Raw genomic sequence first — 56,846 nt, 5'->3', positions numbered from 1 at the left:
AAAACAGAATATAAAGATATCAACGGAGCACCTAAAGAGACTAATTTGATTTTTTCTGTACTTCTAAACACTCTAAATATACAACAAAATGCATTTAAGGGCTAAAAAAGTGGATTTAGCATATGTCCCCTTTAAACAGTATGTATGAATTTATGTCATCTGTTAATGTTGTGTGTTGTCCAGGTGTGTGTCTGTGTGTGTGTTCAGTGACAGCTTTCCCACCCAATCATGGATGCACCCTGGCTGAGCTGGAAATTGTAAGGAGACGGGCCCTTTGGAATTGGTCGAGCCTCTGTGTGGTGAATTGTAAAAAGGAGGAGAGATGATGTCGCGACGTGTCGCTTAGATTATTGTAACTCTCTGTACTGTGGGCTCGATCAAACTTCCATCCGGCGTCTGCAGTTGGTTCAAAACGCAGCGGCGCGTTTGCTCACGGGAACGAGGAAACGTGAGCACATACTGTAACTCCTGTGTTGGCCTCTCTGCACTGGCTTCCAGTCAGTTTTAGGATTCAGTTCGAGATACTGTTGATGGTTTTTAAATGTCTGAATGGGTTGGCTCCATCCTAACTTTCGGAGCTTTTGTTGATCCGTGATCCAGGTCGAACACTGAGATCCTCCAATCAAATGACTCTGGTGGTGCCAATAGCTAAGCGCAAAACCAGAGGAGACCGGGCTTTTGCCGTAGCGGCTCCGAGTCTCTGGAACAGCCTTCTGCTGAATGTCAAAATGGCCCAGTCCATTCATGTTTTTAAGTCATTGTTGAAAACCCATCTTTTTGCTTTGGCTTTCAACACAAGTTGAGCAGATCCCATGTATTTTATTATTATTGTTTTATGTTGTATATTTTGTGACTGTTTTTACATTGTATTTTATAATGTTTGCTGTACAGCACTTTGGGTAAATAAACCTGACATTGATCCTTATTCTGACATGTGTAATTGTAAATAAATAATTGCTATTGTAGGTTTGTGTCCGTGTGTCTGCGTGAGACCAGGGATCTCAGTTCCACACTCTAATAGGTTGGGTCGTAATACATGGTATCGTTAAGAAACTCGTGTAGTTCATAACTCATTTGCTCCACTTCCATGTTGGCCTCATAGTAAGCTTCCTTTAAAACATGGATGTACTCATCTCTACTCTCTAGCTCAGTGGTTATTTGCTCCCAATCTAATTCCATCTGAGCCTTTAATGACTGGATAACCTCATCTTTTTCTTTCAGCTCATTATTCTTCTGTTCTTGTAAGTCTTTGTTTTTCTTCTTCAGCCTCCTCATCTCCTCCTCCAGGTTCCTGTTCTCCATCTCCAGGTTCCTGTTCTCCATCTCCAGGTTCTTCATGTCCTTGGTCAATATAGCCTTTGGGTCATCCTCCTCAGCCTTATACATAGTATCTCTGTTTGCAGAGAGGTAATCAAATACGGACCGTATCCTCTCCTCATCACTGCGGTACCTTCTCACATTAGCCTCCAGCTTCCTCTTTGGATCTTCACCTACCTTAACAACAATCATTCCACGTGGTGGTCTTCTCCATGCCATCCTGTTAGGCAACATTGAACAGTTTAACTTGTAATCGCTCTGTCTCTGAAAACACTTCTGTCCTTGATGAATGTCACAGGTCAGACTGAAAATGAAAGACATGAAAGTCACAGATAAGTGGAAATGGCTTTGATCTTTTGGAACACGTACAATACTGCATCTTTAAAAAATGGAACATCATGTGGAACACTTATGCACTGCCAAAGGGGTGCACGTGTTCCACAAAAGTTTGCCCCCCCTCCAACCTAAACCATACAAATGAGTGAAAACTGCCCATAAACCTCAAATAAGAAGAAGAAGAAGAAGAAGAAGAAGAAGAAGAAGAAGAAGAACTGGGTTATACTGATTTTAAAAAATAAAGTTCCATTAGGTTCACTGTTTTTTTTAAAACAATGTATATGGTAATCCAGTTTTTTTGGAAAATAAATTATTTATTGTCATATGGAGTTTTATCATAATCATGTTTTTTTCCAACATGTGCTTTATTTTTATCCAAACAGAATATGTGTAAAAATAAAAACTGCATTGAATAAATTACAAGACACATTTCAGCAGTTGTAGATTTTTTTTACAAGAAAAGGAGCCATTCAGCACTCGTCAAATAACATTATTTGAAATATTTTTTTTTTATCTCAGCACGGCGGAAGTAGAAAAAAGCTACGCGGAAGTAGCATAAATTAATTTTCCGGTAGTGCGCATGCTCATAACCGATCTCAGACCGATGTGAACTCAAACCGTGACACCTGTTCACACTTATTACCAGTAGATGGCGATTATGCACCAACACGTGACTGCAAACTGCCAATGAACTTTACAAGAAGAAGAAGAAGAAGCAGAAAGTACGAAAAAAGTTGATTACAACTCAGTTTATTTGTCTAACTTTCTGCTGTTGACGGGCTTTTTACGGGCAGGGAATCATCGGGTGTGTGTGACAGAGCTGTGTAGTGTTGGATGTTATTCAAGCAACGAATGAAAAGTGCCTCAAATCAGGATTTTAACAAGGTATGTGAAGCTTGTTTGTCTAAACCGAGCTACAATCAGTCATACTTGAATGTGTAATAATGCAGTGTCATGTCAGAACGTTGGTAAATGTGTTGCTACCAGAAGTCGGAATACTGAGTATCAAACAGTAACAAATATCAATGTCAAAAAAACCTTTGTTAGGAACATGAAAACTGATTTCGTCTTTCTTGTCAATACTGCTCCAACTCCGCCTCCTGTGTTAAAAACATCCAGTCATAATAACTGACACGAAATTTTCAAAATAAAATTCTGGAGCAGTTCATGTTTTACACAACACAGATTATCTGTTTGGATTTTGACCCCTTTTGATTTTTTGATACTTTGAAGGAAAATGTTCAAGATTAGATTAAAACCCATTAATAATGAAAACTCATTGGGATATCAAAATCCAAATGTTTATCAAAGCTATACAATATACAAAGGTACAAAATGGATGGATAAGAAATCATTGTTTAGTGCTGCATTATATGATAAAGTTAAAACACTTCTTTCTTAAGATCCTTGTACATATTGTGCATTTATTTATTTTTTTACAATCCCTTGTCTATTTTACTTAAGGGACTAGAAACGTCTTAGCAGACGGATGTGCTAAAAGTGTAAAGTGTACTCTTTATTTTGAAATAATTCCTAATAATTTAAGCATAATCACATTATACGATCAACCCGTTAATTGACTAAATGAATAGTTTTTGCTTACTAAAGGAATCATTTAAAATAGTTCTACAGCAGTAGTGGCACTATACAGTTTTGTTTACATAGAATTGGGGTTGCACGATTATGGCCAAAATGATAATCACGATTATTTTGATCCATATTATAATCATGATTGTTATAATCACAATTATTTATCGTGTGAGGAAAAAATCTCTATTTCTTTTGCACTACTTTTTTAAAAAAAACAATCGGCGAACAGTTTGCAGTGAAAAATGAAGCTTTAAATAAAAATTATACCAAAAAAATAAATTAGCCCAATAATTAAAAATGTACCAAGGGTTAACTGAATAAATACACTATTACAGAGTGCTTTCACGAAATACAACTCATTGGAAACAATTGCAGCTCACAGTTCTCATCAATTCACCAAATGACTCAAACCTGCCGCTGACTAATGGTTATTAAAGTGCCTGATTAGATATTAAGCAGAGCCCACATTTTAAATATAAATAATGCCGATGATCAGGTTAATTTAATCATGGCAGCCTAAATTGTGATCACGATTAAAATTTGAATTATTGTGCAGGCCTACATATAATTTTGTTAAAATACATTTTTATAGTGTTTTAACTAAAAAATACTTTCTTTTTTCTGTTGCAGTATACAGCGTGTTGGTGTTGCGATGGACCAGACTGGTGTTGGAAATGAGCGCTGCTGTGGAGGTTGATGAAACCAGTCAAAATGCAAAAAAGCTCTGTCAGTGCCAACAAATTTTGTTTCCTTCTCATCCTTACGTTCTGTGGCCTGCTCCTGCTTTTTCCAATCCTTAAGCCCCAAACGCAGCAGGAAAACATGCCCAAGCCACGACCACACATCAAACCTTTCAGAACTACTTTAGCATCCATTACCAGAAATTCCTCTCATCCTGGGGGTGCAGATATGAGCATGCGGCTTCAACCGAGCTCATCAGACAAAGAGAACGACATGAGAAGCAGACTTAGGAATGACAACTATAGCTCCACATTAGAAAGTATGAGTAGAAGAGGATCTGGAAGCAGTGCAAAGGAGAAAGAAGTGGGTGGACATTTAGTGCATGGATCTAGTGATCAACTTGATTTAAAAGATGTATTTATAGCAGTGAAGACTACAAAAAAATACCACAAGTCCAGATTGGAGTTACTCACGAAAACCTGGGTGTCCCGAGCTAAAGAACAGGTAAGAAAAGATCTATTGTTTTCAACTATGGTTTAGTGCTGTGTAATGATGATCTTAGATGGTGAAGGATTAGAATGTGAGGACAGTCAGCTATTCTATTATTCTATTCTATTCTCAAGTATACTTGAAATCAGGTTATTTAAGTCAAGATGATGCTACAATATATTTTCTCAACTATCTTTAATATCCCTCTTAAGTGCCAACCTTCAATTTTATATTTATTCCTGTTAATTCCCACAAATGTATGGTATTTCCTAGTTTCCTATCCTACCCTACACATGTACCCGCTAGGGCTGGGCAATATGGACCAAAACTCAAATCTCAACACTTTTTCTCAAAATAGTGATATACGATATAACTCTCGATATTTTTAACTCAGTAAAGTTTTCCAGAAAGACAATTCTGGGTTAAATTCACTGATGAAAAATGCCTCACGGACACATTTATTGAGGCTTTAGGCTTTTTCTCCTCTAAGGGACAGCATGTGTGAGTGAGTTCTGTAGTGTGGCTAGTTTAGGGGAAGGTCTGGGTTAGGACTCAGTAATCCATCTAACTGTGCTTTTCATTCTGTTCTGAGAAGAAGTGAAATCAACGACACCAAAAACGAGTTTTTTAATACAAAATACAGTATCATATAAAATACATCCAATATAATGGAAAAAAATGCCAAGAACACTATTTGACTGTACTTTATGAATAATATTAAATACTGATGTGATTTGCGATATTGTCATTTTCTATATCACCAAAATAGAAAACTCGCTGTATCTTGAATCAGCATATATTGCCCAGCCCTAGTCAATTATAGTTGTAATTGCGTAATTGATAATTAATTAAGATGATGGCGTAATTATAAATGTATTTGTAATTTTAAAATCTGTTGCTGTTGTAATCATACTTAAATTGTAATTGAGTTTAGATAATTGACTTAATAATTGTAATTGCCATGAAAATTCTATAAAAATTGTCAATTATAATTTAATGCAACACTGGAGAACCATGTTACAGTTCTATGTATAATTTTACAAATATGTAGTTAACAATTATTAAAATATGTTTCATATCAAGCTTTCTCACATTTTACCATTTAAAAAAAAAAAAGAAAATTAATTTAGGAGTATACTGACACGAAAAAGGCTCAGATGCCCACACCATTAATATTAGAACCTATATTTTGATTGATTAGGAAGCCTAACAAGGTAACCAATAGATAGGAAAGAAATTAGATGATAGATATTTGTTTTTAGTGTATTTTACAGCTGATTTAAGACCTGTTACCATTGGAGATGCTAACAGAAAGCTAACACAAGAGGAAGGTTAACTTCCTCTTGTGAACCCTACGTTTCTCCCAGTGGTTGACTCGTTGCAGCATTGTTGGCTTTTATTACAGCACTCAGTCTTTTTGGGTAAGAGTCTATCAGTGTGGCACATCTTGATGAGGCAAAATTTGCCTACTCTTCTTTACAAAACCGCTCCAAATCTGACTGAATGCGATGGCATTTCCTGTGCACAGCCCTCTTCAGATCACCTTACAGATATTTAATCGGATTCAGGTCTGGACTCTGGCTGGGCCATTCCAAAACCTCAATCTTATTCTGGTGAAGCCATTCTTTTGTTGATTTGGCTGTGTGCTTAGGGTCATTGTCATGTTGAAAGATAAAGTTCCTTTTCATCTTCAGCTTTCTAACAGAAGTCCGAAGGTTTTGGGTCAACACTGCCTGGTATTTGGAACTGTTCATAATTCCCTCCACCCTGACTAAAGACACAGTTCCAGCTGAAGAAAAACAGCCCTCAAAGCATGATGCTGCCACCACCATGCTTCACTGTTGGTATGGTGTTCTTTTGGTGATGAGCAGTGTTGTTTTTGCACCAAATATACCTTTTGGAATTACGGCTAAAAAGTTCAACCTTGGTTTCATTGGACCATAACACGGACCCACATGCGTTTGGGAGATTTCAAATGTGTTTTTGCAAAAAGCCGGGCTTGGATGTTTTTTTTGTAAGATAAGGTTTCCTTCTTGCCACCCTACCACATAGCCCAGACATATGAAGAAGACGGGAGAATGTCACATGTACTACACAGCCAGTACTTGCCAGAAATTCCTGCAGCTCCTTCAATGTTGCTGTCGGCCTCTTGGCAGCCTCCCTGACCAATATTCTTCTCGTCTTGTCATCAATTTTGAATGGACGTCCTGTTCTTGGTAAAGTCACTGTTGTGTTCTATGTTATATTTTATTCCTTGGAAATTCTTTTGTACCCTTCACTTGACTGATCTCTTTGAACAATGAGATCCCTCTGATGCTTTTGAAGCTCTGTGTGGATCATGGCTTGTGCTGGAAGATGTGGCTGCAAAAATGTCAGGAAAAGCTTCTAGAACATCTGAACTTTATCTGGGGTTAATCAGAGGCACCTTAAATGGTGTGTGCCCCGTCCCCAGTTATAAGAGGGTGTCCACACTTTTGCAACCTCATTCTCTCAGTTTTATATTTTTACTTCACCTCCCTGAAAGGTTTCAGTTTATTTTTCAATTGCATTCTACAGGTTATAGGTCACATTAAAAGTGGAAAAAGTTCTGAAATAATTTATCTTGGTGTCATTTTTTTACATCACAAAAACCTGACATTTGAACAGGGGTGTGTAGACTTTTTATATGCACTGTATGATGTAGATACATTATATCAAGTGGCATAATTTAAATAACATTGGTCTACATTGTTTGTTTAATAGGACATAGGTGGAGGCATGTCCTGATCAATAGGATATGTAACACGAAATGTCTTGCTAATTTATTCTTAATAAATTGTCTTTCTTTTAGACTTTTATATTTACTGATGGTGAAGATCAAGAGTTTCAGCAAAAAACAGGTAAGTAGGTTTATGTTTCCTCAAAATGATGAATAACTATATTTTATATAGCTTTATTCTATATTTTAGGAATCTGTTGTAGAGATACTGTAGATATCATTTGAAGCAGACTTTCCTAAACTGCAGTACACGAGCTTCAGGTTGGGACTCCACCACAGATTTAATAAAAATATTAAAGTTGTAGAGTATTGCTCAACAAGGCACAAATAAGCACACAGCACAGGTGATTTTTTGTTTTTGTTTTGTGTCTGTAGGCTTTTGTTGAGCGTGTCACATCCTAAACACTGTTAAAATGCCTACCATATTTTTGTTTTGGATTGTATATATACATATTTTTTAGTGAGATTGAGAATCTCTTTTTTCAAGAGAGTCCTGGAAGCACTTGGGTTTAAGGCAGGGGTGTCAAACTCATTTTAGTTCAGGGGCCAAATACGGACCAGGTTGATCTCCAGTGGGCCTCAAAAAGAACATAGTTTTCAATTTCAGTTCAACTCATTTAAAAATATATAGATTTATTTGTGTAATTTTGTGGAATTGTTTGGAGAAATTACAAGATTTGTGGAAAAATTAGGACTGGGCAATTTTGCCTAAAAAAAATCTCAGATTTTTTAGAGAAAAATTTGAGTATCGATTCGATTTTTTTTTATTTTCAATGCACTTAAAAATGACTGCAAACATTGGATATATTGTCAAAAGTGTAACTTTATTGTTGTGATTGTCCTCAATAGTTAAAATGCATAGAATAATCCCAAAATAAAACGTAAACGAGGCTGTCATTCAACATATTCAAGCTTTAACCCAGGTTTAAGCAAAAGAGCAACAGCAATTTCACAGTAGCTTAAATTTTCTGATTAAGAAATCAGATAACTACATATTTTATAACATATAACATTACAATTAAAAAAAATAATAAACTCTTCCCTTAGCATCTCAGCATAGTGAGAATAAAACATGAAACATATCACATTTAGCCTACTCAAAGGGTAAACAAATGTAAACAAAGAGGGGGCTGTCTCATATCGCGCTATGATAACCCACAAGAACGGAATGAGAAAAAGTTAAAAAAAATTGTAGTGGAAAAAAAAAAAAAAAATTTTAAACTCAAATTTGCAAAACAAAAATAGTTTTTATCTACAAATTTGAATAATCAATTTTTTGCCCAGCCCTAGGAAAAATTGACAATTCTTTCCACAATTTGCAATTAAAAATGACTGCATTCATGTGATATAAACAAAGGAAAATTAATTCTCTGTCATTTTTACTGTCTTCTGCGGGCCGAATTAGATGCTCTAAAGGGCCAGATTTGAGTTTGACACGTGTGGTTTAAGGCATATGTCCAAAGTCCCACATTGGCTTTGAACCTGCAACCCTCCTGTTAAAAGCCTGCCTCCATAACCACTGGCCACCACTGCCCCCATTGCTATATTTAGTTTATATTAAAGATGCATGATAATGTTGCACAATATCAACATGTTGGGCCACTTTTTGCTTTTTATTTTGTAAGGGACAGCATGTGTGAGTGAGTTTTGTAGTGTGGCATGCTTCATGGCAGTACCCTGGACAAGTGTAACAACCTCAATTTAAATGTAACATCAATGTAAAATCTCAATTTTAAAAGAAGGAACATTTATTGAAATTAACAAAGGTGAGGTAGAACGACGAGTAAGAATATTTAACAAACAGGTGATGAAGAACAAGTAAAAAAAAATTATGCCCTCTGTAAATAATGCAGATCGACAAACGCAGCAGCCCGCATCGGCCGATTCCGATACACGTAAAAAACGCAAAGATCGGCCGATAATGTCGGTATATAACTAGTCCTGATGCTCTGTTACACTTTTCAGGGGTAATTCTTTGCGATAGAACAATATATATCGTAGTGTGATATAAAAACATGTACCGTACGATATAACCCTCTATCGTTTATATTGCTAATTTAATGTGTGTGGTCTTGGTCCCACTCTATTGGTAAAATATAATGAAGCAGGCTAATCTACTCACAGCAACGCTGCTACTTTGCAGTAGCATGTTCACTTCCCCAGAGATACTAGTTTACGGCACCGCTATGCTAAATTCACACCGGGAGCAGCTGGTCCAGGTCAGCGTGACTGAAGTAGGTCCTCCTGGTGTAAGCCACCATCAGCTACTGAAGCCGGCGAACACTGTCAACCACCGGGCGGGACCGCGCTCGGACATTAGCGTTAAATGTTTAGTTTTGCACGACAAAGATGCAGAAAATGAATACTGTGGTATGCGTGGATGAAACGCTGCTTTTACAGTCAGATGGGGTCCCCTGGAGTGACTGAATCATCAATTAGTCTGCTTACTAACTGTCACTTCAGCCAATATGACTGTTCCAAGCAAAACAGCTGCAAACATGTCTCACAAATGGAAGTGTTAATTTGTCTCCTGCTGCTCTAGAAGGACTTTAAAACGATATAACCTGAGAAAGCCTCTATTATCATATGTTATCTTACAAGTAAGTAGCTTGCAAGTAAAATCCACTATACAGGTACGGTTTAAAACGATAGCAGTGGCCATTATTGTTGGTTTTTGCACCCTCTGGTGGTGTTTCCAGACAAATTTATATATGTATATATTTTTGGTTTATTTTTATATAATGAATAGTAATTGTCCATTCATTTCATGAACTTTAAAGGAAGAAATACTATATTGAGCCTTCAGGCTCTACAGTGGGTATGGAAAGTATTCAGACCCCTTTAAATTTTTCACTCTTTTTTTCATTGCAGCCATTTGCTAAAATAAAAAAAGTTAATTTTATTTCTCATTAATGTACACTCAGCACCCCATCTTTACAGAAAAATTTAGAAATTTTTGCAAATTTATTAATAAAGAAAAACAGAAATATCACATGGTCATAAGTATTCAGACCCTTTGCTGTGACACTCATATTTAACTCACATGCTGTCCATTTCTTCTGATCCTCCTTGAGATGGTTCTGCTCCTTCAATGGAGTCCAGCTGTGTTTAATTAAACTGAATGGACTTGATTAGGAAAGACTCACACCTGTCTATATAAGACCTTACAGCTCACAGTGCATGTCAGAGCAAATGAGAATCATGATGTTGAAGGAACTGCCCAAGGAGCTCAGAGACAGAATTGTGGCAAGGCACAGATCTGGCCATGGTTACAAAATAATTTCTGCAGCACTCAAGGTTCCTAAGATCACAGTGACCTCCATAATCCTTAAATAGAAGATGTTTGGGACGACCACAACTCTTCCTAGACCTGGCCGTTCAGCCAAACGGAGCAATCGTGGGAAAAGAGCCTTGGTTAGAGAGGTAAAGAAGAACCCAAAGATCACTGTGGCTGAGCTCCAGAGATGCAGTAGGGAGATGGGAGAAAGTTCCACAAAGTCAACTATCACTGCAGCCCTCCACCAGCCTCTCTTCAGTGCAAGACATATGAAAGCCCGCATAGAGTTTGCCAAAAAACACGTGAAGGACTCCCAGACTATGAGAAATAAGATTTTCTGGTCTGATGAGACCAATATTGAACTTTTTGGCATTAATTCTAAGCGGTATGTGTGGAGAAAACCAGGCATTGCTCATCACCTGCCCAATACAATCCCAACAGTGAAACATGTTGGTGGCAGCATCATGCTATGGGGGTGTTTTTCAACTGCAGGGACAGGACGACTGGTTGCAATTGAAGGAAAGATGAATGCGGCCAAGTATAGATACGTATATCCTGGAAGAAAACCTCTTCCAGAGTGCTCAGGACCTCAGACTGGGCCGAAGGTTCACCTTCCAATAAGACAATGACCTTAAGCACACGGCTAAAATAACAAAGGAGTGGCTTCGGAACAGCTCTGTGACCATTGTTGACTGGCCCAGCCAGAGCCCTTGACCTAAACCCAATTGAGCATCTCTGGAGAGACCTGAATATGGCTGTCCACCAACATTCACCATCCAACCTGACAGAACTGGAGAGGATCTGCAAGGAATGGCAGAGGATCCCCAAATCCAGGTGTGAAAAGCTTGTTGCATCATTCCCAAGAAGGCTCATGGCTGTACTAGCTCAAAAGGTGCTTCTACTCAATACTGAGCAAAGGGTCTGAATACTTATGACCATGTGATATTACAGTTTTTCTTTTTTAATACATTTGCAAAAATGTCTACATTTCTGTTTTTTTCTGTCAAGATGGGGTGCTGAGTGTACATTAATAAGAAATAAAATGAACTTTTTTGATTTTAGCAAATGGCTGCAATGAAACAAAGAGTGAACAATTTAAAGGGGTCTGAATACTTTCTGTACCCACTGTATATCACAGGGGTCTGCAACCTGCGGCTCTGGAGCCTCATGTGGCTCTTTGACTCCTTTGCAATGGCTCCCTGTAGCTTTAAAAAGTAAATAAATAATTTTTACAGAGGGTATTGATTGATGAGTAAAAATAACTACAAATAAAAGTATGATAAATTACTTAATCTAAAAATAAATCACATTGTGCAATAACTCAGCCACCTTCTCACCTCCTACAACATCTACAAACCATCAACATTCCTTGCAGCTGTGGTGAACCTTAAGTTTTAAATCCCTGGTAAGATAACTAAACAAACAGACTATTCTGGAAGAAAATAAAGATTTTATTTGTGTGGCGAAAGATTTATTTAATTGCCAACATTAATAAACATTGATATGTTGCAAGATATTAGCATGTCACATATGATCATGTTATCAAATTCAAGTTATTCCCTTCAAATCATTAACTCATAAAATTATTCGATACTATTTTAACTGTATTGAATTTTATACACTGTATTATCTTCATTGAGCAGATCATTTTTCGGCTCCGGAAGGATTTTAATCCAGGCGAGATGAGGCAAAATGGCTCCTTTGAGAGTAAAGGTTGCAGACCCCTGGTATATCATTATCAGGATATAGATCTACCAATGCCATGATGTAAAATTTTCTCCATGTCGCTCAGCACTACTTTGGAATTGGCCCTGGATTTTTAAGTTCCTTTTTTGTGTCACATTCACTCCTCCCTTGTTGTCCTTGTCTCTTTTTGCTGCTCTCAGTGCCAGTTCATTCATGCATTCTAGACATATGGTAATGTTCTTTGGGATATTGACTTCAGTGATGCACTTCTGTAGGAAGCTGAAGTCTACTCCTCTAGATCTACACGTCCTCTGGCCGTAGAAACTTCTCTCCACTCCATCTGCTCAGAGCAATCCTGCAGTACTGGGAATGCTGTGCTGAGCCAGACAGTTACTGTAGCTGGTTAAAATATATAAACAAGGTTAACAATATTGCCTTTTGCTCACTCCTGAGTATGAAAAACTTTCTCTTTCATACCAATATAGCCCCCCCTCCCTACTTCAAAGTGTAATTGTTTTACCTTCTCTATTAAAAGCAACTATTTACAATATGGAATTAACATATAATATTAGACTAAGACCTCGTATATTGCAGCTGTCAATGTAATTGAGCTTTTTCTTTTTTTTGCTTTTTGCTTCCTAGAATGTAACATCATCAACACTAACTGTTCAGCAGCTCACACGCGACAGGCCCTGTGCTGCAAGATGTCGGTGGAGTACGATAAATTTATTGATTCTCAAAAAAAGTGAGTGAACAGTGTTTTCTTACTAACTCTCAACATCAAAGATGGTTATCTACCATAATTTTTTTGTTTGTTTTGTAGGTGGTTTTGTCATGTGGATGATGATAATTATGTGATCCTGCCCAGACTTCTACAGCTGCTTTCCTCATACCACCACAGTCAGGATGTCTACCTGGGCCGGCCCAGTCTAGATCACCCTGTGGAGGCCACAGAGACAGAAGGACCAGTAGGTCAACTTACATCTTTATAAATGTTTGTGATCTCTCTTACTCAAAGGTGTAACAGCAAGCTATAATATGATTCTTTCACAATCTAAAGTTTAAATACAGAATAATGTTCTGGACTTAGGAATAATAAATGGTTTTAGGCTATTCTGTATTAACTTAATTAAATTGTGTATTCGCTCAACTCTGGTAGTGGAAATACATATTGTACCATATTTTCTGAGCTATAGAATGCACGGCTGTATTACGCAACAGTTCAAAATTTACCAAAGTCTTATGCTGTGTTCACACCGGACACAGTGCAAAATGTTTGCGTGGCTAGATTACATATAAAGTAAATGGAATAGACACGTTAGAGGCAAATTCTTTTGGCTCAATTTGATCCGCACGGCTAGAGCGTTTGTCTTGGCATCCATGCTCCCATTTTTTCTGTGACATTCATCATTTGCTTGAGTTGAAAATACTGAACTCCAGCTAATGTTTGGTGACGCGCAGGTGCGATAGCCAATCAGAATCCTTGTTGTCAATGACGTCAGGCTGTTAACACGGACACCGGTCATTTTACCCATTTTAGCATGGAGGAGAAAATTTTTGTGGCGGTGTGTGACCACCCAGAGCTCTACGACAAAGCCAGTTTTTCTTACTGGGACCAGAACTGAAAGGATTTGGTGCAGCTCCTGAAGAAAACAGTGAAATTCACAGAGTTGGATGCATCACTGGTTAACCCGGTGAATCCAGGAATGCTGGAGTCGAGTGTTTTGATGGCTCTTCAGCTTCCATAGAAGGTAAAGAGCATCGATTTTACTGGGGTCCTCCATAGTTTATGGGGGAAAAGAAAGGGAGTCTGGTTGGCGGCTTTTTTTATATTTGCTTCAGACGTGCATATAATGCGAATATAGGGAAAACTTTTTTTGATCCTGCGGAAGCTTTTGTGCGGTGCCCACATCTGGAAAATTAGCGGCACGTCCGGTGTGAACGCAGCATTAGGTGTTTGTTTTTATTTTACTCATTGGGTCCAATAAGTCATTGCACTTAATTATTCACAAAACCATGGTATGGCATAGCAGAAAGATGCATCCCAACAACAACTTGACAAACAGGCCATGGTGGGGAACCCCTTGCCCTAAGTTTATGTCTGCCTCAGTATAGCTTTGCGATTCTCCGTGCCTGCAGCCTCACTCTTGTGTCCCAGCCCGGTTTCTATTGCCTGACTACCTTGTTTTGTTTCAGAGGCCTGTCAAATTTTGGTTTGCCACTGGTGGAGCAGGCTTTTGCATCAGCCGAGGTCTGGCATTGAAGATGAGTCCATGGGCAAGGTATGATTAATAACTTTTTGTCAAATAAATTTCCTTTCTTCTTTATATTCCAAGAACTTCTCAATCAGTTGTTTGCTCCTGTATATGTAGACATTAGAGTAGGGTTGGGGTCAATTACACTTTTCAATTTCAATTATGTCTTCAGTTATCCATGTTAAATTACAACTCAATTATGGTTATGGTCACTAGATTTTTTCCAATTAAAATTACAATTATTATTTTGACCTGAAAGACAATTACGTTCTAAATTACTAAAGCTAAGACATAACCTTCCTCTTGTGTTAGCTTTCTGTTAGCATCTCTTTTGATAACGGGTCAGTTTGACCCATGTACTAGATCAGCTGTAAAATACAGTTAAAAACACTATCTATCATTTCATTTGTTTTTTGTCTCTTTGTTACCTTGTTAGGCTTCCTAATCAATGAAAATATTGGTATTAATATTTTTATGAGGGTTAAATATATTAATGTTAACTAGAATATTTGCATTTCCTGAAGAAAATGGCAGTGAGGATGCAGATGATGGCCTGCATCGCACTACATTAGTTTAGCATTCGCATACCATTAGCTAGCTTTATCATTAGCCTTGCATTAGTAATAACACTAACCTAGCATTAACATTAGCCTAGCAACAGGATTAGTCTAACATTAGCACTAATAAAGCCTTAGCATTAGCCCAACAATAACATTAACCTAGCATTAGCACTTAACCTAACATTAGTCTAGCATTAGCATTAGAAATAGCCTAATATTACCACTAGCCAAGCATTAGCAGTAGCATAGCATTAGCATTAACATTAACCTTATGCCTAGCATTAGCACTAACCTAGCATTAGCATTCACCAAGCAATAGCAATAAACTAGCATTAGCTACGCATTTTCCTTGCAATAGCTTACATTAGCAATAATTTGAAAAGTTTGAAAAAGCTTGAAATGGGTTGAACACATTAGTTGAACATGTTTAAGGTCCAGTATTATGCTATTTTTCACTCATCTCCATTTGTTCTAAGAACCCCAAAAACATAGTATTTGAGCTTTATTTTCCCAAACTCTTCCAAAAACAGGCTATTTTGGGGCCTTCATACATATGCATGAGTGGGCGTGTCTGTAGACTCTGATTCCACACAACAGCTGATCACAACAGCGATTTTATTTTGCTATCCACACACTTCAGCCAAAAAACGGCACATTACAGAAAATACATGGCCATTTAAGCGGTTATTGCGATTGTGAGTCCAACGAACGCTGCTCCACGGTGTGTGTTTATCACATCAGCAGCGGAGTTAGTCAGCTGTTTCAGCTGCTACGTTGCTTTCTTGTCAGCCTCTCTTTTACCGATTACAGGAATAGTCCATTCAAGGTGATAGTCTACTGTTTTGTCCAACCGCTGCGTCGCATTGGGTCACAAAAATGTCAGATCTTCTCAAAGGAAATACGAGGCGATATAACAGCTACTAAAAATGAAACTGATCGTAATTGCTCCCTTGGCGCTACTCTGTGGCTGCCCACTGCTTTCAGCAGGGGAAAACGCAGCGTACACATTTCGTGTATGTAGCTTTACATATATGACCATCAAGTATAATGTATATCAAGTATGTATTCTATATTAAACCGCAGCATTAGTTTTACCTGTGAGGCCATTTGAGAGTGAGGAGCTCACATTCTTATAAGGTAGGAGGAGCCACGATTGTCAGGAGGAGGAGTTTCTGCCATTTGACGTCACGTGGCGAGAAAAATCCAACTGGCCCGTTTGGAACTGACTTTTTACATAATGTGGAATAACAAAGGAGGGAGGAAACAGAACTTTTTCAACTTTGGCCCTCTGAATGAGGCTAAAGGAATATACATCACTTTAACGTTTGAACGGTTTGTAATTTGTTTGCAAAGATTTGAAGGTAAAACTTTACCAGCTGTCCACTCTAAAAATGAGATCACAGCTGAAAAGTCAATGCAATTTTGCAAAACAAAATTATTAACTGAAAAGGTTAAAATTTACAAATTATAAAAGTACAATCTCAGGAATTTTCTAAACAGTTTGATAGCTTTATTGTCAAAATCGGACGACTGGTGTCGAAGGAAAGAACAGAGACGGAAGAAAAAAACGGATTAACAATAGTGAGGATGCAGGACTCAGCTCAGGTGAAGATAATCCACTCATCATAGTTACTATGGTGATCGTTCCCACTTTGGAGCCAAAGCATCTATGAGGCTAAACTAGATGTGTGTTGCTACAGTGTGAAGGGCGGGGCTCAGTCATCCAATTACAAAGACAGAGTTTAAATTTGAGCTATAATATTTAATTGGTTAAAAGGGAAACCAATAAAGGCATTGAGATGGTTGTGAACCAGTCACTTGTTAATGAACAGAGATTTTCTGTTGATTTTTATTGCCAGTTCTTCCATTTACATTCTCGTCACAAATAAGTTACACAATCAAAATTAAAGTTATGAATTTCAATTATCCTTCAAACAATTCCTCATCTGTTTTCTTGGAATTGCATAATTTTTTTTTTGCTTGTTTTTTTTTAGTTTTGGAAATTTCATCAGCACAGCAGAGAAGATCCGTCTCCCAGATGACTGCACCATAGGCTATATCATTGAGGCGCTGCTGGAAGTCACTTTAACACATACACACCTCTTCCATTCTCATCTAGAGAACCTGCAGAAGCTACCAACAGAGAGTGTGCTTCATCAGGTCTGTCTTTTATGTCTACCAGAAGTGGTCATTTAAATAACAGCAGTGACATTACTGTTGCTTTGTTACTTAAAAAGCTGCCTTGTTTTTTGTTTTTTTTTAAAATTTATTTTATTTTATTTTAGTGTATCTTTTCTTATCCATTAGGTGACTCTCAGCTATGGAGGCTATGAAAACAGAAGAAATGTAGTCAGCATTTTTGGAGGCTTTACCATGGCTGAAGATCCCACAAGGTAAAAACATCTATCCCAAAATAGCTGCTAATTTTCATGCTCTAACATTGCTTAGTATAAAATGTAGAATAGGATCTGCACCCCCAAACACATGTGCCAGGGTTGCCACATCAAACCCAATATTCCAGTTATTTGTTTGGAATCTGCTGTAGCAGGGGACCAAAAATTTTGCATAAATGATTATTATGTAATTCAAAAATAAGCCAGCTGTAGTACTTTTATTTTATGGCAGTGTAAAACAATTGGGTTTAAGAAGAGTTTTCAATTCAAATTAATTCTTTGTATAGCACTAAATACAAAGAAAGTTGTCTAATGGCACTTATCACATACGTATTAAAGGTCCCATATTATGCTATTTTTGACCCATCTTCATTTGTTCTAAGAACTCCAACAACATGTTTGAGGTTAATTTTCCCAAACTTGACTGTTTTCCAGAGTTTCAGCCCTCTGAAAAGTGACTTTCTGAGCGTATTCATGAATGGGCGTGTCTATAGACGCAGATTTCATGCCTCGCTCTTGCGTGGGAGATCAGTGATCACCAAAGCTAATTTATTGTTCTATCCGCACACTGTTGTTATGGTTTTCAGCCAAAAAACTGCACATTACAATAAAAGACATGGCTATTTATGCGGCTATTGTGATTGTGAGTCCGTCTCAGCGCTTCAGGGTCTGTGTTTATCCAGCAGCAGCAGCAGCCATTCAGCTGTGTTAAGCTGCTAAGTCACTTTTTTCTCCTCCTCTCCTCTATTAACTACAGGAATAGTGCATTTAAGATGATAATCTTTTGTTTTGTCCAACTGCTGCGTTGCATTGTGTCACAAACACGTCAGATCAAGTCAAAGGTGATATGAGGCGATTATAACGGATACTAAAAGTGGAACTGTTCCGGGTGCTACAGTGTTGCTGCCCACTGCTCCTTAGAGTCTTAGAGAGGGGTTAAATGCAGAGTGTGTGTAGCTTTACATATATGACAATAAAGTATAATATATATTCTATATTAAACCTGTGCACACTGGATAAGAAAGGAAACAATGACCATAGAAAAAAATGTTCTTTGGCCACTAGCATCCCTTTAGCTCCGCGAGAGTGGGCGCGTATGTTCACTGTGGAGGCGCGACACCGACAGCAGGCCATCACAAAAGTAAAGCCGCAGCTCTGAGAGCAGGATTAGTGAGGATTGCTCAGAGATGCAGGAAGGAAGCCCAATAATACTGGGTGTTTTTGATAAGGAATTTTCAATGAAACAAGGTTAAAAGCTCAAAAAAATTGATTTAGCATGATATAGGCCCATTAAAGGGGACATATCATGCTAAATCCACTTTTTAGTCCTTAAATTCATTTTGTTGTGTATTTAGAGTGCTTAGAAGTACAGAAAAGTTCAAATTAGTCTCTTCAGGTGCTCCATTGATATCTTTATATTCTGTTTTGGTCATATTTTTCGATTCTCTATTACGTTTTTTGAACAATGACGTCACAGTATTTGCAGCTGAACTGCCAAATTAAGACATCGACTCCAGGCCCAACACATCGAGTAATCCGCCATTTTTATTTCTCGCTTTTATTTTGTAGTCCGAGCTCAAGGATGCCGAAGTTATGAGAGGATAAGTCAAAATGTTCGGTTGTTGGATGTAGTAACCCACACGCTTCATTACAACGTCTCCCAGCATCAGAAACTTTTCAAAGTGCCTGGTTGAGTTTTATTTTTCACAGAAATGTACCCACATCTGTGGGTAAGGTCATTTTTGTGTGCGCGAAGCACTTCAAGAATGACTGCTTCTGCAACCTCCGCCAGTATAAAGAGCCACATTTGCCAAAAGACTTTGTCTGATTGAGGGTTCAATTCCTTCTATCTTTGGAGACAAACACAGAGCACTTCGGTAAGCTATAAATAACGCTAAAAAGTGTGATAAGACGTCCCTGTCATTGTTTTGTTAGCATTAGCAGTTGCACCGTCTTCATATGTTAGCGCTGTGTGCTCGTTTTAGATCCTTGATGATATGGCCTACGTGATTTAATTTAAGTCTAAAGTTTTCATTAGTCATTTCATTTTGCCGTTTTTGTCTCTGAAAAGACTGTATTAAAATGCATTTCATGCCGTTAGCTTGGCGCTAGCGTTAGCTCCGCACTTGTGTTAGCTCGGCGCTTGTGTTAGCTCACTTGTTAACATCCATATGAAGACGTTGTTCTGCAGGTTCATCATCTTCATTTTCAAGTCTTCTGTTGGTGACATTTTGTAAATAACGTGTGAATAAAAAGTTTCTGCGCCGCTACATAATCGTATCTCTTCTATCAAACTACAAAAATGGCCGAGTGTCACCTCTGCAACCTAGAGAGGGGGCGGGGTATGAAGTGTCTCGTTTGCATTTACAGAGACCGCACCAAAACGAGTTGCTCTCAGAAGCACATCAGAAAAGGGGTAGAAAAGGGGCCTGTGGAGCTATAAAAATGAGGAATTCAGACCCAAGCATTGCAGTTCCGCTTTATATAGACCACAACTGTATGATTTATATGTAAAAAGGAAGGATTTAAAAGCATGATAGGTCTCCTTCAAAGCTATGTTTCAAATAATATTTAAAAAAAAAAACATTTCCACCAAAGCAAGCATGGCAACAATAGAGAAAAAAGAATCCCTATTAACAAGAAGAAACATACATCCTAAATGTAAAACAAGTACAAAATACATCAAATATGTTTCAGCGCCTGCAGGATAACCACGCGGCTTTGTACACCACAGAAGGGCTGGGCGATATGGACCAAAAGTTATATCTTGATTTTTATTTCTCAAAATGGCGATATATACAATATAAATTACTGTAATTTTAATTCAAATACTCTGACCAGAAAGACAATTCTGGATTAAATTTGCTGATGCAAAATGCCGCACATCCTAAAATAACATCACAGTGCTTTAAGAAAAAACTAAAACTTTTGCGTGTATCACAAACATGGGCAACTAGTGGCTCCGAAAGTAAATCCACAAAATGACAGGAAAAAATATACAAAATGACTACAAAAACACAAACTAACATAGAAATGTGCAAAGGAACAACAAAAATACACAAAAAACCCTACAAAAATGTACAAAATACAAACGGAGAAATACACAAAAGAACAACAAAAAGTACTCAAAAGAACACAAAAAGAGAAAAAGTAAAAGAACAAAAATTTAATTCAACTTTATTTATATAGCGCAAATTACAACAGTCATCTCAAAGCGCTTAAAAAAAAAAAAAAAAGAGTTCAAGATCCACATGAACAAGCATTTAGCAACAGTGGTAAGAAAAAACTCCCTCTTTTTTATAGGAAGAAATCTGCAGCGGAACCAGGTTCAAAGGTGGCAGCCATCCACTTCGACTGGTTGGGGTTTGTGAACAGAAGGGCAAACAGAATAGGATAGAAGAATAGACCCGAGAGTCCCAAACTAGTTGAGCCATGAGCCATCGATCAGGAAATGCCAGCTCCAGCATCAAGACACCTGCAACAGAAAAGAGAGCGGGGGGCGAGGAGAAGGCACAGACTGCAGGAAAACCATGATACATTATGATACACTCGTTCCTAGTGGGTTGGGATAACATTAAACGTCTTGCGTCCTCCACCATGCTCTGAAGTGCTACCACTACAGATGAGATTTTGTCTTGTACTAGTCAACATGTAATGATATATGGGGTGGACATCAGTGTAAATAGTGTGAAGCAGTATGATGGGTTATGCAATAAACAAAATAAACAAAAAGGACAACAAAAATCCAAGAACATACATAACAAAAAATACACAAAATAATTTAGAAAGACATCCAAAATTACCTAAAAATACACAAAAGAACAACAAAATACACAAAAGGAGTAAAAAAATACACAGTGGAATATTTATTAACCAACAGCTGCACAATATTTGCCACTTTTTGCTTTTTCTACTACCAGTATATGGGACAGCATGTGTGGCTTGTTTAGGGGAAGGTCTGGGTGAGGACTCACTCAGTAATCCATCTGAGCTTTTCAAAATGAGTATTTTAATACAAAATAAGCTGTGAAAAAAAAATATATATATATATTTATTATATATATATATACGTATTGATATAGGAGATGGTCTTTTTTTTATATTGCCAAAATAAAAAAAAACTCATATCTTGATATATTGCCCAGCCCTAGGCCACTGTAAATAGTAGTGGGTCAAGTCTTTGTTTACCTAACAGAAGAAAGGAATCAGTAGGTAGAATATACTGTAGTTACCTACCTAGAAAACAGTTAATTTATTTATTTTATACAAATTGTAGTCTCACCCATAGTAGATTTTCAATAGATTCCTCAATAATTGAAACCTCCCACAACTATCTAAAGAACAGAGAACTACCGTAGACTCCTCACTAACCCTCACACAGGTTACAAAGGGCCTTGGAGAAAAAAGCACCTGATTCACATGCTTTTTATTGTCATTTTCAACATGAACATGTGTTAAATGACGTGTGCCTCAGGGCCAGCAGTGTGGGGCAAAGTACTGTATCACTCACAAGCACCTCTTCTTTGTTCTGAAATTCCTTTTCCTGCCATGACCGAGCATTAAATCGAAAGACGCAAAAAGCGATTTAAAAAAGTGCTCCTAAATGTGACGTTTTTATTGTTTATTTTAGAAACAGAACCAATGACAGATAGTCCTCAGATTAGTCATTGATTTAGGTTATTTTAACTCCATTGTTTGTTTTTGTGAAATTGCAATTGATTTATTTAATCTGAGTTTGTTTCCTTCTCTTTGATGCTATTCCTCAGTAACCTAAATGTTTCCTTCTGTTCCCACAGGTTTAAAACAGTCCACTGTCTTCTCTATCCAGACACTCAGTGGTGTTCAAAGATCCTACTTCGCCCTAAGTGAATACAACAGTATCTTTATCTAGATTTTATTAAATCTGGGAACCCTTTTTTTAAAATCTGAATTCACTCACATTTTGTCATGTGTACACAGTATTGCAAATAAAATGAACAATAAAGTAACGTCTTTTTTAACTTCTCTGAATGTCTACACATTTTATGGAAATGCTGACATAACATGAAATTTAAAAAGTAAACATTTGTTCTTTCAACCAGGCAATGAATATACAGTAGTTAGTCAAGTTGATTCAACTGTAAGACAAGAGATCAACTAAATTTCAGGACAAAAGGGAGAAAAATCTCTGAAATGATGGTGGGTGATTTTGCTTAGTTTTCCATATTACGGTCCAATAGAAAAAAGTGTCATCCCAAAATAATTCTCATTACAAAGCTGTCGACTTAGAAGTTTCATTTTAACAGTTTGAGGGTTTCTTCAAAAATGTAATTCTGTACAATTACAAGTTACCTGTTAAAACTGATATCAGTAACTAAGTAATACTATTAAACTACTGAAACTGATTACTTTGTTTTGGATTACTTTAACACGAAACATGTAAATGAAGACATTAGGATAGGATAACACACTTTTAATACAGTGAGGGAATCACTGTATTATCACTTTTTAAACTGCATTCAGCAAATGCTGTTTAACACAGACTGGGATAAATAGTGTCCAAAATAATCACTTTACTCAATCATTAACAGTTCAGTTGAATCATTGCATGTTGAGGCAATGAATATACAATAGTGTACGTGTCTGTAGTCCTTGTGAGAAGTTGACAAGTGACAGCATTGAGGGGGGCCGTGGGTCATCCAACAACCAAAGGGTTGGGGGTTTCAAATCCCACTTTAGCCAAGTCATTGTGTCCTTGGGCAAGACACCTTACCCACATTGCCTAGAATGAATGTAGTGTGAGTGTTTGGTCGCAAGAACCATGGCAGCCACACCTCCGTTAGTCTGCCCAAGGGCAAGTGAGGCTACAATAGTAGCTTACCCCTATTGTGTGTGGAGTAAAAGAATGCACATCAATGTAAAGCACTATATACAATCCAATGCATTATAAACAAAGCGTCATGTTGGGAGTTTTTTTTTTTTTTTTTTACTGTGTTCAAAATATTTGATGCCAATTGTTTCACTTTTACTGCAAATCAATATTGACTCCAAATATCAGTCTTCTTGACTATTAATAATCAATGTCAGCCTTGAGAAAAAAGGAAAAAAAAAAAAAAAAAAAAAAGTCCATCATTAGTAGAAAATCAATATGGAAAATAACCTTGAAAGCAAAATACCCTTTAACCAAATAACTGGGCACTGATTTTTTAGCAAAATCTTTGGCAGTGGTAACTGACTATACATTTAACAGTTTTAAGTTACAACAAACTGACCAATTTGAGAAAAAAAGATTTATAGAGACCCTTCCAAAAATATTGAAAAGTTGTTTAATTTCCATAATTCCATTCAAAAAGTTAAACTTTCATAGATTGTAGTTCATTTTTACATAATTTGGGCTTCCAGCTCAAAAGATAGGATTTCAAAAGATTAGAATACTGTGAATGAATCAGTTCCTTTTCAGATATTCTTATTTTTTGGAAAGGGTCTGTATATTCCCCCCTCCAACTAAAACTACTGTTTTACTTTTTGCGTGAAGGCCCAACAAGCTTTACCATTCCTGTATCAGGTTGATAAATGGTAACTGAAGCTTTGAAGAATGCATACTGAAATAATCCTGATGAGTAATTGTTTTGAAAACTCATTTTAATGAGAAGAAAACTAAATTTGTTGTCAGAATGACCACTGATCTTTGGTCTGCAGCAGTAGAAACTACCCAAGCTCAAGACACAATAAATAGATAATTGCACTTTATTCTCCTCGATACACCACAATATTTTTATCCGTCTCATGAATCTTGATCTCGTAGAGAGTGTCTGTTGGTAGAACCTTCACCATGTTGTCCCAAATGTAAACAGCCAGGTTCTCCGTGGTACTAAGGAAAGGAAACGGTAAGAACAGACCTCAGACTACATGTATTTATCAATGTAAAGGTCTACAAACCTGACCACATTGGCAAAGTAAGGGACGTCCTTATCAAGGTTTTTATGATCCAGAGGAGTCATGATAACATCCTGCAAAACAAGTCTCAATTAGCTACGATGTTGGACAAATGCTAATTACAACCAACTTTTACACACTTAACCTGCAATACAAGCAGTTAGAATCATGTTCAACTACAATTTTAAGCACTTTTATCACTGCATGTCCACCATCTCAACAACTACCTCCTTTAACAGACACATTTTCAAAATAGCCACAGGTGAATAAATGCTGGATGGTGACGATTGTAAAAGTCTGGAGGGCAGGGGTTGACTGGTCATCTGGCATATTAGACACAGATAGTAAATCGGTCAAAAGGTTTTCCTGGAGGAATAATTAAGGCAAAGAGCCACATGTGCATACTGACTTAACTGCTGCTATGTGACATCTGCCAGAGCTGAACTTTGTCCCAGTCTATCCCCAAAGGGTCACAGCTTAGACCTCTTTCTGCTCCAACATCTGATCAATACATGTTTGATATCTAGACTACTGTAGCAACACTGAGTTAAGTGTGTTACAGTAATTGATACATTTGACAGCTACTAGATTGTTGCAGCATAGCTACTATAGAACAGTGGTTCTTAAACAGTTTGCAGTGCCGTGGCAAACTGATCTGCCTGAGTGCGAGGTGATGCGTTTTTTGCACACGCACCTTCCAATGTCCCACGACCATTAAGCATAAACGAGACTTAAGCAGAGTGCATGCGCAATTCTTTAAAAAAAAAAAAATATATATATATATTTCTATGTTCCCACGGTTGCGCAGGCAGGAATTATAAGACTGACAAAGGCTGTAGAATAACATTAAAACAGAAACAACAAGCGGGAAAAAATGGAGGGCTTTCTTGTACGGCCACTCATGATATGAGTGGTAACACATAATAAATGCTATTTTGCACAATAGGTGCGTCTTCAGATTTTTTATTGCCCTTTGGTGTGCCTTGGTCATAAAATGTTTAGGAACCACCGCTATAGAGTACCATTAACTTTATTGGAGATAGTGACACCAAACCCTTTGAAGAGGAAAAAAAAAAAATATTTCTTCAAACATACACCTGGGATCATTATTGGCTTCATTCAAAATGCTGTCATTTCTATAAATGTAATTAAAAAGGTATCTCTTAATACACTAATTTATGGAGATACATCATGTGTAACAATTTTATTGTGTGTCTTGACCAGCCAGCACTGAACCCAGGTTAAGAACCACTGTTATGATCACATTATCAACCGTTTCAGTATATGAATGTTTCCAACGTTAGTACAAGTCTATAAACTACCTTTGAGTCAATGACTGAGCAGAATAGAAGCATTTATCAAATAACCATGATCATGTACAAGTCCTTTAAAGTCCTCTTTGGAAAGACCAAAAACCCTGAGGAAGGTTTCATGGACGCTAATCAGCTTTACAGCCAGAAAACCAATGTCCTCAGACAAGCGCAAAAAGGTGATGAGGGAATTATTTTTTAACTAAAGCATAAAACATCCTGTGCGATAGCTAATGGCATTTTTTAAAAAGCCAATTTGTTAGAATACAATAAATGTGTAGCACTGACCAGGTTATTAGTGATCTGTTTATCAGAAGTATTGTAAGAGCGTCAAACCTTAAGGCACTGCTATAGTCTCCAGGGCTCATGCAGTGACTGTATGAAGCACAGGTTGTTATTTTACAGTAATAAATAATGTTGATCTATCAGCATGACCTAACCAAGTCCATTTATTTTATCAAGGAAAGTTGCTCCTACATTTAGGAAGCAGTACCTATGCTTACCTCAATATACATCTTTAGGTCTGTCAGGTTCATGACCATTCCAGTTACAGCATCAATCTGTGGACATGCAAACAAAATATCATGTGCATTCAGAATAAAGTAAACATATATTTGATTTGTTAGATACAAACCTTTGAACGTACAGTCACCTCCACTGTGAGGGGAGAAAAAAAAAAAAAGCACAAAAATCAACCCAAAGCCCAGAAACAGCAGCGTTTGCAAAGGATTTAAACATCAGACCTTTGTAGTTGTGTCCATGACCATTGGGATTGTTGCATTTTCCAAACACTTTAATATTGTCCTCGTCACTGAGGCCGAGACTGAAAAGTAAATACAGAAAGTAAATGTTCTGCATCTCACACAGAGCGCTACCAACACTGTACTGACAAAGCTGAGTTCAGAAATGTTTACTAAACATTTACATTTTTACAAACAAGACCAAAGCCAATACATACAAGTGTATTATACAACAATTTGAGGTTACATTTGACAGGCACATTTATTAACAGCTGCACAATATGTGCCACTTTTGGCTTTTTCCTCCACCAAGGGACAGCACGTGTGAGTTCTATAGTGTGGCTTGTTTAAGGGAAAGTCTGAGTTACGACACACTTGGTAATCCATTAACTGTGCTTTACTGAGAAGTAGAAAAAGTAGCAACTCAAACAAGTACTTTAATACTAAATAAGCTATATAATAGGAAATGTATCTCAATATAAATATTGCAATTTCCTATATCACCAAATAGAAAAACCTCAATATGTTGCACAGGCCTAATATAGTGCATGAAGACTGTAGCATGTCAGTCAGCTTGAGGGGGGGAAAATAAAAAAAAAAAAAAACAATTTTTTTTTCCCACCACAGTTCTTTCGGATTTTTTTTCGCATTCCGTCCTTGTAGCTTGAAATTGTTAAATGAGCCTCATTCACTTTATATTTTGAGATGGTGCTATGCATTTAACTACTGAAGACAATCGAAACAAAGTTGCACTTTTGACATCTGCAGACGTTTTAAGTGCATTAAAAAAAAAAAAAAAAAAAAAGATTTTTTTTTTAGGCAAAATTGCCCAGCTCTACTTTAACCATTACATAATAATCCAACATCAAAATTGTGGCTAGTGAATGGTTAATTGTGGGAAACTAACTAGTGGCTAGTGAGCAAAAAAGTTCCCGGAAACGTCACAGTTACGTATGACGTCACGTTTCCATGGCTTGTAGCTGGTGTGTCTATGACCGCTATACACAGGAGAAACACATTTATGTCCTGTAGGTGTCACAGACTCTACTGATGTAGAAAGTAGCTTTTCTCTCTGATGATGGAGTGTTTGTGTAGCAGTAGCTGAAGAAGCCCGTTCACACGTCTCTAAACTAAACTAACCGCTGTCACTCACTCAGTACAGCTCGCTCCACTGATAATAAAGACTGTGGTACATAAATGTGCAGTAATGGTGGTTGCGGTACCTGTGGAGCCGATGACAGGCGCTGAAGCTCTGGATTCGGGTGATGTATCCAACCCGCTCCGTCTGTCCTCCGTTAGCAGCAGCTGTAGCCATCTTTCACTCACACACTGAGAAGTAGTAATTAGATGTCACTCAGTTTAATCAGTGCTCTACTTAAAGCCAAGCCGCTGCCAAAGCTCCGCCCCCCTTCCCCGTGATGCACGCTGCACGCTCATTGGCTGGAAGCAGCGCGTAATAACAGGTCACATGTTCCAGATGTGATCATGTTAATGAGAGCCTGGTGTGTGTGATTAAGGAGCTTCAAGTATTACACGATAAATAAAGGACATTTCAGCAGAGATGTAAAGATTACCGATATATTCTACTCAAGCAGAAGTACTGTTACGTGATTAAAAAAGTACAAGTAAGTCATACATAAAATACTCAAGTACAATTAAAAAGTAGCATAATAAATAGTACTTGACATAAGTTACTTTCACCTTCCACTTTTATTTTTGGTAATAAATCGTTGCCATGGTTCCCTTGCGTACAGTAGACATCTCATTTATAAACTTAGAAAGGAAGAGAAATCTTACACAGTTGGAACTTAATTAATTTATTTTCCACAAAAGCATATCTATAAAAGTAAAAAATAAAATAAAAAATTAACACCAATTAATTAACATTTCCAGACTACCTATCTTTAACATACCTGTTAAAAACTTTAAATTTAGCAAAATAATGAAGTCAATTCATATTAATTCCATTTGAAAGTTTCCAACTTTGAAAATTTCTTGAATTTTGCAACCCTAACTGAAATGTTATGAATTTTTAATGCATTTTTTTTGAATGGATGCTAGTATTTACATTTGGAAATGATGCAAAAAAAAAAAAAAAAAAAAAAAATATATATATATATATATATATATATATATTTTTTTTTAATCTATTTATGTATTTTTCTCAGCATCCCATCTCACACTGGATTTGTGGAGAGATTTTTTAAGTAGATGGATATGCAGGAGAAAGAGAGTGGACTCACCGGGAACGCGTCTGGGAGGACCTGTCACATTCCAAACATCTGAGGTGAGTGTAATTGTACATTAGATACTTTATATATATATATATATATATATATATATATATATATATATATATATATGTGTGTGTTTTTGTCTTTAATATGTGTAACATCGTGAGACAATTTCCAGTTCCTGCAATGTCCTAATTGCAGTTCTCCTGTTTAAATAATAACTGTATGTCAAATATATTTTTGGATGTGTAATTTGAATCTATTATTTATCTTTTTAGTTAGAAAAGTGTAATAGATCTCATGTTTTAAGGGAGTTTCTTTGATTGATTTGATTGATCATTGTCATTTTTACACGTTGTCGGCTAAAGGATGTGGGGAAAAAGGACAAAAAAAACCCAAAAAACAATAATTTAAAAAGCTTTTTCTAGATTCGAATAGATTGGCCCATAGTTCAACATTATGGGTTAGTGGATCTGTTGGGAAACCCCATAAGGAGACTTCAGACTCAGACAACAAATACACTGTATTCATAATGATTATTCATTCCAAAATATGTTCAATGGAGAATAACAACAGGCCTGGCATGCTGATAATGACTTTGTACACTGTAAATAAATCTGTAAATTATTAAAAAAACAAAAAAACAAAACAAATGTTGGCTTTGTATATACATTCACAATAAATAGCACAGGGATACAACATTTGCTTTAAATTTTGTTTGGCTAAACATTACATGTTCATGATGAACTACAGCACAGTCATCACAGAAAGAACCTATACCATCTGTCAAACTCATTTTAGTTCAAATACCAAATACGGACCAGTTTGATCTGAAAAGTGCTGCAGGTTTTAAGCAAATGAGCAATTTCAACAATATTGAAATACTAGTTTGAACTTCCAAGCATAAATGATGTGCAAATAATGTAATGCATCGATAATATTCAAGCTTTACTTCACTTTAAATGTCCTTCAATTTGAGACCAATTTTTATTTAATTTTGGAAAATTGCAGGATTTGGGAAAATTGAGATTAAAAATGAATTTGTGTATCAGATATTTCTAACTGAATTAGTTGGTCATGTACACAATGATACATGTTTTCTCTGTCATTTTTACTTTCTCCTGTGGGACACATTGGATGCTCTAAAGGGCCAGATTTGGTCCCTGGGCCTTAAACGATCTAAACTGTCAATTTTCAACAGAATGGAGCTTTATGTCAGTTTTACATTGTTTTTGAAGTGAGTACCCAGTAGAGTTTTAGCTTGTACTTCTTCAAACACGGTAGAATGTTTTTGTAACCTGGACACAGTTTGGAATCTAACATTTTTAGATCTGATACATATAGAATATTGTTTTGGCTAAAAGGCAAACTGTTGTCATAAAGGCTCTTTTTGTGGACTTTAATCAGCTAAAGTCTAGACCAGTGGTTCCCAGTCTTTTTTGTCCTGTGTACCCCGACTACCCCTTTTGCATTTTTGTCAAATCATGTGTACCCCCTCTTCATATCATAGGTATCCTCTCCATAATTTCATATACTTTTTCATTTGTGGAACTGCGGGCTCTCCTAAACCCCTAAATGTATTTAGAACATTGGTTCCCTAAGGTTTAATCTACATTACTACAACTAATAATTGTCTCCTATTGTCAGAAGTGTAAGAAAATGGCCTCTACACCATTAAATAACCCTGTTTCAATAAATTACAAGAAATATAGTATTTTATTGAGCAATAGTGCTATTGGTTTGTGGTGAATTTGTTAAAAAAAAAAGGAACTAGGAACATTACCCAGATATATTTTTTTTAATTAATCCTTAGCTCTTTCCGAGTACTCCCCGCAATGTAGTCCTGTACCCGTTTGGGAACCACTGGTCTAGACCAAACATGTTTGTAACTTGAAGTCATGAAACCAAAAGTACCAAAAGATGCCACATTTACTTGTACAAATTGTATTCTGCTACGTACTTGATGTGTTTGTTTTTATCCATCATCCTGCTACGTTAAGTAGGATAAAATGGTATGAAAACCACATGGACACTTATAGCTATAGCCATGCAGACAAAGCTAGCATAGGAGAATGTAATACGCTAGCCAAACACATTGTTGCTTGCAAAGAGGAACAAAGTAAAGTGTCAACAGTCCAGTAGAGATCAGAACTTGCTCTCCTCCAGTATCTCCTCCATGGTCTCTCCAAGCGTCATCTCACCATCGCTACTGGACAGACTTTTCCTGGTTAGAAAATCCAGCCCAGTGGGGTCGCTTCCCATCGGCCCCTGACCCTTCACCTGTTCTGTTCTTCGGCCCCTGCCTTGCCCAGGCACAGCTACTTGAAGAAAGTGTGGGTTCATTGGTGAGGCGCTGCGCTCGTCATAGGGTTCGCTCTGGAGGTGCTGACCACAGGTACACCTCCATAAATACTTGAGAGGTGAGCCTTGAAAACAGGAAGTCACCCTGAAGTGGTTGGTCAACAGGAAAAGCTGCCAGCGCTTCTTCACCTCAGCTTGAACCTTCAAAACAAAAGACAGACGTCTGCATTTTGTGTGACAACCAATTTCACACATATTCAATATTAAATCATGTAGAACAGTTTTTCTCAAATGGGGGTACGTGTACCCCTAGGGGTGTATGATGGCACTACAGGGGGTACTTGAGAGAGAGCGAGGAAAATTAAGAAATGAAAGCATTAAAATATGTTGCTTTTTAATGTTTTTTTTGTAGTTAAAACTGATAATCATACTAAATACACACACACACACACACACACACACACACACACACACACACACACACACACACACACACACACACACACACACACACACACACACACACACACAAACAACACAAAATAAGATATACTGAATAATAAAAAAGAACAGACAATTAACAACAAAATACACAAAATGACACAAAATAATGATAGAAATGATATTGATTAGAACATCAACTAAAAATACAAGGATCAGTCTTGGTCCCACATCAGGAGGGAGATGACCGGAAATGATAAAAACCATGGAAATAAATCTATTCAGGAGGCAATAAATACAGTTTAATTCACTTATTTACAAAATGAGGTTCTTTAAAATGTGTTATCACTCATTTATTCCATCATTATGGTCTATAGTTGTTCTTTCATAGAATTCTGAGTAAAATGTTGTAGTCAGACAAAGGGGGTACTTGTATTTAAAAGAAAGAGAAAAGGGGTACATGAACCAATAAGGTTTGAGAACCACTTCTAAATGAGATGTATTAAAATACAACGTTTACTCCAATATGAGACATATTCATTTAGGACAACCTCCTACCTTCCTTTCACAAGACCTTTATTTTATTAGAAGACTTGGGTTGAGATGATGATTTTTTAATTATTAGATAAAGACATAGTGTAGTCATCGAAGATCATTGGCTATAAAAAAAAAAGCTGTGGAAGGATGAAATTGCTGCTTGATTTATTTCCTTTTTTTGTAAAAGTTTTGCGCATCGTAGGACGTGGAGTCCTATAGACGGAGGCATATACATGTTTTTACTATTCTTATTGTAACTTCTCGCGTTTTCTCCAATAATTCTGCTAAAGTGACTTCCCAACACATTCATGGTGTTTTCACAGCCTGAAAGTTTATTTTAAGGCTTACATGAAAAGAATCCAGCCAAAAGTGAATGTCTTACAGAGTGAGGTGATATCACGGGGAATAATGGGAACAAAAATTGAGTGAATTGAATTACTGTTCTTCTTGTCTGGCAAAGAAACACATTAAATCACAGTAAGAATGAAGTAAAAACATTTGTATGCATCCGTCTATGAGACTCCACTGTAAACATTCAGTAAACTGTAAACTTTCGATTGGCAATTTCAACTTTTTACATTTTTATTTTTTGAGCAAATGATGTTTGATATATTAATCCATACTCTGACTAAAATGATTGCCTGCAGCAACCTTCTTTGTGTTTTACACCACTGGCTGTAACAGAGCTAATGCTAGTTTTAAGATGACAGACATACCTCCCCGTTAGCGAAACAGTACAGCACTGCAACCAGAAATCCCTGAAAACAAGAAAACAATACAAAAGATTCAAATCAATGCGAGCGATAAGAAAGCTGCTCATTTGGTATAAACATACTGTATATAGGTATAAAATGAATACTGTCGAGTTTTTACCTGAAAAGAGCTCAGGGTGAGGTTAACAAAGTTTTTGGCGTAGCGACTGCTGCCTTCTACACTCTCATCGATCAGCACGGTGAAAACCACTTCATGGATTCCCAACAGAGGAATTAAGACCAGTGTTGCTCTTGCCAGGCTATTAGACAGAAGACGAGTCTTTGGCATTGTACACAACAACGAAATAGTTCATCTTCATAAGCGCTCGAAACATTAGGTAACACTTTACTTGAAGTTTTACACATAAAGCCTGACATTACGCTGTTATTAGCATGAATTAAGTGTCATGATGGTTGTCAATAATTGTTGTTTGTTACCCTAACCTTAACCCTAACCCCACTAGATCCCTCCACCTCAGGGCCGGCCTTACTGCTAGGCAACTTAGGCGGCCGCCTAGGGCGCCATCTGCTGGGGGAGGGTGCCAAATTACATTCCTCATTCTTTTGGTGATGGTGGTGGTGGTGGGGGGGGTTGGGGAGGTGAGTGGAGGTTGGCAGATGGCATCTGAAAGACCTAAAACCGGCCCTCCGCCGAACCCCAAAAGTGCCATCAGAGCTCCAAAGGTTTCTGCTGTTTTGTAGATGGCATGAAGAAGAAGAGCAAAAAAATCCAGACTTAAGTCTTTAAACTATACCTTCAACCATTTCTGACAAGAATGCCAGTTCTTTGCAACGGACAGATTCAACGTACAGTAGGTAGACATTAATGAGCAACAGTCAATCCTGGTTGCCTGTATTTACATGCACCGAGCATGTAAATACAGCGGTCTATGAAAAACAGCAGAGTTGGAACTGTCGCCCCATGCGGTCACGGATTTTGTTTATCAAATTTCGGTACACAGAAGAGGTTTACATAAAATCTTTTTAACTTTTACTGATTTTTAGAGCAATCTAAAGCAGCATAAGTTGTCATTTTGACTGAAAAAGCTGCTAAATGATCCTGAATGCTTCACTGCTATAGAACTCAATGGACTAAAATGGGCAATTTGTGTCATCACTGACATCATTTCAACATGGCGGCACATAGACTCTCAAACGGTAATCGAGTCCCATTTTTAAAAGTTAATAAAACGAATATGGTGCAAAATAATGCATTTTGTTAGGCATAGATCTTCTAATAAGGGCAATTCAAAGGTTTTAGGCCACATTTGCAAAAACAGTGGAGAATCCCTTTAATGACAGCGTATTGTCAGCCTTATGTATAAAACTTCAAGTTAAGTGTTACCAAACATTCAAAATGTCTCATCATCACTAGTTTTCAAGTGTGTTAAGATCATTTGTGATTTAGTATTTTTCTTAAGGAGAGCAAAATATGAACGATTAGAGGTATTTTAAGAGTAAACCTCCATCTGACATTTCCAGCTACAAGATGTTTGGGTTGATAGGAATGTGTGCTCTATAGTTAATAACTGATTAAATGTTATGCCAGTAGTTCACTGCTTCAGGGCAGATATCCAGCTCCTGATATTTGGATGTCAAAGCAGTAACAGTTCCAAATACCTGTATCTGTAGTCTGTAAATTTCACCTGATCGGCTTTTAGTTTGGACAGAAGCAACATCAGGATCTTGATGAATATGTAGAAAATTACCTAAAAAAAGACAAGAAAAGATGCCAAATAAGAAAAAAACAGAACATTTCTTTTGAATTGAATTTGTCTCAGATTTGTCATGCTCGAGACTTCAGCTGACTTCATCATCACATGCCTGCACAAGGCTGAAAGCTTGAAATGTGACGTTAAATGAGCCTAATGTGTTGTCTAACAGGCGCATCAGTGACAAACGTGACCTTCTTTGACTTGTTAATGAGTCACGTACCAGCACTGATAAAGAGATGGGTCCCCTTATGATCCACCAGAATCCTCGATTCACTATCGACCAGCATCTGAAGACACACAGAGGTCAAAGTCAAGCCATAAACTCAGCTTTTAGCTAAGGATGAATCACAGTAACTCACTTACTCTGTGTTTTCATATAAAATCTTGACGACCGTCCATGGAGCAACAAACAAGACGGGAGTTCCTGCAAAAGAGGCATTTTATTTCTGCATTATCATCAAATACAAACCGAATAATATATGCTAAGTACAATACTTTTTGACCTGTAGTAAACTAGACTAAATACTATAAGTATAAGTAGGATGACAACAACTGACCAAAAATATTTGCAGTATAAAAAACAAAAAGGAGGAAAAAATGTTCTTGAAGACAAACTTTATTCAGAATTAATTTTGTCTAACCAGTTGATAAGTTTAATTTAGTGGCAAGACTGAAACTAACCTAAACAGTCTTAATGAAATGAAAATAACTGTTGACACACTGTCAGTATCATGCTTGCATTGCATCTACATTTGATTGGCTTTAAGAGTTTGTTTACAAGTACTACTGAAACTAGCAGAGTTCAACGCTGTGTCCCGTGCTTTGTTTTTTAAGGCTCATATGTAATTTAACTATATACACAGATCAAGAAAGTGGCATTAGCTTGAGAAGTATGTACTAGTACTAGTATTAACATGTAACGCCACATCAATGCATGTGGATGGATGATACAGTCAGCGACATTATGTGACTGACAGTACAGATACTCCTTGTCAAAAACAGCACCAATACAAGATAAGTAGCTAAGTCAAAGCATCACTGAAGTAAAATAAGTATTTGCATAGTAAACTAGAATATTTCTACTACAATAATTCTTGAAGAAAATGCAAGTGAAGATGCAGGTGATGGCCCGTGTCGCTTAGCATTAGCATTAGAATACACATAAATTAGCATTAACATTGACATTAACTAGTATTAGCATTAACATAAATTGGCATTAACTAGCATTAACATTAGCTAGCATTAGAATTTCCATTAACCTGGTGTTAGCATTAACCTAGCATTAGCACTACCTAGCATTAGCATTTACCTAGCATTAGCACAAACTTTGCATTAGACTTGGAATAGCATTTACCTAGCATTAGCTAAATATTAACCTAACATGAACCTAACACTAACTTAGCATAAGTACTAACCTAGATTTAACAATAGCAATAGCCTAGCAACAACATTAGCCTAGCAATAGCATTAGCCTAACAATAGCATTAATCTAGCATTAACACTAACCTATCAATAGCATTAGCCTAGCATCAACACTAACCAAGCATTAGCCTAGCATTAGCACTTCACTAAGATTAGCACTAACCTAGCATTAGCCTAGCAATAGCTTAACATTAGCAATAATGTTGAAAAGGTTGAAAAGGTTATAATAAATTATAAAGTACAAGCATAAATCTTGGGAACTTTTTGAACCAAAGAAAAAAGTAGCATCGTCACTAATTACTTAGGGATTGAAAGTAATTAATTGAACATACTTTTCATTATGTGCATGACTGTTGTTTTTTTCTTGTGTACTTTAATCACAAAATCCATAAAAACTGTGATGGGATTTCCAGCTAAACTTCCCTGGTGGTATTTTAACAGATCAGTTTCTTTTCTCTGTTTTGTAAGGAACAATATTATGTATTTATAGGGTGGCCATTTCCATAACACCAAAAAGGAGGACACTTTTCAAAACTCAACAAAGCTCGGATAAAAACTAAAAAATAATATCAAAATGATCACATAGTATAACTTTGTTGTACTCACCAAAGATGTGAAGGTCTACTTTTTTTTTATTTCTGGCCTTTTCTGGCTGCTTCCAAGAGTTTTTTGTTTGAGAGTAATTTTCTGTACATGTCTGTGCACTCCAACGTGAAGTTGACACAAATTTGCAGTTCTGCCTTGACACTTTCCACATCGAGACGATTTCTCTCATTTCTCCATGCTGTGGTCATCATTGAAAAGACATCCATCCATATCAATGTTTTTCAGTTTGCAGGCCTGGACTGCATCACTGTACTCTTCAAAAGACAGCAGTTGTAAGGCTGAGCTTTGACATTTTGCTATGAAAGCTGTTCTCAGAGAAGTCATACCTTTTGTGTCAAGGGCTATGTATATAGGTGTTCCTAGGGGGACCGATTTGAGTGTGACATGGACCGGAGCTAGAGCCGGCTGCAGTAATATGTATGCTGAGAGGCACGAGGATAAATAAAGAGCAACTGAGAAATAACAACGTCCATTCTGTATGCTTTAAGACGGAGTAAAGGGAACAGAATTAAACACCTTTCACTCACATATTTCTTTGCTCTTTCATAGAACTGAATAAAATCAGCCTCACATTTATTTGCCAAATCAGGAGTTAGCTGTTTAAGTCTGCTGTTTACAGCAAAGCCAAAAAAATGGTCCTTCAGCCTCTCAAGTTTCCCTTTAAGTTCAGTCATCACTTTAAAAACAGAAGTTTTGCCGAATGATTTGGCCTCAAGTGCCTCAATGCAGTCTGAGAACACCTTCAGAATGTGACTGAGGAAGATGAGGTACATCTCGGACACTTCAGTGCGGTCCTCTGCAAAGCACTTCCATAAAATCTTCGGACATTCTTCAACACCCAGGCTCTGAAAATAGCTGGTCAGGGGCTTCCAGCACTTCAGCATTTGGTCGATAGATGGCAGCAGAGACAGCCACCTTGTGATGACGTGCCGCAGCAGGTTGCACTCATCCACCTCCACAAACTCACAAAACTCCCTCTGCTGCGCTGTTCTACTGGCTGAGATGCTAAAATGGCTATACACTTTTAACACAACATTTTCAATATCCAGATCCATATTGCCAGCTGCATATCTTGTGTTTTAGCTTCTGATAAACACTGTTGTGTTTTCCATAGTTAACGCTGACGTTGTCTGCTGTATATGCTGACATTTTTTGCAAATCCAGACCAGAAAGCTCAAGTTTTGCCAGCAGCTGATTTGTTATAGCTTCCGATGTCTCGTTGCTGTCACTGTAAAAATCGAGTAGCGCTGCACGCCCTACACAAAGTGAAAATATCCTAAGACAATAGGGAAACACTTGGTCGTACCTTTGTTTGAGGCATCAGTAGCCAGAGAATAGTGCAGTTCGTTTTCTTTTATGTAGTCCACATGCGCATGGATGGAGTAGGGTGCCAGGACATTTTCACATAAAGCTTTAGCTTTAGTTTTCCCACAGGTTACTCCTTTAGCGATTGTTGAGTTGTTGTAGATCTCCCGGTCAACTTTTATTCCACAGTCTACACTCCTGTATGACTGGTGATGCTTGACGGTGTGATAAACTTTACAAAGTTCTGCAGCAGATATTTTGTCATCCTGGGGAGATGTGACTTCACGGAAAAAGGAAAAAAGTGAAGAGGTGCCCGCGCTTTGATTGTTGCTCTTGTGCTTGTCTGTGCTAGCACCTTTACCTTTGCTGCTTACGTCCACATCACAACGACACAGCGTACAATATGCATGGCAATCATCCTTCCTACTTTTGGAGATGAATCCATATTCCTTTGTCCATTCAGGATTAAATGTAGTTTTTCTTTTTGGCATTTTTGCAGACTGCAGGTGGACAGGGTGGGTTCACGTTGTCTGGCTGACACTGACCTGATGTCAACGACGTCCACATGGCTAATTTGACTACGTTCAGCACTGTTAACCAATCAAATGTCCTATATTTATTTTACACCAATTTCATCCAATAAACTGCCACAAATACCTCTTAAGGGGAAGCATAATTGCATGTAGTGTTTTTTTTTTTATTATTTATTGTTTGAGTTATTTTTGTTCAGGCACATTTACTTTTTCATTAGAGACCATATGAGATGGGAGAAAAAAAAGATTATGTCAAAAGGAGGACAAATGGACGTCCGGCTTAAGGCTGCGCCGGAAGACGGACAGACCTTTTAAAAACCGGACGGTCCGTCTTAAAGCCGGACATATGGCCACCCTATGTATTTAGGAAGCACTTTACCAGTATTTACAGCTAAATTACTGCTTCTACTAAATGTCAATGGTGTGTTACTTTGGTGCCACGTCTCACCCCATCCCAGCAGCATGTATTTCTTCAGTAGACGCCTCTTGGTCAGTGCTGCAGTGAATAGCAGCGTGTGCAGGAATATGGCCTCCACCAGCAGCCAGAAGTAGTTACAGGCCACAAAGTACTCCATGCACACTTTGGAGAACTTGCACATCAGTGATGTCTGTTAAAGAAGTATCTGGGTTTGAGTCAAATGTTACAAAAACTGAAAAATCTGCCAATATAAGCTCATAATGAGAAACTGATGGGCGTACCGCAGAGCTGGAGTAGGAGTTCCAGCCAGGGTCGTCCTTGGGAAGATTAGAATACATAATGTAGAGAATAATTTCCTTAGAAATGACAGCGATTGCTCTCAGCATGAATGACACAAACAGATTCATGTGGATGTAGTTTCTGGTACAGTGAAGTTTCCTGGGAAGAAGGTAATCAAGCAAAGAGCAGAAATAAAGCATTACTGGCACACATCGATGGTTGGAGCGTCTGTGGCCAACAGAAAATAAACCTCCAACACATACAGTCCCCTCCAAAAGTATTGGAACAGCAAGGTCAATTCCTTGTTTTTGTTGTATACTGAAGACATTTAAAGGTTTCAGATCAAAACATGAATATGAGACAATAGTTCAGAATTCCAGCATTTATTTCATGGTATTTACATCTAGACGTGTTAAACGACTCAGGACAGAGCATCTTTTGTCAGTTGAATGTACAGCAAGTGTTTCAAAGCATTTCTGCCAAGAAATAACATGGCTGCTCACCTGCACACCGCAGAGTGTTTGCTCTTTGCTGTGCTTTTACAAATGTATTCTTTGTGATTCGTGAAACCAAATTTCACAACCAACAAGTTCGCGGACATGTTTAGCTCCGCCTCTCTCTCCTGCTTGTGTGTGTGAGTGTGTCACACACGTCACTCAGTCACATTAAGGAAGGTTGCGGCCATTATACGGGATGGATTAAAGAATGAATAAAGGATTGTTTTATCCCGTTCTTCTCCTTGTTATTATCACATTATGAAAAAGTTTAAAAATAGCAGGAATGAGTGCTGGTCTCGAACGGTCTTGAGGGAAAATCCTGAGTCCGGGCAGCCCGAGTCCGAGACAAGACTGAGTCAAAATGCTTCCGAGTCCGAGACGAGAATGAGACCTTTAAAATTTGGTCTCGAGACAAAGACCGGTCTCGACTACTACAACACTAAGTGAGTACCAAGTAGTTCACGATGTCCGTGTAATTTACACTCGGCCACATGCCTACATCGTCTTCAAATTTTGATTAATTGCTGTAGTGGTCAACCCTACCGCACTCTTATATCGTACCGCAATACCTAGCTTTATCTGGAATATTTAATCCTTGATAAATTTGGGAAAAATCACATGAATCCGCCATTGAAGATGTGTTGTTATGCAGCCGTATACAAAAGAGAAGGCGGATCCAAGCGAATCAGAGAGGATCATGGGATATGTGACGTCAGTTGTAAACCACCTATCTACAGTACTATAAAGCCTGCTTGCACAGATTATAAACACAAATAGGAGTTGGCAGAATATTTGGTTCATTTCAACTGTGTCGGCTAATCTCACAGTCACAACGTTACATACTTCACTGGTAAACCTTCAGTATGGTGAACATTTTTGTTTGAAGCACAAATAAACCCTCATCAGGATGTTAAAAGTGACATCGATAGCATGTCCTCTGACCTTAACAGACCAATCAGGAGCGTAGCCAGTGTGAGAGAGAACAGGGATAGGGAGTATCCAATGATGGAGACGAGTCTGAGAGCCGTCTGACGAAGCATCTCCTCCTCCTGGACACAAATACAGAGAAGACATGAAACGTCTTTGTGGCTTTTTGAAGGTAGAGGAACTTTCTTTACTTTTCAGGATCATCAAACCAAAAACACTGTGAGCAGCAGCTTGTGATGCTCCTACTTTGTCTTTAAAGTAATGATCCTCCAGACATTCTGAGTCCTCCCTCCAGGGTTCAGAGGAGTTCTCCATCTGTCGCCATCTCCCATCTTCCAAACATTGTCTGTACAGCCTCCGGGTGCTGCCTGCAGGAGAATAAATAAAGGATTATGTGCCGTGTGTGTGTGTGTCAGGCAGGATTGTGGTCAATTATAATTGTAATCACGTAATTAATAATTCATTACAATTATGGCATAATTATAATAGTAATTGTAATTTTAGGGATCTGTCGCCATTGTATTCGCAATTAAATTGGAATTAGTTAAGAGAATTGACTTTGTGATTGTAATTACCATATAAATTCAACAAAAAATTTCAATTACAATTTTATTAAATGCAAAACATTTCTATGGCTTACGCTTAAGTAGCTAAAATATCAAAAATATGTTTTATATTAAATTTTCCCACTACCTGTTAGTGAATTTTCACACTCATACAGGTGGTAAGGGTTAGAAGAGTTAGGGGTCAGAGTTAGGATATAATAGATGTTTTATTTAATACTATTATACACGATACAATTTTACAGATTAACAATACTGTGAATGGAACTGATGTTTTGTACAAAGAGTTTATAGTTACTGATAAATTTCAACTCTTGTCCCTAGTTGTGCTTTTTCATAAGATATTATAATAAATGTACTCAAATATAAATGTAAAGATGCTAAAATTGTGATTGAACTTTAGTAATGGAGAACGTAATTGTAATAGACTTTCAGGGGATAGAAAAAAATAATTGTATTTGTAATTGGAAAAAACAACAGTTATCGTAATCAGAATTGAATTGTAATTGAAAAATGTAATTGACCCCAACCCCAATCATAGTTTAGTGGCTAATTTTTTTTTAAGGTAAATTAACTAAACTATGACTAATTAAAAAGATACAAATATAAATATAACATCAAAATATGTATACATTTTAGTTATATATACAGTATATATATATTTTTTAATGTACAATAGCACTGTTTGTAAATATTATGAACTGTATTGTTTTATGCTTTTTGTACACTGTTTTGTAATTATCTGTCTTGGGGATTGCAGATGGAAATTAGCTCCAAGAGCTAAAGTCTGGTACAAAGCATATTTTCACATGTTGATTAATGCTATTGTACATGGTCCCTGTCAATAAGAATTAAATAGATAAATAATATAATCCCATATCAGGTTGATAAATGGGCATTTAAAAATGTATAAACTCTTATCCTGTATATTTTAGTCAACTATGTCTGTAACAGATTTAGTCGACTTAGTCTTAATGTTCTTTAGTTGACTAAAACTGATTATTCTGCTTACTTGAGGCAAGCAAAAAGTTTAAAACTGCTTCTGAGGAGGCTAGAAAGACGGCGCCGAGACCCGGCCCTCCTTCTGCCTGACGCCGGACACCACCCCGGTACACTGGGTTGCCCGTCCCCTGCCCGCCTCGACCCCGACTGCCGTGTTGAGGGGGCCGACGACAGCGACAAGATCAAGGAGTAGGAGGGGAGCGCCACTGTTGCAACAAGGAGGGCCAAGCGCCGGGCCTCCGGCGGTGGGGAGAGGAGGTTGGCGGTGGCGGCTGGTCTTCCAGCTGTGGTGCGAGCCCAGCCCCGCTTCGCACCCCAGCCCAACCGACTCAGCACTTAGAGCCAATCCTTATCCCGAAGTTCCAGGTCAACTACTGTCTGCATACACGATCAAAAGACAAGGGAGGCTGGCCCGACAGATGGTTTGTTGATTTTTTGCGACAGTGCTGCGGTGCTTGTGGCCACTAGGGGCATTTGATGTGAAAGTTGCAGGTCTAGCGCCCCTAATGGCCGAAAGTTACAAAGTGTGCTTTTAAGGGCCAATACAAAGAAGCTGGATTTCCTCTTATCGCGCTAACTAATCGCGCCCACCCACCCCAGCCCACGAACTGGCCACAACCCAGCAAGAGCCCCAGACAGCGCAAGAACAGCAGCCCAGGCCCCGCCTCCCACCGGACAACGCAACCCCCGGGGCAATGCCCCCCCCGGCGCAAAGAGCGACCGGCGGCCACCACCGCGGGAGAGAGGCACCCCAATGGCACACAACCGATGCGGAGCAGCAGCCCCCAGCCAAAGGCGCAGAACCCACCCACCCGCCAGCCCGCAGATAGCAGGACAGACCTACCAAGCGGGCGATACCGATCTCAATCACCGGAACAGCGAGAGCCGCTCCCCAGCAAAGAGCACCATCCCGGTGCTCCCCATCCAACCTATGTGTATATATGTGTATGTGGTGCAATAGCTCCGGAGGGTGGAAGTGGTGGTACCACCCTCCGGGGGGTGGTGTGTTGAGGTGTAATTAAAATTGGAGGGATTAGTAAGGCAGCCAGAGGTGGGAGTGCAGCCCCCGCGCCACTACTTAGTAGCACAGGCGGCGGCCCCCTCCACCCCCAGCCCCACCATCCAGCCCCCCAAGGATTGGGTATGTGAGTGTGGTGCAACAAGTGGGTGAGCCAGACCAGCTGGGAGTGAGTGACGTGGCAAGCAGGGCCACCCTGCCAGCCACGGACTGATAGGCAGGCAAACCTAAGTACCCCCCCCCCTCCACGGAGGCCACCCACGCGCCAACATGAGACACCCCTGACGCCAACACAGCCCGGAGGACAGCGGGCCCCAGCCACCAGCCCCACCCTCACTGAACCACGGCCAGTCCCCGGGCAAACGGCGGGGGAGCCCGCCCTGAGACGCCAAACTCAAAGTCCCACCCGGCGCCCCCAGCCAGCAGACCAACCACCCCCAACGTGGATCTGCCAGGACAGGAGCCACCGGCCGCGCCCCCACACACACCTACCCAGGGGTGGCCCCAGCGCGAGCGAGGCCCCACAACTCACCCTTCCCTCACCCCGAAGCTACACAAGCCGGCCCCTGCGGTCCCCCAAATGAGCCCCCGGGCCAGCGGCCCCCTCAGCGAAGGCGCGCCCCAAGGAACCAGGCCAAGTCACCCAGACCGGCTGTCGGAGCAACCCACCGCAACACCCAACAACCCAGGATGCAAGCGCCGCCCCCAAGTGTAGCCACCAAAGGAAGATCATTATGAACACGTCTCTGTGTGGATCTGATGTGACGCTGGCAGGAGAGAAAATATTTAGACATTGATGCAATTATTATATTTACCCATGACATCCTATAGGAAATATACCTGTAGATATTTTTATCTGTAGACTGAACTACATTAGTCAGCTGATAAAACCTGTGTGCATCGGGTGATAAATTAATTAATTTATTCATTCATTCATTCATTCATGTATTCTGTGGCGACGCTGAGAGCCTCAGACTTGGAAGATAATATGAAATACAAGTATTGTCCACCCTATGATGTATATTGATCTGTATGAACGCACAAAGCTACAGACAAGGTAAAAGTGAAAGAGTGTCTGTTTATAATCTCACTAATTTAAGCATTAACACTCATCAATTCCTGCATTAATTCCTTCCTGCTTTTACTGCAGCAACAGTGTTGATTTTGGTCTGAATTATGGATTTTAATTCTTCATATATTTTAAAAAATTCTTCCTCAATTGTGATGTAAATTGCTCTCCAGTTCCTCTGTGATTGTGATTGGTCTGACTCTGTAATCTCCACCTCTGGCATGTAGCCAGACTGAAATTATATTGCTTAACTTAGTGTGTTGTAATCAGAACCAGAATCCGAAATGTTTTAATGGCCAAGTACAGTTTTTAGGACAGTACAAGGAATTGCAAGACAGCTTCTGTCTGATGGAGAATGTTTGGTTTCGTGAAGCCCACTAAAGGAGATAAATCCAGGATATAATTATCTAGCTTCGTAGTATAGGTCCTTAAAGTTTAGGTAAAGAATAATTCTGTTTTTGCAGCCCTTCTAAATTTGAGTCTCCTTCATTTGTCAAATATTTAAAAAAAAAAAAAAACTTTTAGATGCTTTTGTTCAAAGAGGAACCATTCTCACGTTTGTCACTTTCAAATCTGAAAGTCTTTAAAATAGAGTACCGTAACTTGGACACTATTACTAAAATTAGAGATTTCAGAGGTTGGCAATCAGAGCAGATTGAAATAGAATTAGAAAGGTTTACAAAGGTCAACTACTCAATTTAAGAAGATGTTTGAACAGAAATGGTAAAGAAACATGTTTACCCTCAGTTATCCATGGTAGGTAGGCGGGGCAGGGGATGGACACGTTACCAGGAAGTGAATGAGGCCAACAGGCAAACGTGTCAAATGCTCCTCTGCAGTAGTTTCCTGTGATGAAAACATCAAAACCGAGACTCTCAGAAGTGCAGTGAAGGAAAAGAGTACCTGTGTCAAACTCAAGGCCCAGGGGCCAAATCTGGCCCTTTAGAGCATCAAATTTGGCCCGCTCGAGAAAGTAAAAATGATAGAAAAAAACATGAAACATTTTGTAAATTACCAACTAATTTAGTTGTAGATATCTCAGCCCCTCCAAATGCTAAAAATTAAATTAAAATCCACAATATTTGCAGAGATCAGTTTTCCAGTTCTTATATCACATCACGGCAGCCATTTTTAAACTCAAATTGTTGAAAGAACTCTTAACTTTTTCAAAATCTGTCAACATTTCCTGAAATTATTACACAAATTGTCATCAAATTTGAAAAATCAAGGAAATTTCGGTGAAGATCCTGCAGGGACAGATATAATGTACTCACATACTTTATCATTTATTTTGAATTTATACGTGGAAGTGCAAACCAGGGCACGTTAATGTTGAATTTCCTCTTTTCTTGACAAAAAATGTGTGGCCCCTTTCAGAACAAACTGCTCCGTATTTGACTCCTGGACTAGAGGAATGAAGGAATGACTCACCAGTTGTCAGGAGTGCACTGGTCAGAGTTTTGTTGCAGTTCTCCCAGTACTCGATCCGTCTGGCTATGAGGCTTTCCAGCAACGAGCCTGTCACCTGATGGAAAGTGTTCACATCTTATTATAGTAGATTCATGTCCACACATACATGGTTTCATCATAAAACAATCATTAAATCATTTACCCAGACATGTCATACTGATATCTAATATCTACGCAATACCCTTTGTCTACACTAGGTAGCATCGGTGCATCAGCGCATAGTGTATTGCAAACTGTTTTAACATTTAATCAGCAGGGCTTGAAGTTTTAGTTTTTACAAGTGAAATTTACATTGCAACCTGTCAAAATGTCAATTTTAGATATGTGGTGACATATTTTCACATATAGTAGCCTAATTTTAACTGATCAAAATATATTTACATACATCTTTAATTTAATTACATATATCAGTAATTCCCTTATCACTTGTAAGAATAACAATTTGAGATATCTAAGAATCATTAGTCATTATTTCAGCAGTAGTTCAGATTTCTCGTTAATATTTAAATGTTAAAAGCTCATTTCAATCAGTTCCTCTGTGGAGGATTCCTATCAGCTGACGCGTAACACTGTTTCCAGTATTGATCGATCAGTTTCCTATTGCTCTTATGGTTTTATCAGGGTAGAGATTTTAGGCTTTAGTGGGATTTCTTTTAACTTTTGAGACCAATAAGGACATTAATCAAAAAAATGAGGTTTTAAAAAGAATAAATACAATGTTTTGAACAGTATATGTTTTTGTCAGACTCACAGATGGTTGAAGATGAGGTTTGTCTGAGGTTGCACTGTATGAGGTGCAGTGTTTATCCCGTTTATCCACTCAGTGACAGAATTAAACTTACTGAGCCAATATTTGCACCAGAGTCTAATCTGTAATTGATAAGGTTGTTTTTCAGGCCAGCTCACTGCTCAGTGTCATGTGTGGGAGGTGCACGAGTGCTGTTGTACATCCTCATTCCTCTGATGCAAATGACCTGTCACCACCCTTTATTATCACTCCATGCACTGCTGGCTCAGCCAAGGAATGTGTCATGTCATGATTAGACAATGACAGAGCCGTCTAATCTAGAAATGTGTGTGTCTGTGTATTTAACATGTTGCAGAAATGAGAATAGCGTCAACTTATCAGGTGCTGCAGTCTAATTTTTATCACTTTTGGGTCAATACTTTGTGGGAAAAACAAAGTTTGTCTGATTAGGGATTGTTAGAAAACTTTGTCATTCATTCTTCAGTACCCTCTTCATTCTGTCCTACAACACAGCAGGACACTACTTTTCAATGTAGAGGTGCTGATTAACCATTACAGGGGAAATCTATGCTAACATGCAAACTCCAAGCTGCAGTGCTCCCTATTCATCAACAATGCTGCCTTTGATCAGTTTTTTTTTTTTAATAAATAAAGCTTTTCATACAATTCCCCAAAACAATGAGGGGCGGATTCACTAAAGGTTTAGGGGGATTAAAACATGTGCAAACGTCACTCCACTCGCTAATAAGCTGTACAAACCCCAGAGAATCAGGAGTGCGTGGCTCCTGCACGTCACTATCCATTTAGCGTGTTTGCCTCTAATGAATATGTATAGTAGGCGGAGCTCACAAGGGGAGAAAATAGGAGGAGGACATGCAAATCAATGAATACAGTGGGCGCAATGCAATTCATCAAATCTGGAACTGTTTGCGGCAATTGTTCTAGCACATCAAAATAGTACGACTGTCAAGCAGGTGCAAACACACGCAGAAATCTGCTGCAGTAAATGTTGACACAAAACACAGCTGAGATGAAAAAAAGGCGTCAGAAACCTTTCTAATAGAAGAAAATAATTCAAATAAAACAATAGTCAAAATTAACAGCCACTGAATGAGAAAATAAACTACGAGTTAAGTGTGTGTGACGCACCGTTTCAGTGATGTTTTGACCGTCAAACTCTGGTGTAGCATTGATGGAAGGAGCATTAGGCCAGAATCAGCTGATCAGATGCATAATTTATGCAGTGATGGCACAATGTTCACATATGATAGTGTGCGTCACACAGCACTGCTCAGACCTGCTGGATTATGGTCAGTAGATCATCTTCAAATGGTATAGACTGATTGACAGACTGTGTTGCTGCATTAACTCATATCAATGGCACCATTTTTAGTTTTTTTTAAAAAATATTTTTATTTGTTTATTTAGTTTTCTACATTATTAAATGTTTGTGCAGCAGACAGAGGAGTCCATCTGTCTCCAATGTAACTTCCTCAAATGTCATTGTGTGCTTTTGTGCACACCTCTCCGCATTGAACGAGCAAAAAGATCATTTAAGTAGGGCGGTCTCCACCACTTCTGCACGTGCACTAATCATTGCAGCAATCTTAGTGAATTCCTTGCAGCAGGTGAGGAAACTGCATGACCAAAGGATTTAGGGACACAACTGGTTTACCACCTTTTATTTCAGATCTTAGTGAATCCGCCTCTCGGTATATAGAAACATATTTGAATTTAAAATCATAAAAATGTACTTTTAATGAAAGCTTCCATATCAGGGTCACACCTCACCTGTCAAGTTTTGGATTTGAAAAAAATGGGAAAATTTCAGGCGCCCACAACGAGCCGTCCCACCACCCCGATCATGTTCAGTATCCCTTATAATTTAAGATGGGTGTACAAGAAATATCCACTTGTCAACCACTTACTAAATACAATTAAATGATTAGAATGTGGTTGGGCTACATTTGTTGACATTAAAATGCTGTGAACATTCCTACGTTATAATACAGTCTAAATAAAAACATAAAAGTATATGAAGCACATTTGTTTAATTAATATACTTACAATTCATATAGAAGTCAACACATTGCATATTTGTTGGTAATTAAACGTTGCTTGTCTTTAAGTTAGACATTTAAGTTAAGTTAGACATTACATATTTTATTTTCATTTATCATGCTCACTCATGTGGTTCTCTGCTATTCACTAATGAATTATTATACATATTTGTTACAGACTTTACATCCTTTAACACTTTTTTGGAAGGAATTTAATATATCATTTTATAACATTTTGAGGCAGTGATCCATGCTTTTATTACTTCTCAACAGGACTACTGTAACTCACTCCATGTGTATTAGTAAATCCTCCATCTCTCGTCTCCAGATGGTACAGAATGCTGCTGCATGGCTTTTAACTGGCACAAGGAAATCTGAGCACATTTCCCCTGTCCGTACACTTCCAGCACTTTACACTGGTTGTAAGTTCATTTTACGATTGATTTAAAATCATTTCATGGCCTCACACCCAAATACCTGGCAGACCTTCTTCATCCCTATGTCCTGCTCGAGCACGTAGATCAGCTGACCAGCGACTGCTAACGGTGCCAGACAGCAAAAAAAAGCTCAGAGGCGACCAAACTTTTACAGTTGCGGGTCCGAAGCTGTGGAATGCTCTGTCACTTCATATCAGAGAGGCTTCATTTCTGCCTGTTTTTAAATCTCTTTTAAAAATGCATCTTTTTACTTTGGCGTATGGTTTTTAATTGCATTGATTTTATGTATACTGTTATTTTATATTTTGTTTTGTCTTATGCTGCGTTCACACCAAATGCGTCATGAAATGTTTGTGCAACCAGATTACGTACAAAGTCAATGGATAGATGCGTCACAGATGCGAAATCTTTCCTGTTGCACAGTGCGGTTCGATCCGCGCGTCAAGAGCGTTGGCCGTGCGAGCGCGCTCCCGATTTTTCATCATATTCGCACATTAGCAAGAGTTGAAAATATTGAACTACTGTGACTGTTTCGCATGATGAAAGCCAGAGTCTTTGATGACGATGACGTCAGGCTGTCAACACGGACACCGGTCTGTTCACCCATTCAACCATGGAGTAGAAGCTGTGTGTGACCACCTGGAGCTGTATGACACGGCCTTTTTAACCAGAACCGGACTACGAAGGATTTGGTGTGGAGGAGAATCAGCGAGGAGGTGGTAGTGGCTTTATAAATAAAGTTGGATTGATTGCTTGGTGGATTTTTTCATGGTCATTTCTTCCCCCGTTGGAAACGCTAAAATCACAACTACAAATCTTATAGAACGCAATAACTGTGGCCATCTTGCTCCTCTTTAGGAAGATATTTACATTACTTTTTTGTTTTTTTTTTGGAACTCCTTCACATCCATCCATCTCTTTTTTTTGTTTTTTCTGGGTATCTTCCTGCTGTCTGCACTAATCTAATCTAATCTAATCTAATCTAATTTAATTTAATTTAATCTAATCTAATCTAATCTTGCAAGAACTGCCACCCAGGCCAGTGGCAGTTCTCGCGAGGCTAGTGACAGCGTTCAGCTTAGAGAGGCAGAAGAATGTTTTTATTTATTTATTTTTTAATTATTAATACATTATAATATAGGATATTTACGGGAGACTGGCGAGAAACAGGGGTAAAATAGTCAAATATGGTAGTAGATTCCTGGTCAAAACAGGAGACTTGACAGATTTACTGGGGTGTGCTGGTGCCTATCTCCAGTTATCACACGCACGCACGCACACACACACACACTGACAGACAACAAATCACCCCCCCAACATTACCCTCTATGCTACTGTTTGCTTTGCACTTCCATGCGTGACCATGGTAACACGGTATGAGCAGGAAGGCGGCATTGTGGGAAACTCCTGGAAACTCGTCAATCAGATGGATGATAGTATGGCTTTATTTATTACTCACAATCTGATGGGGAATTAGTGATGGAATGTGAGGAAAGCGGAAAAAATGATAAAAATGACAGACAGCAGGAAGTTCTTCCATTGACCGAGCAATCTGCTCAGACTCAGTTTTGAGCCCGTTTAGCCCCCAGTTCCCCCCATACACACAAAGCCCTCTAAATGTTGATACAGTGGTAATATTTCCAATGTTAAAATTGTAATATTTCCACATTAATTTATAAAAATGACACAAGGGAAGCGAAAGGAGATGGTTTTGACCATTTTAAGTTCAGGGTGGATTTCATCCCTCAACTCGAGCACTACATAGAAGTTTAACACTAGAACACTATTGGCGGGTGATTCTCACCCAAGCAAACTTATTTACATTATTTTTATGAGTGTCTTGGTAGCTTCAGCCCTTTAGAGCATTCTATATGGCCCACAGCAGAAAATAAAAAAGTCAGAGAAACCCATAATTATTGTGTAAATATATCTCCAAAAGAATACACAAATTCAATATTAGCAGGACTCACATTTCCCCCATGCTTTTATCACATTTTTATTGTCAAATTATTAAAACAACTCTCAATTTTTCCAAAACCCTGCAATTTTCTTCAAATTTTTCCACAAAATCTCCCCAAATTACGTAACAAAATGGCCACAGAATCTAAATTATTTAAAATGAATGGTTATGGGTCACTTATTGTTTTGTTAATATCAGTGCTGGACATATTTTCTAATGTACTGATACGTGGAAGTACAAACTAGAGCACAATAATGTTTAAAATGCTCTTTTTCCAGCCTAAAATCTGTGGCCCACTAAAGATTAACTGCTCTGTACTAAACTGAACTAAAATGAGTATATTGCGTTTTGAGTGCGCCACGGTGCACTCCGGTTTGTCGACTGTGACGTCACGAGACAGAGCAGTTCTCTATATCTATATAATTGCATGAGAACGCGGTTAAATGTATGTGTTATAAACACAACAATAAACAGATAATCATGTCAGTGTTCCTAACGAAGGAGAACAAGAAGGTTGGACTCTGGATTTGTCATAGCCACATTTTTTATCAACAGCCAACAGAGAAGAGATAAAACTGCACCTGTAAAACATGAACTAAATCAAAGTCGCTCCAGTTTACAGTGTAGTTACAGTATGAGAGGAAACAATATAGTGAATGTGATTTTGTTTTTACACACTATGACATTTTGGTGATGTAGTTACGTGAAATATAATCTGAAGTGTTTTATTTTGAAAAGTAACCAGATATTTTATTGCGGACTACGTGCTTCATTTCCTGTTTAGATTCATTTGCTCTGTGCTGATTGATGAATTGTGCTCCGGTGTTCGCCAGAAACAGAAGTCCTGCGTATATCTGTAGGAGGGCACCGGCAGCGGAGCCGCATCCAGTGGAAATTGGGGTTAACCCTAACCCTACCTACCCCACTAGATCTCTCCACCTAACCCAAAAAATGGCAACATAGCTCCAAAGGTGTAATAATAATAATTTAGCGACCGACACTTAATGACAGCTTCATGACACCTCATGCTAATGACAGATAATGACAGCGTAATGTCATCCTTTGTATGAAAACTTCAAGTAAAGTGTTACCAAATATTTTAGTCAGGTGATCATTTTTACCCAATCGAAAAATGCCATTTTTTGTTCCACTCTCCTCCACAGTGCGTTCAAAGCCTCAAATGCCCCAGAAACGAGTAGACCAAAGACCAAGTTTCCACTTTCATTATTTTCCTAAGAATTTCTTGTTCTTACAATCCTAATTTTTCAATAATTTTGGTTAATATTTTTAGAATCCAACCATGGTAGGTTTAATACTATACATACAACTATGCCATGTTAGGTATGGCATAGTTGAGAATACAAGAGCACAACTCTTATTTGGCATGTAATGTCATATTTTGATTATAATTACTCTTTATCAGGTATGATAAATTGGTTTAAAATTACCGAGCGTTTGTGATGGTGTTACTAATTTTAGTGATAGTGTTCTAGGGACATACAAAGGGCAGTGGCTATCCGTACGTTTGCCTTGTCAATATACCGACATTCTATCCATACGCAGCGCCCCTCATTGACCAGTTTAAGTCACTTAACTAAGACTAAACCTAGCCGTAAACCTAATCTTGACCATAAAAATTGTTGCGATATAGGGTTATACCCTAACCCTGTACTTCGGTAAATGTACCAATAGCACCGGGGGTTGTTCATACAGCAACCGTACGAATAGACACTTTCTTTATAAAAATAGTTGTATGAGACACAACTGGTGATTGGTTGGATCTCAGAGGACATTAAATCCTAAAGAAAACAAAGAAATAAGCGGTTCTCAGTGTCTGTGTTACCTGGTGGCAGGTGCTGACAGAGAGCAGGATGAACAGCAGTTTGGTCCTCTTGTGCCAGGTTGGCAGCAGAGTTAGCATGTTGCTGTGTGTTCACATGGAAAGCAGTTCATGTGTTTCTGCCTCTTCATGCCTCCCCCCTGGTCTCCTCTGGTCTTCCACTCATCGCTGCTGTTGCTCCACAGTTCTTCTCACAAAGGTACATCTGAACTGCACTCAACCTCCAGAATGAAAGCAACTGAAGGTGGATTTGAAAGAAGTTTTTAAAGCGACTGGTAGAATTTTGCATTTAGTTCTGTATAATCCTCTTGTTTCCAGGAATCGGAGCCAGGAAGACTTATTTAAATGATTTGAATCATGTTCCTGACCTCTACATACAGAGCTCTGTGGTTCTTTGGAAGGTAGATCCGTCCGCACTCTCCATGGAGACGCTGAAAGTGGGAGCGCCTGTAGATTCTCACAGGGAGGATGGCCTCTCCCACCCGTCCTCCCTTCAACCAATCAAGATAAGGCCTCAGGAGTGTCAAACCAAATCAGGACTAACTTTGTTGTTCAGGGTGTTTGATGGCACAGGGTCAAATAGGCAACACTCTAATGTATAGACCACATATGTTTAAACTATAAATCTAAATAACAATAGGTTCCTGGCAGCATTAGGCCACTAATTACAACACACACATGCTTCTGTTTATCTTTCTCACACAGTAACTGGGCATCAACCAGTGTTTCTGACTCTAATGGGAAACCACTATAAACGACCAGGGTGAAAGCACATGAAGGATAAAGTGACTGTGTGCTTTGGAGCCATTTTTAAACACTCTTATTACATACAATAGAGATCTGTAAAAACTCCTGTTCACACACTAAATATATGTATATGCGAGATAACATTAGTGATACTGTAGTATTTATTTATTTTAATCATAGCAGGTCTAAGATGCATTGCTAAATGTATTTTTTTTTTTTTTTTTTAATTTTGAATAGCCTGAGAAGCAATAAAGCCACAGAACCAAAGTAAAGCTCTGATATTAAACAGCTAGCATATACAGATCTCATTTTGGAAAACTTTAATGCAGAGGTTCCCAACAATTTTGGGGTCACAAATGTCCGACGACCCCACAGACATTTTTTTCTTCTCCAAGAATACATGTTTGATCATGTTTATTAAAGTGTGTTACAAATACAAAGTAGCCAGTATTAGTGCACAGTGTGCCACCTTAGCATTCTTTATTAACTTGATTTATATTTGAGAACGTTGAAGTATAGGATTCAGTTATTTGAGATCTAGTGTCTGTAGAATTTCAATCTGTTTTTTTCCTGAGTTTTATTTATTTATTTGACCAATTAGTAGATATTTCAGGTGACCCCATTTTAATTCCAGGTGACCCCACAGGGGGTTCCGCCCCCAAGGTTGAAAAAACTGCTGATGACTCAAGAATTTAAATAAGACTGGCTTGTAGCAGGTGATCATGTGGAATTTTTTTTTATTAATGACTTTTTTCATGGTAAAGCTAATACTAGCATGCTAGCAACATCCTGTGTTTAGGTGAGGTTTCTAGATCAGATACAGATCTTTTAGCTAGCTTTAATCAATAGTTCACTTTTTATTCTGACTTAAAGTTATAGTTTCATTTCAAAGAATATAGAAACACAATTTAATGAATCCTATGATAAAGCTAGCTAGCTAATATTCATACGCGAGTTCGCGGGGGGTGGGGGTGGGGGTGGAGACAATCAGCAAAGGTGGAGTTACGTTGTTAGAGACTTTTAATGCCATAATCTACGTTGTAGGACTTTTAAATGCTTTTAATCCATATGGATCCTTTTATTTATACACTGCTTAATTTGAGCAACTTTAGTGTCTCATTCTTTAAGTTAAAAGATGTTGCTGAATATTTCAAGTTACATTTTGGATTTATCTTGGCAGCTTTCAAAACTTATATTACAAAAATGAATAATAATACTACAACTACAACTACTACAACTACTACTACTACTACTAATAATAATAATACGAATAATACTACAACTACTACAACTACAACTACAACTACAACTACTACTACTACTACTACTAATAATAATAATAATACAAATAATACTACAACTACTACAACTACAACTACAACTACAACTACTACTACTACTAATAATAATACGAATAATACTACAACTACTACAACTACAACTACAACTACTACTACTACTACTACTACTACTACTACTAATAATAATAATAATAATAATAATAATAATACTACTACTACTACTACTACTACTACTACTAATAATAATAATAATAATACTACAACTACAACTACTACTATTACTACTACTACTACTACTACTACTACTACTACTACTACTACTACTACTACTACTACTAATAATAATAATAATAATAATAATAATAATAATAATAATAATAATAATAATAATAATAATAATACTACTACTACTACTACTACTACTACTACTACTAATAATAATAATAATAATAATAGTAATACTACTACTACTACTACTACTACTACTACTACTACTACTACTACTAATAATAATAATAATAATAATAATAATAATAATAATAATAATAATAATACTACTACTACTAATAATAATCATAATAATAATAATAATAATACTACTACTACAACTACTACTACTAATAATAATAAAAACAATTAGATTGGTACATTTGTTTTCATTTCTTATTTATGAAGCTAAACTGGAGATGTTGTATATATATATATATTTATTTTTTTGCTGCCCCCCCTGGCAAGAATCTCAAACGCCGCCTATGGCGTATAGACTACTAATGTTACTTCCAAGCTCCACAGCTAAACAGGTTGGTAATAAATATTAATTTGTGTTATATTCCCTTATTTTGTGAAACATTTTTATTCAGATAAATTCCTACACAACAGCAAGCCAACAGTATAGGCTATATGAAAACTCTTTTTTCTTATGTAAACCTTACACTTAGGCTACATAATGTAGGCGGTAGGCCTATGTTGAGCATGAACCACTACATTGGCAGAAATAATATTTAAAGTGGTAACATGTTAATGGCGCTCAAATTCATCATTAGGCGTAGAGATGTTAGTAAACTCTCATTGCCAGTTGGGGGCTGGTACGGGTGCAGTCTGCACCTCTGTGCTGCGTCAACTGTCAACTTTACGCACGGGCTGTAAAGATGACCTTAAATAATTCCCATCTTTAGAAGACTCAGGATGTTTTGTAACTCTAAAGTGATGCATCTGATTTTCTCCCAGTGAGTCAAAAATAACAGCACAACCAGAGTGTACATGGATGACGTAATGGTGAAAATACATTGGATGGGGAGGAAGTGAGGATACATTTTGTCTCCACCAAGGATAAAATATATTTCAGCAAAGGTTAGGATGTGTAAACCACAGCCTGCCTTGGTGATACATTTTAGAAGTGCTCTGTCCTTATATCATACCATAACAAATCTTTCAAATACTCTGTGTGATATAAATGACTGAATCTTTGGGAGAACCAATATCTATATAACATAATTGTATTTCAGAATCTCGCTGAGAGCTTGCCTTGCCATTATGTGTGACTGTGACAAATGGTTCCAACTGTTACATTAGATTTCATTCCCTCGTTGTATAAGTAAGACCGTATACAGCAGTGTGAGGGACACACATTCACACTTTCTCTATGATCGTTTGCGCAGAAAAAGCTGATTTATACGTAAATAATAATATAATACAACCATGGCTCAGTGGTAGAGTGCGTCGTCCAATAACCGAAGTGATGGGGGTTCAAATCTCGCTCTATCCAAGTCATTGTTGTTGTGTCCTTATGCAAGGCATTTTGCCCACATTGCCTCGTATTAATGAGTATGAATTGTGCATGAATGTTGGTGGTGGTCAGAGGGGCCGTAGGCGTGAAAGCCACGCTTCTGTCAGTATTCCCCAGAGTAGCTGTGGCTACATTGTAGTTTACCACCACCGGTATGACTGGTATGAATGAATAATGGTTTCTGTATGCACTTTTTTTTTTTTTTTTTAATACTTTATTGCATTAATGAACAAACAAAATGTAAATTTCACAGACAACGGTCATCAAAAGTACACTACATTTTTTAAACAAAACAAAACAGACCAAAACAGAAAAAAACAAAGAAAACAATGAGGGAAAAAAATACATACATAGAAGGAAATATGGGGATAAACAAAAAAAAAAGTGTAAGTGCCTTTTTGTCCAATCTTTTGATGAAATTATGTAATTGTGTAAACTACTTAGTGTATTTTCAGAGTAAATTGTGTAAATTTTTTGCAAGTTATCTCTAAATTTGAATGTTCTTTTTTCATCATCTAAAGTTTGTACGTGCTTTGAGTCTCCTTGAAAAAAGCACTATGTTTTCTTCATC

At 37.9% G+C, this 56,846-nt stretch overlaps 3 protein-coding genes across 6 annotated transcripts; 1 reads left to right on the top strand and 2 right to left on the bottom strand.

Moving 5' to 3' along the window:
* The first annotated feature begins 1,827 nt into the window (after positions 1 to 1,827).
* On the top strand, positions 1,828 to 22,346 carry LOC114481745 (beta-1,3-N-acetylglucosaminyltransferase radical fringe-like). 4 transcript variants are annotated; one of them, XM_028476770.1, is made up of 10 exons: positions 1,828 to 1,848; positions 2,352 to 2,375; positions 3,874 to 4,428; positions 7,244 to 7,292; positions 12,777 to 12,879; positions 12,958 to 13,102; positions 14,331 to 14,416; positions 16,944 to 17,109; positions 17,257 to 17,342; positions 22,139 to 22,346. In XM_028476770.1, exons 3-10 carry the CDS (start codon positions 3,940 to 3,942, stop codon positions 22,209 to 22,211), a joined length of 1,197 nt encoding a protein of 398 aa, XP_028332571.1. In that variant the 5' UTR covers positions 1,828 to 1,848; positions 2,352 to 2,375; positions 3,874 to 3,939; the 3' UTR covers positions 22,212 to 22,346. The 4 variants fall into 4 exon arrangements, with proteins under 4 accessions (XP_028332571.1, XP_028332572.1, XP_028332569.1 ...); XM_028476769.1 differs by lacking the exon at positions 1,828 to 1,848 and adding an exon at positions 2,448 to 2,538 and having other exon boundaries at positions 2,279 to 2,375; XM_028476771.1 differs by lacking the exon at positions 1,828 to 1,848 and having other exon boundaries at positions 2,265 to 2,538; positions 13,003 to 13,102.
* Positions 22,347 to 24,050: 1,704 nt separating this feature from the next.
* On the bottom strand, positions 24,051 to 27,715 carry pts (6-pyruvoyltetrahydropterin synthase). The gene is made up of 6 exons (XM_028476732.1): positions 27,531 to 27,715; positions 26,311 to 26,390; positions 26,202 to 26,224; positions 26,071 to 26,127; positions 24,261 to 24,331; positions 24,051 to 24,192 (listed from the first exon to the last, which is right to left on the bottom strand). Exons 1-6 carry the CDS (start codon positions 27,620 to 27,622, stop codon positions 24,069 to 24,071), a joined length of 447 nt encoding a protein of 148 aa, XP_028332533.1. The 5' UTR covers positions 27,623 to 27,715; the 3' UTR covers positions 24,051 to 24,068.
* A 1,034-nt stretch (positions 27,716 to 28,749) lies between these two features.
* Positions 28,750 to 52,879, bottom strand: glp2r (glucagon-like peptide 2 receptor). The gene is made up of 13 exons (XM_028477087.1): positions 52,445 to 52,879; positions 45,358 to 45,451; positions 44,668 to 44,772; positions 40,521 to 40,642; positions 40,290 to 40,396; positions 38,853 to 39,009; positions 38,602 to 38,761; positions 34,651 to 34,711; positions 34,508 to 34,574; positions 34,193 to 34,281; positions 32,694 to 32,832; positions 32,537 to 32,578; positions 28,750 to 31,043 (listed from the first exon to the last, which is right to left on the bottom strand). Exons 1-13 carry the CDS (start codon positions 52,520 to 52,522, stop codon positions 30,687 to 30,689), a joined length of 1,578 nt encoding a protein of 525 aa, XP_028332888.1. The 5' UTR covers positions 52,523 to 52,879; the 3' UTR covers positions 28,750 to 30,686.
* Positions 52,880 to 56,846: the final 3,967 nt, after the last annotated feature.

The sequence above is a fragment of the Gouania willdenowi genome, chromosome 19 (assembly GCF_900634775.1).
Source record: "Gouania willdenowi chromosome 19, fGouWil2.1, whole genome shotgun sequence".
In the NCBI taxonomy this organism is placed as follows: Eukaryota; Metazoa; Chordata; class Actinopteri; order Blenniiformes; family Gobiesocidae; genus Gouania; species Gouania willdenowi.
The sequence above is the reverse complement of the archived record's forward strand: the minus strand, read 5'-3'. Positions and strand labels throughout refer to the sequence as shown.

Bases quoted from the DNA above. Each gene is read 5' to 3' on its own strand.
- LOC114481745 (XM_028476770.1), top strand. From the start codon at position 3,940: ATGAAACCAGTCAAAATGCAAAAAAGCTCTGTCAGTGCCAACAAATTT. The intron at 7,293-12,776 runs GTAAGTAGGTTT...TTTGCTTCCTAG, and splicing joins AGAGTTTCAGCAAAAAACAG to AATGTAACATCATCAACACT. The intron at 17,110-17,256 runs GTCTGTCTTTTA...CTTATCCATTAG, and splicing joins CAGAGAGTGTGCTTCATCAG to GTGACTCTCAGCTATGGAGG.
- glp2r (XM_028477087.1), bottom strand. From the start codon at position 52,522: ATGCTAACTCTGCTGCCAACCTGGCACAAGAGGACCAAACTGCTGTTC. The intron at 34,712-38,601 runs GTGAGACGTGGC...CCTCTTTTGCAG, and splicing joins ATACATGCTGCTGGGATGGG to GAACTCCCGTCTTGTTTGTT. The intron at 31,044-32,536 runs GTATGTCTGTCA...TTTGTTTTGAAG, and splicing joins ACTGTTTCGCTAACGGGGAG to GTTCAAGCTGAGGTGAAGAA.
- pts (XM_028476732.1), bottom strand. From the start codon at position 27,622: ATGGCTACAGCTGCTGCTAACGGAGGACAGACGGAGCGGGTTGGATAC. The intron at 26,225-26,310 runs GTCTGATGTTTA...CTCCCCTCACAG, and splicing joins TCATGGACACAACTACAAAG to TGGAGGTGACTGTACGTTCA. The intron at 26,128-26,201 runs GTTTGTATCTAA...GCATGTCCACAG, and splicing joins AGGTGACTGTACGTTCAAAG to ATTGATGCTGTAACTGGAAT.